Source organism: Xenia sp. Carnegie-2017, unplaced genomic scaffold, assembly GCF_021976095.1.
Source record: "Xenia sp. Carnegie-2017 unplaced genomic scaffold, XeniaSp_v1 HiC_scaffold_24, whole genome shotgun sequence".
Taxonomy (NCBI): Eukaryota; Metazoa; Cnidaria; class Anthozoa; order Malacalcyonacea; family Xeniidae; genus Xenia; species Xenia sp. Carnegie-2017.
Genome location: NW_025813487.1, coordinates 8,074,962 through 8,147,050, shown reverse-complemented (window position 1 = coordinate 8,147,050; position 72,089 = coordinate 8,074,962). Strand labels below are relative to the sequence as shown.

Here is a 72,089-nt window from a genome sequence, read left to right as displayed (position 1 = left end):
CTTAAGCCTTCGTCGCTGTTGATGCTTTCAAATCGAGCTACACTTGAAATCAATTTTACGGCGATGTATTGGCGTATTCTGCAATTTTTTTCTTACAAACTTTAGTCACAATGATTTACTTAATAAATAGTGCAAAAAAGTTGATGCAACCTTCGCGATTTGCTAATAATTGCGAGATATTAACTTGGACCACATATTTTCTAATACAACGTCATATTGATTCTCACTACTTTGGGGCTCCGGAAGTAAATTTGCCCGGCTTCAACTTGTATGGCAGTATCTAGTGTATTATTAGATCTGTGGTGTGTGCCAATAAGTGTGTGCCTATAAGTGTGTGCCTATAAGTGTGTGCCTATAAAAGTGTGCCTATAAAAGTGTGTGCCTATAAGTGTGTGCCTATAAGTGTGTGCCTATAAGTGTGTGCCTATAAATGTGTGCCTATAAGTGTGTGCCTATAAATGTGTGCCTATAAATGTGTGCCTATAAATGTGTGACTATAAGTGTGTGCCAATAAGTGTGTGTCAATAAGTTTGTGCCTATAAAAGTGTGTGCCTATAAAAGTGTGTGCCTATAGGTGTGTGTGCCTATAAGTGTGTGCCTATAAGTGTGTGCCTATAAGTGTGTGCCTATAAGTGTGTGCCTATAACTGTGTGTGCCTATAAAAGTGTGTGCCTATAAGTGTGTGCCTATAAGTGTGTGCCTATAAAAGTGTGTGTGTGTGTATAAGTGTGTGCCTATAAGTGTGTATAAAAGTGTGTGCCTATAAAGTGTGTTATAAGTGTGTGCCTATAAATGTGTGCCTATAAAGTGTGCCTATAAAGTGTGACTATAAGTGTGTGTATAAGTGTGCCTATAAAGTGTGCCATAAGTGTGTGCCTATAAATGTGTGTGCTATAAATGTGTGTGCCTATGAAAGTGTGATAAGTGTGTGCTATAAAAGTGTGTGAATAAGTGTGTGCCTATAAGTGTGTGCCTATAAGTGTGTGCCTATAAAGTGTGTGCCTATATGTGCCTGTGCCTATAAATGTATGGGTGTGTGCCTATAAGTGTGTGCCTATAAATGTGTGCCTATAATGTGTGCCTATAAGTGTGTAAAAGTGTGTGCCTATAAAATGTGTGATATGTGTGTATAATGTGTGTGTGAAGTGTGTGCCTATAAGTGTGTGCCTATAAGTGTGTGTGCCTATAAGTGTGTGCCTGTGTGTGTGTGTGTGTAATGTGTGTGCCTAAAGTGTGTGCCTACAAGTGTGTGCTTATAAGTGTGTGCCAATATTTAGTTTATAGTACGCTTGGACGCTCCCCATTAATTTATCTTATTTCCTTTTTATTGTTGTAATTTATGTACAATATTACTTTTATGTAAACCTTGTATCACTTATTATTTCACTCGTACTGAAGATGGCATCATAAGATGTCGAAACATGTCTAATTTATGATTCAAGTACAGGAACATTTTTCCTGATAGCGATAGCAAAGTATGGTATCAATGCACGTAAAAAAACCCAGAATATATATCCACGAAAAAATAACTTAATGCTCAGCAAATCATTTTTCTAAATTTTTTTAAGAAAACTAAACAAACAGAATTGTTAACAAACAATAATGCAGGTTTAATAGTTATTGGCAATTTAACAGTTTTTATTTTTATTGACATTTTCTATATTTTTAACTTAACCACTCAAACTTTTTCAATGTAGAGAGCAATGGTAATTGTCAATAGTAATCTTGAGGAAGACGAGTTGTCTCTTTTTGAGTCCACTAAACCTCAGTCCCACTCATCATATGTGAACCCAGATGATAATGACTTGCCCAACATCACTGGCGATGAGTTTACTAAGATCTATTCGGAGTCACCAATCACTCCATCTTCCAACGATATTTGCATTTCAAGTCACCACGAAAGTCTTCGCCACGAAATTGAACGTCTTCGCATTGCCCGTACAGGAGACTGGAGTGGCGATGAACAAGGTTTGTTTTCGTCCACATTTTTGACATTGAAAATAGTAGATTAGCGGATGAAAAGACGCCACGTGAAGTGTGATTTTTCCCAACGGATTTGGAAATTCATTTTTTGGCGGCAGGGGGGGCTCAAAGCGTCGAAATTTTTCGACAATTTTTGGGGGGTTTGAGAATTCCTTGATAAACCTCAAAAATTCTTTTATTATCAACAAAATTTATAAATCATTTTTATTATCTGTTTTCAAAGATCGATTCACTGAATATTAGAATCGATGGAGGCAGTTATAGCTCTCTGGCAACTAACAGCACATACAAAGAAAATAGATTAAAAATAATATTTATGCATGATTGCATTATTTCTATGTATTAGTACATTCAGTTGTTTTCAAATCTCCGACAAAATCGGCGATTTGACAAAAATGGGAAGCAGTTGCCCCTCGACACCACTGAGATTTTACCTAAATTTTAGTAGTGTGTACCTCACTTTTGTAAAATATTATTAATACAATCATGAGCTTTTATTGTGTAAAATAATGATGATGACACATGTACATGTATTTAATTACGATATGTTTCAAAATAATATGAATATAATATTAAATAGATAAAAGGCAGTATTATGTGTTCATATATTTGATGCTCTTTTACTTCATATAAAATCACAAATTAAATTATAATGTCAACTTCTCCTGGAAAAAATGACAGTTTAACTATTGCCTGTTCCTTTTGTCAATAAAATATTCACCCAGCAAGACACGAAAAAACTATAGACTTCCATTGTTTTATGGGCTTCGTTGGGGCAGATGCAGGCTTGAGACACAATCTCACGCCGGACACGATCTCCCTGGAAAAATTGAAAAATTGAAAATAAGGGGTCGAAAACGCTATTTCCTGCGTTTTCATGATCAAATTATATGGTTTTGTGATCGCTTGATTCCACGTTTTTGTCAAATCATTTTACGTTTTGCATCACCAGTGATAAAGGACCTTCACTATATATCATAGGTAGTTCTCTGCATGAAAAAAGAATCACAACTTGAGACTCACTATATTGAAACGTTCTTATTCATTGAAAATGACGTATTAATTCATCGAAAATTCTTAGACAATTTATAGAGCGAAATTTCATTTATGATAGATATAAAGATGATCTCGCAATAAGAAATAGGACATGTTCACAAGTTAATCAAGTAAAATTATGCAAATTTCATTAGCTTCCTATAGCAAGACATTCACGTAAAATAATATTCCAAAATCTTAGACTTTTTCTCTTATATTTTGAAGCTTTACACTATAGATATCGCTTCTACATGCGTTTGATACAGATGTTAGTCGTGCGGTTAAGAAAAATTGCAATCAAGCTACCGCGATAAGGATGACCATAAGCACAATACATGAGCACAAACAGAAGTACACGAACACAAACAAAAGTACACGAACACAAACAAAAATACACAAACACAAATTGTTTACATGTTAATTGCTAGGTACTTAATACTCCGAGCTTACATTCACAAGATCGAAGAAGCAATACAATATTACATTAGTAGAAATTATTAAAACAAAACTACAAGCACTTTTATACGTTACAATACTGTTAAGGAAGTGATGACAAAATCCTACATGGTTGTTGCAAAAAAACCCAGACTGAAAGCTAACTAAAGCAGATATTTATAGTTTCTACAAAATACAAATAATAAATCAATCAGTTGGTGAAATAATTGTTTCAACAGTATATTATGGTTTTCACCACAAACAGCAAATACAATATCGGAATGTCATATAATATTTAGGCTGCGTTTACACTATACCGTATTCGCTGATCACGACATCTTCATTTGCTTTTAAGGGGTAACTGCTCGGAGTAAAAGCCTATTAAGCTGATAGATTTAGTCCATTTGATTGTGTTTCTGACATTGAACAATTTCCCTGCCTTTTAATATAAAGAATATTCAACCTGCTACGATAGCAATCCGGTATAGTGCAAACGGGAACTTAGATGTGTAGATATGACTTTAACGTCCTCACTAGACAATATCGAACGTCCATGAACTTTTCTCGCGAAGAATGGATAAAGAATCTTCCGCTACTTCATTTAGCACTGATAGGTGCTTGGAACTTCAAGTTAAGGACCAAAAGTATGCACAACAGGCCGACGGGCTGAACCATTTAAGTCAGTGAATGTGATCTTCCACTTTATTTCTGGCAGAAGGACACTGGCTCCAATAGCGATCTAAAGAAATGCAATGACGTTGCTTCCAAGAGATTTAATGAATTAGGTTAAGTGGTGTAACCGGTGTTTGTTGTCATTTTTGTGGAAATGCATCAAGCATTTTAATGGCTTTCTTCGGTGTAGGCTATTTTTTCGTAAAACAAGAAAAGATTTGAGATATTCTAAAATTATTCACCTTCGATCTTCAACGATTGTAGTATCGGATTCCAGCAGCTGCAAATACTTGGTAGTATAGTAACGGATTCCAGGGTTAGGAAATTACCTGGTCATATAACTAAAAGCATTTTCAAATCTTGAAAAAGTTTGACAGGAATAATATTAAATATATAATTTTGTTTTATCTATGTTGATTAAATCTACTTCATTCAGTAGCTATATACTTGCAGGCTAACATGTACGCATTGCGTACCTATTTTCTTAAAATGTATGTCATGTACTTAGTAAACGCAGTGTTTTGGGAGGTATACCCAAAGGCCATGAAATGAAGAAAAGAAACGTGAATGTTCATGATAGCTACAATAAATAGTGTTCTGATAAAAATATTCGCTTGGCCCCAAATGAGGACACTGTTTTTTTCCAAAACAAAACGAAATGTGAGGGAAAACCGGTGGATCTGGTAAAAAACCCTCTACATAAAAGAATCAGTATCCTTTTCGACTATCTCATGCAGTTACTACTTATAGAAGTTAATTTTAACACTCATCCACTCAAGCTACAAACCTCAAGACATGGATTGTGTTTTTCCTCTCGCTTGTTTTCCATTTTCGTAGAATACAGTACGTTTTTAGTCCAATCACTCCAATGTTAATGGTCATACGTACATATTCCGTTATACAATGTCCATTCAAAACGTTTGTACCATTCCATACACGAAGTTACCAGCATCATTAACAAATAAAGTAGCTACTGAGATCATGAATCGCTATTTCCATAATTTACAATTGATAACTTCAAGCAAAGGAAAAGGGACCATTTCAATACCCCAGTTATATCATCACTCAAAGAATGCTTAGTGCAGAGTTAATCTTCTGTGAATATCATTTGACCACCTTTAGGTGGGCTCATATAACAATGGGGCCCATCATCATTACATGAACAAACACCTGACATCAACAAAGAATCCAAACTACAAATGAACATTCTTGGCCATGAATCACCATGACACATGAGTAATGACAAACTAGTAAGAGTAACTGTAGTGAATGACACAGGTGGTAAAGGGACTTTCACAACTCCATACATGTGGGATCCACAATATAAGAAAATATGAATCAGATATATAGAGGATGAGCAAGTTACAATATGTTTTCTGTTTGATAATCCAAATGGTAAAACATTTACCTACATTTCATGAATAGCATTAGTCAGTTGAGTTTGAAAATTGAACGATGCAACAAGAACTTTCAAACGATCAAATGCTTAACATCGTGGTGGAAGCATTTTAAAGTGAAAGCTTTCATATTACAAAGCCAAGAAATAAGACTAGTTGTTATTCCATGTAACTCATACTTCACTACTTAGTCAGTAAAAAGGAGAGAATTTACCTTATTTTCTAACATTAAAGTGAATAAATCGTTGTTAACATTTCTTTAATTGAATTCATGACTGAAATTTTTTGTGATTGTCTCCTTAGGAGCATGTCACCCATTCAATAAGACAATAAGTAATCCTTCAACGAAGGCTTCGGTGCTTTTAAATAAAAATAATTCGTCAGAATTTTCAGATTTTTTTGCGTTTATATGTCGTGATGCAAAGTAACGGGATATGATGTTGTAGGTTGTGATTCAAGTGACGATAATTAATGTAGAAACTAGACTTTAATTTTGTCCAAATATTTATTGCATCTTGTAGTCATATCTTGCTAGGTTAAGGTTAGGAGAGGGCTTAAATGCGTTCTGTTTGCCCTGAGTTTTCTCGACTACTAAAAATATTGTAAGAAATTCAAGAAAAAGACAATTATGGATCTCGTTCATTGCAATTCTTCACAACAATCTGAAAAAACTGCACCTCTAGCGCTTAACCACATAGTGCGTTGGAGACAGACGACAAATTTAGTGTATTTATCATTGCATCTATTCAATAATGACTAATGTGACATTGAAGAAATAAACCAAAAGTCAATAGCATCAATAAAAAAACATTGAAATTTTCAAAAGAGCAAAATAGAGATAAATCAAGAAGCAAATAATCATTTATCGTCAGCGTAGTCACTTACATTTAGTTTCCAGCCGTGGGATTTATTTTTATACATGATACCGAAGCAAGTACGTGGGTAAACATTTCAAAAGGGTTTGAAGGCAACACCTTTATTTTGCTTTGCACAATCACAAATCTTTATACTTGTCGTCTATGTGTATAGTCTTGTTCCATCTCATGTGAGCAACATCTGCTTTCCACGATGCCAGGTGATTTACTTGTGGCAACACTTGAAGTGAATAGTATTTTTATGCATGGTGTTAAGCATGTAATTATATGTATTTGTTCCACATGATTGTTTAACAATCAAAGTTCGTACTTGAACAAATTACCAGGTATCTATCAAATCTAATTTTTAAAAACAAACATATTGTTGCCAAACAAAAGAAATATGTTCTCCCTTCATTAATATACGTAAAATGTAAACGATACTTGACCATTTTTCTGTGATATTACGCAAATCCTTAATTAATTAAAGTTATTCAGCCTATTAAAAAACACAAATATAATCGTTTTGGGCATTAAGATGTTGGTGAAGTCAACCAAAACATCCTTAAACCCTCTCCTAAACTTAATAAACCCTCTCCTAACCTAACCTCAATAAATATTTGGACAAAATTAAAGTACAGTTCCAAATTTAATATAATACCGTCTCATTAATCTAAACCTACATCATGCATCGTTACTTTGCATAACGACATTAAAACGTAAAAAAATCTGAAAATTCTAATGACTTTTTTTATTTAAACGCATTGAAGTTGATTTGAACGCAAGTCTTTGTGGAAGATGACATGCTCCTAAGGAGCCATTCACAATAAAAAATTTTAGTCATGACGTCACTTAAAGAAATGCTAACAACGGCAAATTAGTCATTTAAGGGGCTGTTTATATGAGCATGGCTAACCGGGATTCAGTGAGGCGTTAAATGATTTCGACGCTATTATAGGGGAAGGGGGGTATCTCGAGAAGATTTTTCTTATGGTAAGTATAGAATCGTTTTAGAATAGTATTGAATAGAATTTTTGTCATTACTTTGCGTTGATGCTTGGTTTAGTGAAATAGTTGTTTTATGTTTTAAAAACGTGTCCCAACAATGGTAGGATCAATTTGAAAAAAATTTTAAGAAGATGATTATGTAAGAAAAAAAACATGACTGAAAACATGTTTTTTGGGAGGACATTTTGTTGCGTAGCAGTTATTGATTGATGATTGGGGGAGCAGGCACTAATATTTATATACCATATACATGTTTTACTATGTTAGTTATTTAATTTCTTTTGAAATCCATGGTGATTAAGGATTATACAATGTGAATAATGACAATAAACTAATAAAAAAAAAGGTTGACTTTTTTGTGCATTTTGATTCCTACAGTAGGTAGCAAAGAGTTGAAAACCCACAACAGACATGTTCATATATTTAAAATAACACTTTCCTCTCTATTAACTACAACTCGCTCTGTTTCATTCATATTTTTTCCTTTGACAGACATTAGTCATGGTCTGTTCTTTGAAAATGCTATTATGGATATCATGTTCCATTTTATAACTTAATTAAGGCAAAAAATCAGCAATATATAAATTACGTGTTCCATAATTGTGGAAAAGTGCGAATTGGAAGAATATTGTTGTAAAATTAAGGCAGGTTATAATTTCACATTTCAAAACAGAAGATGGCCAAACTGTCAAAGTTGTGATGCAGTTGATGTGAAATAAAAAACACCCCTTCATCAATGACACCAAAAATGCACTGTTTATAGGCAAACCTTTCTTCTATAGTTTCTCAAGGATGCGACAACTTTGGGTAATAATATTTGTCAAATGGAGATTCTCATGTTGATTCACCCCACCACTAGCTTCATCTTTAATACAAGTTTCAACTATAGCCACAGATGAATTTTCAAACAAAGGTAAGGTCTAGCTTCTTGGAGAAGATGGTTGAAGCTATTTGAAGAAATGTAGAGAGATTAGGAAGATATAAAACAAAGTAAAAATTCCTGTAATACTCCAAGCATGGTAAAACAAAACTCTGTAATTTAAATGTATCATTTACGTATATTAGGATGCAAGTTAGGCATGATGAAAGGGTTCAAATTGGTATTTGAGGGAAGGAGCCCCTTTGCTTAAATTTCTCTCACCAAAATCAAGGCAATCTATAATTGATAACATTGATAGAAAGCCATCTAGATTGAAAAATGCAATAATTTAGCTTCAAAAACAAACTTAAACTTTTATGACATTTTGATAACCCTACTATGCTATTAAAAAGATAAAAAAGTGTACTATGATTCCATGTATTGACTTGAAATATATGATTTGCTTAATGCACATGATAAGGTAAAATTGTAACAGTGTTTTGTGAAGACGCAAATAATGCCATGTTCCAATCGGTAATTCAGAATGCAAGATTAGTTATAATTATAAGTCAATATCTTGGAAATAGTAAAAAAGTATCTTAGTTTATGTTAAGTCTTAAAGTATGACTTTGAAAAACATCATAGTATTAAACCTAACAGAGGTTGATGCTATTGCTACTGTTACATTCTTAGGTCATTGGTGTGTAGTCTAATTTAACACATAAAACCCGATTTCCATATAATCGTCTCGATCGTCTGAAAGCGTGTAGGGACGATATTGCAAGCAGTCGTTTTAATCGTCTAGATAGAACAGAGTTCCATCTTGACAATTTTAATCGCTTTGATGGCCTTGTTCGTTTCGATAGTCTTGAATATGTTTCCATAAAATCGCTTTAATCGCCCTTGCACGCTTTCAAACGATTGAAGATCGAGACAATTATATGGAAACCGGGCTTGAACCAATGCGGCAATGACATTTTAAAATATAAAATAAAATGAACAAAAAAAATGTGCTGCCTTTTGGACATTTCACTATACATCATAATTCATAAAAAATTGAAAATTACGGTTTAGTTCAAAATCCACGATAATAAATCATCAATAAATTTAACTCACCTCTATATATTTCATACTGTGTTGTAAACATTTATCGCAATGTATTTACGGTTCTCGGTTTGTTTGAAATTGCATCTTTAGTGGTCACTTACATACAGTTTTTATTCTATTTTTTCCTGCACGCATATCTATTTCCAAACACTCATAAACAAGGAAGGCACACTCGGACATCTAGCAAAAGTAGGCGCATTCGGAAACTTCTTACGAAGATGATTTCCGACACCCGAGGCTTATTTTTCGTATTGCGTGGATTCTGCGTGTATGTGAGCGATAAATATCGCTGCATATAATTTAAATATAAACAACAGATAGACAAATGGTCGTGGTATTTTGAACAGACTTTGATCTAACCAAACTTAAAGGTAATTGCAGTATATTGTAGTATAATATATATTTATAATATTGACATGTTATTCGACATAGTTGCATTCAAGTAAACAAAGACAAATGGTCTCCTGTGATTCTTAATCATTATTGTGATCAACAAAATGGAAATGTATAGCAGTTTAGAATTTGAAAATTTTATACCATTACACATTTATTTAACTTTAAATGTGTTGAAACCTGAAAGCATAAAGAAAATTAAAGCACAATTTATTTTGAAATTATTTTGCCCACTGGTATTACATATGTAAGCTCTCCATCACTTGTTCTACAGTATAAACAAATCTAAATCAACTTATCAAGAAAGGTAAGATAACATTGAAAATTCTAGACATTTTATTCTCCATTTCCCTGGTTTTTTGTTAGATGATGGTTTGATATCACTTTATGTACTAAATTTTTGACATATTTTTTATAGAATCTTGCCAATTGTGTTTTATGCTTTGCATGTGCCAGTGGCAATTTGTTAACAACATATTCATGTAGTATAAAGGGAAAATCAGTAATAGTCATTTTACATTATATATGTAACATTTTTAATGTTCAAGGTAACTAAGTAACTGAGGAAACTAATTACCATCTTAGATATATATTACATATTTGTAAAATAAAATCTACAAGTTATTGCTGTCGCTATTTGTACATATTTGTATATATATGAAAAATGGAAAGTTGCTATTAGTCACCTTGAACATTGAAATATTGATAAAATGGTTACTTTCTGTGTGTGCATGCACACATGAATGTACATGCACATATATATATAAACGTGAAGCACCAAGTCGAAAGCTCAATAAATCATTAATAAAAATCCAGAGAAACTCTTACAATTGAATACAAAATATAACAATTCTTTCTATAGTTACAACTTTGAGTTTCCTCTAGAGCATTTTATTCTTTTGATTCATTATATGCATTTTGGACACTTCCAAGTGACATTTGTCTTGTGGAAAACTGAATCTGGCATTGTTGGTGAACACTTTTTGTGGAACCACTCCAAGCATTTGTCACACTGAGTACACCATAGGTCTGGGTTTTCAAGATCTTTCTGGTTCCATAGCATTCGACAGTGGCACATCAGTGAAAATTTCAATTTTCTTTGGATTTGACTTTTGTCATCAATTTTCCTTTTCTTTGTCGAAGGGAAAGGAGTGAACTCATATTTTTTCAGACAACTCAACAAGTGTGATCGCATGGAACCTTCATTATACATCAAAGTTTTTGGATCTTGGTTAAAAAGTAATGACACAAGAAATGCAATTGCAAACACCCCACAGTCAACGTAATTGGATTGATACTGGACATGTGTTATGTTGATTGTGATTGATGGTGATTGCTCATGGAGTAGGTTGGCAATTTGTTTTTTTGTTAAAGAACTGACTCTTCCATTGTACAAACTGTCATGTAAATTGACTGAAGCAGGCTGACAGTCAATATTTGAAACCAATACCCAGTGATGAGAACCTGTGTGGAGAATCTGGAAAAAAGTACCCCCATGTACAGAAAAATTGGTGGCAGGGCCAAGTGTTGTGTTTTTTAAACCAAGTACGACAGGAAATTGTTTCTGCAAAACATTATGTGCAGCACCAATGATGTGATCTGTTAACTCTTTTCTGGTGATGATTATGTTTATGTCAATGTCACTAAGTTTAAAAGTCCACGCTTTGGGGTCTGAACGATCTTTTCCAGTTTATCGCCCGATTCTTTGTTCAAGGGCTCAATAGGTCTGTAATGGGAAGAGTTTATTTCATCTGTCACAATATTTGAATCATTTCGTCCAATCTTTGCTTGCTTTCCTTCAATTTCTGTTAATGTTGAAGCATAACTTCTTTTTAAAGTTGCTGCTTTTGCACCACTTCGACCTGACCAGGGATTTTTCTTTGCCGGTTTTGGGATGGGTTTAAACGGATTTACTAAACACTTGCTATTTTTGACGCTACATTTTTGGGCAGATTTCTTTGTATCTGGCACTTTCAACACTAAACCATTTTCCTTTGGAGAAACATCAGTCAGTGTTTTATAACATTCATCCAATTTTACCTTTACTTCATGCAAAACATTGCCATTTCCCCATCCCTCAGCAACATAAGTTAAATTCTTTATTTGTCCCAACCGTTCTCTGCACCTTGCGGCTTCTGTTCTAGGTGAAGATGGCTTTCGTTTTAGCTCAGCTACAATGATGGGGAAAATGTTCTTGTCCTTAGTTACGCGGATTTCGTTTTCCTCTGGTGCTTCGACGGTTTGTGAAGAATCATCGGAATGACATTGGCTTACCTCAAATGTCTTTGTTTCCATTACAGACGTGCAACCTATTCGATCAACTGTTAAAAATGGAGATTCCGTGTACGACTTCTGTAGTTTATCAAATGACCAAAGTGGAAAGTTCTTGAAAATCGCAAAGAAGTACTTACATGGCACCTGTGTCTTTCCCAGTCATAACAATCACAGCTTGGAAGATCACCTGGATGACTTCCAAACGACAATGTATAAACTTGCATATGTCGTCTTGACTACGAACTTTGAAAATTCCATGCACTTCGTCAACAACCATGATGTGTGATGCAAGGGTATCTTCTGACGATGCAAGTCTTTCCATACAATGCCTAATCATAGAGTGTGGTATGACGGGACATCATAATTGTACTGCCTGTAATTGCTCTGCAATTTCGTATTTAATTCGACGTATCTGTAAAATTAGACAAGAATTTCCAACGTTGTTGCTGCTAAAATACTAGCGCTAACAGCAGCAGCGAATTCCCCAGCCCGTTTTTTGTACCTTTACAAATCATATATTTTTGTGTTTAATCAATGGAAAGACAATGAATGACATCGAATTTCTAAAGAAATGAACAATAATTTTGCTGAGAAATCTGATTTGTTGGAGGAAAAGATCGGGCTGGCTTCGCCATCGCCTAAAGGCTGAAACACACTAGGCAGTCGCTTTAGTCGCGCGTCTAAAACTACCGCTTTGCGTGGTTACTAAGCTAGTAGCGTAGTCGCGTCAGCTAGTCGCTTTGAAAGTTCAACATGTTGAACTTTTGACTTTGGTCGCTTCAGTCGCTTTACACTGATTGGCCAATAGATACATTTTAACTTCCTAAATGCATATCATATTTCCTGTCATAAGCATCATACGAAATTTATAGATTATACCTAGGAAAACAAAGGCAATATATAGTGAATTCACACTGAAATCTTTCAGTTTTTATATGACTTATCAAATAGAGACAATAGGAGCTACAAACTGGAACCCTAATGCACAACCTAAATGCACAGAATAGGATTATCCACGATATACACGTAATGTGCTATGATCATATTGGCGTGTTTTAACTGGCTTGTTCTCTTTTCTCCACATAGTAGTTTGTACTGAGTAAATATTCATATATTAGTAGCTATAATAAAGGCCAAAATAAAAAGTTTAAGTGATATCTGTGTCTGTAACAAACTAAAATCACCGCCATGTTCAATAGACGCCACGGTAAATGTCGCGATGGTCGCTGTATGTGTGTTTCTAGCGTTCAAGCGACTGACGCGTGCGCATCAATTCGCTTTGGACGCGCGACTGAAGCGACTGCCCAGTGTGTTTCAGCCTTAAGAGACTTGTTCAAGTAAATAAAAAGAAAAAAATAACTACTTGAAGTAAAGGTCGGGCAAAAAGTCTTCAATTAGCACTGTCAGCATGACGCTCAACGTTGAATTCTTGTAACCATCCAAATATTCATGCTTGAAAGCTTTGTTTTGCCTTTCCACGCCATTATTTGTGTTTATGACTGTTAGCAGTCGATCTTTTTGAAAGGTCCACACCCATTTCTATAAATTTTGTCCGCGGGAGAAAATTAACGAAATCAACATGTATTGTAATTATTGATGAGCACTGTAAGAATGATATTATTAGCAAATTATAAAATTCTCTTGCCTTGTATTGGGATAACCATGTATTGCCAATCCAGTTGCGCAGTTTTGGGTTTGTCTTCCATTCTTTTGATGACTTAAAATTTTTAACATTTTCCTCGTTATCAGCCTCCGTCCTCGCTCTGGCAATTAATCGAAGTTTTGCAAGAATCATATTTTTTAACGGGAACAGTCCGTTGCTGCTTTTTGAAAGCCATCGCTCCCACGCTTGCTCTCGATGGAAATCGCAGATGTACGTCTGACATTCTGTAATATATACGTACAATTAACACGAAGTGTATTGACTAGATTGTACCTTTTAGTCCACCCCACAAAAAAAGAAATTTGCATATTTCTGCCTCAATGAAAAACAAAAGAGGTGTGTAGCATTGTGTGTGCCTTTGAAAGTAGTTTAGTTCTAGGTTTCTTGACTAACCTGGGAATACTCGGTTTATCGCCGACATTTCCTCTTCAGAGTAATCTACCATAAAATACGCTGGATTCCACTCGTTGTTCCAACCTCTTATAACTTGAAGAGCCTCCGCAATAGCGTACGATGTTTCACTTTGCAGGACAAAAGAACCAACGACTTGATAGCTTACATTGGTTTTTACCACAAGAAAAAACAAAGCGAGGCTGTATTTTGTCGTTTTGTAAGTGGCATCTAGAAGGGTAAGTTCGTTACCATATCTCTTTAGAAGACGTTTCTGATTAACAGTCTGGTGAATGAATAACAATCCATTTTTTGACTCTGGCAAAACTGTGTTGTCATCATCATCGTCGTCATCGTCGTCTTCTTCGTTATCAACACTATTTTCTTGAGTAATCAAAGACTCTGCTGAATATTTAGCAAGCGGGCGAAAGAAGAAAGACTCGTCGGGACACCTCAGTTTCCAGTCTTCGATTTTCTTTTGATGATTTTCTTGCTCAAATTTTGAAAATCTTTCTTTGATGACTGCCTTGTAAATGTGGCTGCGTATGGTTTGTTTGGAAGGATAAAATTTTCGATTGGTTTTAGCGGGTGCCGGTCTTGCTCCACGTAGATTTTAAGATGCCTCCTAACTTCTTTAACTGAGCAAGCCCCAGCAACAACCAATTCTTGGATCTTGGAAACAAGCATCTTATCAATTCCTTGATGAAGACCTCCAGCCTACAAATAAAGGAGCCAAATGTAAAACGTAAGGTTTAAAAACAATATAGCAAGACATTGACTTGCACCGTACAAAAACTAGGACTAAATATATCCTTACGCTTCCTATAGGGTGAGTTTTGTGCTCAGATAGGCAAGGCAACTGGATATGGATCCACCTTTCTCCATTGGCATTTCCACCTTTTTGTAAGCATTCCCTAAGTTTTTTCGACATCGATTTTTGTCGCCAAACCGTTTGCTCTTTAATCTAAAGGCGCGTAAATTTATCAAAAAACCTGTGTGAGTAAAGTTTCAAGGCAAATTGATTTGGACACCTCCAGACATTTTTGTTGTTTACACCTGACAGATCGAGTAATGCATACGAATAAACACTGTTATTTAAAATTACCCTAAAGTCTGGAAATCTGATGTATTCTCTCATGTGAACTTGTGCTGAACAGTTCAATTTTCTTGTTCCTTGAACCATGTTTCTGTGCTTCTTAAACGAGTGGTCGCTAGAATTTGACTAAAATATATAAACATGTAGGTAAATAATTACACCTAAAAGGAAAGGTAGCTGAAGAAATTCATGAAGAAGAAAGAAACCAAGATTACATGACAATGTTAAAATACAATAAAACTCAAAGTTTCCTTCAAAGCTCTTCACACTGGAAGTTTAATTGCAACGTACTATAAGGTTAGCAACGTCGTTTCACTTTCATTTTACTTTTATTAAATCTGTAGTATTGCATTAGCAGATGAATAATATCTATTACCGTTCTGTTTTCTTCTTTTGGCTTGAATGCCTACCTACCCCATGACGACAATCGTAGACCCTATGGTTCACTTGAACGAACGGTATATGGTCAAATGGAAGCTGGCCATATTCCCACCAAACCTTGTGATTGGCACTTGTGAGATCTAACATTTTTTCGATTAAAAATAGAATAAGTGATTTCATTTAGTTCAAATTTAACCATTATATTCAACATTATCGTGTGATTTACGTGGTTGTATTCTGTATATATTTAACGAAACCCTTTTTAACAAAAAACTGTGCTTTGCCTCTTGCTCTTTTTTAGACTAAAGTACTACCTATGAGTTGGTTTTCACCTTTTTTGCGATGAGTGTAGTTTCCCTATTCCTTGCTCATTCGACACACAACGACAGACTGAGGATAGTAAGACTCAAATGTGCATGGACATTATTGTAGTACTTCTTATATTAAAGAATATGACAACATTCAGGTTTCATATAACAATTTGATCTGGACAACAGAAATGGAAGCATATAGATCGATATAGATTAGTTATATTTTGAGAAAAAAATACAAACCTGTGTTCCCAAATCCTTTTTTTGCATTATTTCCACAAAAATTAGTTGTGCTTGCCAACTCGTACTCTCTAAGGAGACTTTCTGCTTCCTCTACATTTTGCGCAAGTCCAGAGCGTTCAGACAGTTTGATTATAATTATAAATAAAGAAGTCGCGGCTGAAATGTCAATACTTTCCATATGTATAAAAATATGTGCTTGTTCTCATAAGAACAGTTTACCAGCGGAAACATAAACAGAAATTTAACTTCGTTTGTATTGTGTGGTGATGTACAATATGCAGAGACTGTTTACTATTTTAAATTATTTTCATTGTCCCGCGATAAGTTTTAAATTGCCGCGAATTAAGGCTTTACACGCAAAATTATCACGCAGAATCCACGCAATACGAAAAATAAGCCTCGGGTGTCGGAAATCATCTTCGTAAGAAGTTTCCGAATGCGCCTACTTTTGCTAGATGTCCGAGTGCGCCTTCCCATAAACAAACGGGCAAATTCCGATTATACAATGATTGTACGCGCGGAATATGTCTGTCGGGGGGACTCGGGAGAAGGTTAAACGTAAATAGCGCAATCAATATTTTTTTTATTTCAACCAATCATTCGCGCCATTGGTTCCCGCACTTGCGTGAAAAATTTGAGGTTTAAATTTAAATTCATTCCGCTGCACGAATATCAGGCCCCGTCCACACGTATACGGATATTTTTGAAAACGGAGGTTTTTTCCTCCGTTTTGGCCTTGCGTCCACACGTAAACGGCGTTTTCGGTGACCATAAACGGAGGTTTTCGAATACGCTCTCCAGAGTGAAGACTTTTGAAAACGCCGGTTTTGTGTTTACGTGTGGACGGGCGAAAACGGAGGTTTTTGAAAACGATGACGTCAATAATGGAGCCCAGTCTCATGAATTTAGTCAAACGAGTACTTTTTAAAATGGCGGATCACAAGTGCATTGCTATTTTATTTGGAATAATTTCAAATTTGATAGCATGCATTAACTTGCACGTTGCAATGATAAACTTTCATGGGCAATATTTAAGAAAGCGGATGAATATCATGAAGTTGCTTTCGGTGTCACAAGATGCCACAAAAGTTTTAAAACGAGTAAAGAAAAAAAAAAAAGTTAGACCACGAAGATTTTGGACAAGGCCGGGACGAACAAGTGCTTGGTGGGACAACTTTGCCAGTGAAATAGTCGTAACAGAGGAATGGAGGGAGAACTTTAGGATGAGCAGAGAATCGATCAACTCTTTGGCGGAAGAATTAAGACCATACATCGAAGGAAAAAACACTATAATGAGGAAATCAGTCGACGTTGTGAAGCAAGTAGCCGTCACATTATATTATTTGAGCGACGAGGGTTGTATGCGGAAAACAGCTAACGCTTTTGGGCTTTCACGGCAATCTGTGTCAAAAATCGTCCGGAAAGTGTGTAAAGCCATAACAATTTATCTTGGTCCAAAATATATTAAACTTCCAAGGACTGAGGAAGAAGTAAATTGTCTGGTAAAAAAGTTCCATAGAGCGCACGGTTTCCCTCAATGTTTGGGAGCAATTGATGGAACCCACATAGAAATTAGGCAGCCTAATGCAAACTCAACAGATTACATCAATCGTAAGGGTCGTTATAGCCTTAATGTTCAAGCTGCTTGTGATTATAATTATTGTTTCATGGATGTTGTTGTCAAATGGCCCGGGTGTGTGATGCTAGAGTATTTTCAAACTCTAGTCTAAATTCTTCCTTAAAGAGTGGAAAAATTCCACCGTGCAAACGTACAATCCTTCCTGATGAGGATCCTGTGCCAGTATTCATTTTGGGAGATCCTGCATATCCACTTATGCCGTATGTTATGAAGGAGTATTCAAATGGTGGGTCAACTGTGCAAGAACAATACTTCGGTTTGACCTTGTGCAAGGCTCGCATGGTAATTGAATGCTCATTTGGCCGCCTTAAAGCTAGATTTGGAGCTTTAAAGAGAGCAATGGATATAAATATGGATGAGCTACCATGTGTCATTTATGCACGTTTTGTGCTTCATAATTACTGTGAGATAAACAATGAAAAGTTTGGAGAAGAAAAGGTTTCCTCTGCCATTGATTACGATAGAGAGTTTCAACCAGCTGTTGTTACTAACAATTTCACCACTGATTGGAATGAAAGTGAGGGTAAGAAAACAAGAAGGATTTTGACCAAGTACTTTGATCCTTGAGAATCTGATGTGTTTGAAAAATATAGAACAATTTGCACCAATACTTCTTGTAAATATACTTATAATAGATTGAACATGATAGCTTTTCCAAGATTGACCGTGACACAACATTGATATATTGATTTTTTATTTAATTATGTTGGAAAAGTATTATTTGAACATAATATTAATCTACTAAATTATGGAGTTGATTTAATGATATAAATTGTTTCAAATTGTGCTATTAATGCTGTCTTAATAAAAATAAACTGTGCAAATATATTTTTGTTCTTTTATGAATAATTGGGGAACACACCTGATTGTTCAGGGTATCTTGGCTGTAAAGTGGTCAAGTTGTATTTATCATGACCACTAACTGCGACTTGTGTGCATTGTGCATAACTATTTGAATGTGTACGTGTAAAAGGTAAAGGATTATGTTGAGGGACATGTTGTAATGGAAATGAAGTAGGCTGCATCATTGACTTCAGCATTGCAAATCCATCAGCAATAGACCCTGTCAACTGCTCCATGCTGGTAGTTAGTCGTGCCAAGTGTTGTGAATGCTCCTGATCCATTTCATCAATTTTTTCTAGCATTCTTTCCTTCATTTGCATCTCTTCTCGTGCCAATATTATCAGTTCATTTTCTGATGAGATTTTTCTTTTTAATTTTTCTTGTTTGTAGCCCTAGTTGTATCAAGCAAATTTCTTCTTTTCTTAACTTCAGACTCCTGCACTTCTTTGGAGGTCTCGATATTGTCTGTTTCTTGTGATATATCGCTGTCAAAGATTGTTGATGATGCAGGACTCGAAGGAGTTGAAGATGAATTTATTGAGTCTACTGTTATGTCTGCAGACTCAAATCCAGCATTTATTGTGGATGTAGCAGGGATCCTCCCATATCGCTTCACAAACTTCGAAGTACAAAAGAACTACCCTCCCATGTCCACTTTTCTTTCCACTATCGACGGCTGCTCTGAATTTGGACCGTATTGCCTTGAGTTTGGTGGTTATTATTACTTTCGTAATATCTTCTTTGTTGTGGGAAAATCTTTTCCGATATCCTTGGCGTTTTCTGCAGATGGATATTGCGATTTAAATAAATAAAGTATATCAGAGTACTTGCTCTGACAAGATTCCCAGTCGATGTTCTCAGCGGTTTGTTTAACCTTGTACTCCTCCGTAACTTTAAGGAGAAGCTCGACCTCATCATCAGTCCAAATATAACATTCGACTTTGCCTTTTCCTTTGGTGGAGCCTTTATTTGACTTGGCCATTCTAATTTTTATTCAAACTCACGAAATCAAACAAACAGAGTGCCCCACGATGCCAAATGTAAAGGTGGTAAAGAGATGTTGCTAAATAGCGCCAAAATTTGGATGCTGCAAAAGCTTGATGAATCTCTTGTTACAAGTAAATGCGCATGCTCTGTGCTTAGAAGTATTAAATTTCCTCCGTTTTTGCGTATACGTGTGGACAGGCGAAAACGATTCAAATACGCTACGTGTGGACGCAAATCTTTTCAGAAACGGAGAAAAAAACCTCCGTTTTCAAAAATATCCGTATACGTGTGGACGGGGCCTCAGTTCGATTTCATGCGCCACTAAAGAGAAGGTTTATATAAGGAAAAAGGTAAGTTATAACTTATATGTAGATCGGGTTTATTTAGTCAGAATAACATCAAGATGGATAGTACTAATTGAAAATACTTTGTATTTTACAGAGATAAATTTGAAGTTACTGCCACATGATAATAAACGAAATGTAACTATTTAAGCTGATTCGTTATTTTCAAACCATTGTTACATAAATAAATCGTCATGCCCAACGCATTTTGAAGGTTTAACATACTAACGATGATACAATTGTACGTATGTCGCTAAGTAGTACAACTGCACGTCGGCGAAGGCCGACCGAACTCTAGAGGAGGAAATATACACTATAGCAGGCACGTTTATATCATTATATGAACGGGCTAGCTACAGGGTGTATCAAAGACGACATTTAGAAACTAACCTATAGTGAAATTTCAAGACCTGATGACGATGGTAATCTCTGTGGTACACTTCAGCGCATGTTTTGTTGTTAGAACTTGTGTCAAATTCCCAGGATCAGAAAAGCTTTTGCGCAAGTATATGCACGTAGCTAACAATACTTTATGCAGTAATGTGCCGAGCCTAGTCGTAGCAATTGAAATTATCACAATACGTCAGTTTCTAAAGATTTTTGATACACCCTGTACTTTATACACTCTGTACACTTAACATTTTGTACACAATACACCATATACTTGCACACCACTTACACTAAACACTCTTCAAGATTCATCATTAAACACTGCACTGAGGGCATTAAAAAATTTAAACATTGAAACCATTTGAAATCAACTCAAGTTTAGACTATAAATGCATGGTTCAGCAGTAATTGTACACAAAGAAGGCAGCTAGTGCACATAGTAAATCCAAGAATATAATTCCTTTAATGACTTTAATGACAAACAATAGGTACTCCCTATAGGGCTTTTCAGTAACAATTTACAAAATTAAATACATATACATATTTGTCTTATAAATGTATAAAAAAAAGATTATTATTAAAAGGATTTTTAATAATAGTAACATTTCAAGATGGAACTACCAAAGATCTTTTAAAGCTTTCTTAAAAGTTTCAAGAGACTTGGAATCTTACACATCTTTGCCTAAATTGTTCCACAATTTGACTGCCCTATATGAAAATGTGCGTTAGCCCTTTTGATTGTGTTTACGCCTCCTTGTGGATCAACGGAAAATTCATAAGGTCAGATGATATCTAAGAATTAAAGTTTTTTAACACACCCTGTATGCTTTATATACACAATTTGTATCACAATGTACCCTGCTGTGCAATGGTGGCTCAGGACTGGGGAGTAGAACAGATGGTTACACATTGTTGCTGTTTTACACTAGAGTCACCAGAGTGCTCAAACTTGTAGAAATTTTCCTTCGACTTTTATGTTCATGTTGACAATATTCATAAGACATCCCTACAACCAGTGTGCGAATTAACGGTGTTCAATGTGCAATTTGCTCATCGTTTTAGCTAAAATGAACACAATTGCACATCACTTTTTAAAACGATATGCCAAAAACTCATTACCACCACATGAATTGAAAAAGTTTTCAAGCTTAATCTTTACTGATCTTTATTTTATACACGAGTGCGCTGCACGATATTAAAATCCATGTTGGCACCATGTCATCAAATTCAAAGACGTTGTCACTTTGAGACTGGGAAGTCTGTCAAGAATCAACATACATGGTGCTTATATGCTTATGACAATACACTATTTATGTCAACTTTTGCATTTGCGTTGTTTTGTAAACCGTTACGTACTGTTTTTGGCATCATAGCTATTTTGAGTATTTTCAGTAAAATCAGGAAACATTTTGATTGTGATCCTTAAATGAAGACAAAAAAACTTAAATAAGCCAAATTTGAAATATAAACCAAAAGGACTTTTGATTTTAAATAAGCCTAATGTGAGAAAAAGAAGCCAAATTTGGTTCAAAACTTTAAGCTAAACTGGCAAACTTGATCAGTCATACTTTTTGCTTTTACCTCAAACTGGTGCGAAAGTCCTGAAATCAGGACTAACAATACAATTTTAATTAGCTATAAACACAATAAAAAGAAGCACATGGTGTTCAGGAGGCTTATCAAAAAATATAAATGTTACTTTTCCTTCAAGATTGAAGTGTTTTTGTGATATCTTTTAATTTCAATATAAGGCTTGTTTCAAACGTCGAACTTTACATGCACCGAACGCGTTAAGGACAAAAGAAAATGAGATGAGTTTCCTCATTATCTTTTGTTTTAAATGCGTTCGATTCATCTAAAGTTTGACGTTTGAACTAGGCCTAAAAACATCAAACACTTTTAACTTCTACGTACGTACTTTTGTCGTTTTCTCACAACTTTCATCTCTAAAGATACCTCCTGTGAACATGTCCGATTCTTATTAATCATAATTACATATTAAATTATTAAGTCATTAGTATTAAAGTATCTGTTTGCTACAACTTTAATGTAAGAAATTGATAAGATTCTACGTGTAAAAGATACAATTGTAGCTGATGATCTCACCTTGTGAAACATTCTTTACGTACAAACATACATTATACGGAGTGTTCCCAAAAATGAACAAATACAGGATGTATCAAAATACAGTATTCTCTGAACTAAATTCTAGGAGACTAATGATGTGCATGAAAGTCGTTTGATTTAGATATGGAATCCTGCAAACCATTCAAATCGGCAAATCAACTTTCGAATTATGTCTATTTATAACTATAGTTGTATTGTTATATAGGTGCTGTGTATAGTAATTGCGATTGGTTCATTATTAGTCACGACTTGAAATAAATGCACGATTTTCTGCCAGTAAAACAAGTGAAAGGTGTTGCCCGCTCATTTTAATATCATAACGAATAAAACAGCCACCAAACCGAAAACTAAAAAACGTTTCTCGAGCTTATTAAGCGAAGAAAATCAACTATTAATAAAAAAGAATCAAGAAAACGCTCGGAAGTCAACCTAAAATGCTGTTGTGGTCAATCACCATTTTGCAACGAAATTTTGCCGGCCAATTTCCCTCACCCCCGAAAGACATTGATTTTATTGAAGAGTTGTCGAAATTTATGATTTTTTCCCTATATAACAAAACACTTAACGAACTCTCCCCCAGGAAATAGTGAGCCTAGTTTCCCGAGAGTCCCAATATAGGTTTGGTGTGGTAGAAAAATGTGAAAATTATTTAAGACACTATATATAGATCAACACACATATATTGTAACAATTTTGTAGAAAACATATTTATACAACGATTATTTCCTACATTAACATACTAATATAATAAAACTATGTTGACATGTGTTGAAAAACAAAGTTTAACAAAACTCTGCGCAAAAAGAAAGTATCTCTCTAAATAATTTTTCATAAGTGCTAAATGAATGAATCCCAACCAAACTTTAAAATGGCAACTGCAATTGTTCTGTTTTGATAAAATGTGGATATTTTTTAATTTCCTTTACAAGATAACGGTTACCAACAAATAATGTTGCTGAGTGTGAGTGAAAGTTATTATACAACTATTGAATGCTAATTTAAAAAATTGGTATTTTCGAATTCAAGATACGACACCTCCTTTTCTAAAGCACGAGTGACATTCACATGGCAGTTGGCAAATTACTATTAGTCTAAAAAATGGACTTGAGTTATTTTTGGGGTTCATTTATATAGCATTTAAAAGTGCAGTAATGAAAAGTCTGCATACCGTCAAGCTACTCGTAAACGGACATCATTGAGACCACGACGTAATGTACGGTAGATGTCCGTTTATGGGATGTTATGAAAGATATCTATTCACTATACGTAGATATGTACACAACAATATGAAATAAATGTAATGATCTAAAATTGTTCACTACATAAAAAAAACGCAGTGGATTTAGAAATATGACATCTTAAAAAAAAAACGTTGAAATTTTTCCAAATTTTTCATTCTCATAACTTGACGTAGTTCTTACATGTCAAAGTTACTTTTGTTATGATTTGCTGACTATTTATATGAACTAAACTGATCACTTTTATTCTACAACCATCCATAGTTGACGTTTGATTTGAATTTTCATGACATGTTGCTGTTAAGATCTTAATTCATATGACAAATGTTACAGTATCATTCAAGTACTTATACATTTCAGAGCATGCGCAAAGGCAATCAAGTGTCATTCACAATGACAGTGTGTTTGTATTAAGAAGCAGCTTCAATTTTAGATGCAGCAAAAAATCCCTTTAGCCATCTCCAATAGCCACAATGTAATAAAAACACAAACTTTTTATTCACTCTCATGATTACTTCTGCGTTATGTTCACATCAAAACGTCCACATGAGATAATTTTCACGCTTCAGTTTTACAAAAAGTGAACAAAGTGAACAGCCAGCTTCACCATTTTAAAAATGTAAAAGTTCATATCTTCCACTTTTGACAACAGATGACATTTCAATGAAAACGTGACCTGGTGACAATACAATGTACAATAATAAATCCACAGAGAACCATGGTACATAAGTTTGTCATTTCTTTCATTACGTCACTTCCTGAAATAAAGCTTCTCCTTCTTGTTTTATCGTTTGAATTAAGAGTAGACGATGGAATTTTAGACAAGCCATAAACATATCAAACTTTGGCAAAGTAAATTGCAGTATGTCCACTGATAAATAAGTTGATGTTGTTAAAAAAGAATTCCCATTAAGTATCGATTTATAAAGTAAAAGTGTTCAAACTTTAACAAAGCTTGATATCGATTTTTCCGTAAAAGTTAAAAACTTGTCATTAAACATCTTTCCATATGCAACATTGTCGTTTGTTTTCTGTCCCTCTATATTGCAAAACTTTCTTTGACTTTTGTTAACTTTTCTTGTTCATACGGTTTGGAATGCTCAGTCACATTGGTTAAATTGTTTATCACGATGATGAATGTCAATCATAAGTCATTTTCTTGTGGAGTTTACGATTTACTTTTAACAGTCAGTGAGAAAGACAGCCAAATTTTTGTTTTTCTTGAAAAATTAGCAAAGGTACCATTGTTTTATTATAAATTTACGTTTTCAAATTGATAAAGATGAAAATATTCATATAACCGAAGTAACAATTGGGCTGTCTTTGTCTCTCTCTTAACAACTTAACACATAGATATTTTGTATATTAAAATGCAATAATTAAAAGTATTAAGAAATTATTTCAGTGCAAGATAGTATTGATTTAATTAGTAACAACTTTTTTGGTGTAAAGAGTATCGAAAAACGTGCAATATTAAAACCATCCTACACTGAATACATTTGCATGAAAATTATGTTTACATGGTGTAGATATAAACAAAATATAACCTATGGTACAATAACTAACAAAAGTTTGCATTTTATATGTTTGTGTGATAAGATAAAAATCAATGAAATTATTTTCTTGTGCAAGGAAAATTATTATCTTAGACACGAAATCATTTGTGTTTATGGTTTGTCTTTATTGTCATTGAATTTTCATCTTTAATTGATTAACTTCAGCTTTTATACATGATCTCTCTCAATGTTGACATTATCGCACACTGCCGTCTCTGTACAGAACAATCATAATTAGACAAATGTCGTTTTATGAAATCATACGCAAACAGACATTTATTGAAATGTCAACAATGATAGGGATCATGAAAAAACCGAACAAGATTTTCTTAAAGACAATATAGTCATTATCCAAAATGGTGAGAAATTTTATCATCAAAGATCAAATTTATTCTCGTGGCAAGATGATTTTTACGCACTGTACCGGGACCTTTAAGGAAGAAAAAATTAAAGCAAGTTTGCGTTTACGACAGTAATGTAAAGTTTTTGAAAATATACTCTTAAATGCGAAAAATGAACCTACAATTTTAAAATATTTCAAATCAATCAAATCTGAGTAATCAACATAACTAATTATATACCTATCATCAACAAAGAAAAACTTTGACTCAAAAAACACTCAGTATAACTATAAATAATTTGTATGTTTTTAACGTCAAATACTTTCACATACTCACGCATGCCACTTATTAATAAATTACCTGCTGAAGGTGAAAAATCAGCGTAAGTTATACAACGCGTACTTTCTAACATCTTTGTCGGTGATTAAATTGGCATTTCCTCCTTAATTACGTCATCCCAACCATTAACAAGTTTGTCTTCATGCCACATACAGAAAATTATCCGACCCTTAAATTCAACTTTAGCAAACACGTGATACTTAGAGCTACATGCAAATACGTGCACATTTCGATAATTTTCAAAATTCACTGATATTTCTTTTCGCTTGTTTTCAACATTGAAAAACACAAAGAATCAGTTTTTGACAAGCAAATGATACATCACTCACCTCAAAAATTTGTTTGTACCTTTTAGTTCATCGAAACTATAAACAAGTTTTGTCAAATCATTATTCCAAAGCTCAGGAATATTTTTGCCGTAAGCAAAATAACTCCATTTTCTACAGCAACCATGTCACTAAAAAAACATTCCTTGACAACAAAGTCAAATGTGTTGAGATTGTATATAATTACCCTTGAATTTTCTTTATTGCTCCGATACAGAAATTTTCCATTTGAGCAAAATTTCTCGTTAAAAACTGTAACTGTTAGTTAAACATGCACGCGGTATTGAATAAAGATAAAAGTCATCTCCGTATTCAAACAAAAGAACATTGTCGTTATTCAAAATAAAATAATACTTTTTCTCCATAAAGAAAAGCTAGATCTGTTGTCATCGAAAGGATCAAGAGGAAAAACGAAGTTGGGGATTTAAGTCAGGAAGTTTCTCACCAGTGGGATTTACAATGAAATGTTCATTCGTTAAAAAGGATGGCAACAACACCAAGAATGAAGACCAACAGTGAACAAAATATAAGAATCAATATACCTTGCACAAGGTAAATGATCGTCGTAAACGATTGTTTCATAATTATTCGCTACATCAAATATTTGAACCACTTTTCTTTCCTCAATAACACACAAATATCTTCCAGAATTAGAAAAACACAGTGAGGTTACTTTATTACATCTAATACTGCGTTTCTTTTCACCATTCTCAACATTCCATACTGTCAAAGTATCTTTGTAATTAGTGACCATTGTGTACTTATCCTTAGAAAAACATTTGTTGGTAAAGAACTTAGAAGTAGAATCATCACAATGGAACGGACTGGAGGAAATTTTACCATTAATATCTAGTATCTTATCAAGCTGGGAAGCAAAATCAAATCTTGAATGGATGAAAGACAACGCAAAATTTTTCTTCATATTGCTTAAACTGACCAGCAATATTTTTATCCATAAACATCTGTTTGTTCTCAATGAAAAAGTTGCACGATGAATCCTTCATAACCACAGACGACGTAATCATGATTTCGTGAAACATCAACAGAGATCAAATTTTGTTCTAAACGTAATAATCGAGCCTTACAAAACCCGTGTCTCTGTACTCTAGATATGGTGAATCTTTGAAACGTGTTTGAAGCATTGTGGTGGCTTGAGACGACAGATCTTTGACTTCGTTGGCAACGTATTGCAAAAAATACTTTACTTTCATTGAAAAGAGTACTTAGAGTACGTCATTACAGAATAAACTTCATTAAATAACAATCGAATGTCCTCAGAAATATAAAAGTACACATCATGTGCGTTGAATAATTTAAAATTTTCAAAAGTCCGACGAGAGTCAACCAACATAGAAGCAACTAAAACTTCTAAGTCAACAAGATATTTACCAACATTTTCAACGATATAATCATTATCAGAAATATCAAGTAAATGAAGCAACCAATACTTGACTGAATATCTCACTGACGCATGTTTAATGACGTCATAGTTTACACCTTCAGCTTTGAGGTTATCCAAAGATTTTAAACAAAATTCTAAAATAAGTCGATGACCACAAGAAGTTTTACTGAGTAATCATGTTTCGATCATCCAACAACCAATCATTTAAGGATTTGTGAAAAACGAAACACATCCTTCTTCATTGCTAACAAACAGACAAGAGATAATCTTTCTAACCCCAAGTGATTCGCGATTCAAATTCAAACAAAGAACGTCGTCGATCATTTTCCAAGGAAGAGGTTCTTTAGCAACAGCCAGAGCATTTAAAATTGACTGAAACTTTTCGTTACTGATATGAAACGAATCTAATTCTTTACTTAACCTTGTTAAGCAAATTTCGTAATATTCACTGAGATCTTTTGGTATGGACGCATTCAACAAATCCTGATTTTTGACTTCGCTGCTAAAAAGTGATGCAAGCAACATAAGTCCGTCAGCTTTTTCTACCAAAATATTTTTAAAATCAGAAACGCTGTCAGTAGAGCCAATTCTTTCTTCAATCAAAAATTTAATATCCCCTAAATTGCGATCATCGCTACAATTGATGAACAGTGGATCTAATTTTTCGAACTTATTTAAAGCAACTTCGTTAGGTCTTGTTGTAACCACAAAGCGAAAACAAGGCGGAAGTTTGTGTAAGTGATTAGCAAGCAAATAAGCAAGGTCATCTCTTTCTCGATAACCACATTCATCAAGACCATCAAGCACAACTAACATTCGCTTGGGAAACTCTGAAATTATAAAAACAACTCAGTAAAAGAAGGAAAATAATCCTTCAACATTCATGTTATTCAAAGGCTCAGAGAGTTGACCTGAAAGTTTTTCACAAGAAGTTGTTTGTAAGCAGGAAAATTACGACTAACTTGCATCGCTAAAGATTGAAGAAGTACATTGGCTTTATTGTAACGACTGTTGTTGTGTTGAAAGAAATGAACTGCAGTCAAATATTGTGGATAACGTTTACATAAAGTAGCTGCAATTACAGATTTACCCATACCAGCAACAGCAGAAATAATAAATGCACGATTTTGAGAACTGTCGTCTTCGAACCAAGCTAAAACTCATCAAAACCCATTCCCGTGTTCCTCTAAAATTTTTCATAATGATGTTTAATTTCACTTTCAAAGTTACAACTTACAAGGTTTTTGTCAAAATATCTTCTTCTGGACGTGAGTGAATTTGACGTTTTATTTCTTCCTGTTTGCTTTCAATCACACACAAACGATTCTGTACACTATCTTTTACCAGTTGTAAATCTTTCTGTACACTCTCCACTGTTTTCTTAATAACTATCTGTTCAGTTTTAATATCAGTTAAATCGCTCTTCAATCTATCCCATTCTCTCAAAATTCTTTCATATTCTTCATTACCAAGCAACTCATTTTTCAATCTATCGATTTCATCCTGACTTATTCCTAACCTAACTAATGGTTCGCTTATTTCTACCCAAAAATTTTCAAAGTCATCAAAGCTTAGTGAAGTGTTAGGTAAGTGAGCAAAACGATCATTACGAAATAACCTGACACGGGTAATATCTGCTTCGATTGAATGATCAGTGGGGTCATTTACTGACGTCCATATTGGATCACGTGGTGGTTTTAAACCACAAATATTACGCAGGAGAATACAAAGTAAAGTAATGTCAAACTTATTTTCATTTGGTAAAATTGGAGGAGGAGGATACAGTAGATCCCATTGATGTTGCTTTATTTGCTTATCTTTTAGCGACAAAAGCTTATGATAATTTTTATTGTCATTTAAATTATAAAATAAATCAGTACCTGACAATTGTTTCCTCAATGTTATTCTTAAAGCTTCTCCACCACTATCAACAATTAATCTCATCAACTTATAACCATTAGTTTTCTTGTTTCTGCTTAAGACCCCATGTTGCAGAAAAAAAGTAGGTAAGACTTCCATGGTACAAATTCATTGTGATTATAAAGGAAAACCTGCGGCCGGTTACAACAAGGCAGATTAGTTTTGTCCATTAGATGGCAAATTGTTTTGAGCTTTTGCAAAATATCTTAGCTAGGAATAATATGTAATTTGAACTGAGCAATCATTGAAATAAAATATTGCTTCAAAGATTACAAAATTTCTTTCCCTACGAAAAATATAAACACCTTTCTCTACATGTTTGAAAACTTTACAATCCGACGAATAATGCTATCCAGGCTTCGTGCAACCGTCTCCAGATGTACAAGGTACATAAAAATAGGTACGGTGGGTACATGCGGGTAGCCTTAACCAGAGTTACAGTACATGGAACAAACAGTAGTCAGTAGTCCAACTGCTTAGTGTTGTATTTTTTATGAAATTAAGTGAAATCCCAAGGTCATTTCTAAGGTCAAGTCCCAAGGTCATTCCGTAATAATAACATGAAAATAACAAAAATATTTTCATGTCAAAATGCCATAAAATAAATTCATTCTTTCCTTTGGCACTTCTCTTTGGTACAAAACGTTCTCTGTGCTCAATGTTTAATAAAAATGCCCAGTAATTATCATTATCTTTCCTTTTTATTGCTCTCCAACGCTAAGTGCATGTTATGTCTGCTGGTGTTCACGTGCTAATATCGTGCATAGGAAGCTTGCAAAAAACAATAACTGCCATGTCCTTATAAATCTCATAAATTTCAATGATAGAACAATAAGTTCGTCGGCATTGTGAATTAAAACGATTTTTTTAAATGAATATTATATCTTATTTGTCTAACAATGGTGTGGTGAAAAGATATATCTAAACGGTTTATTGTGTTGTACGAATATTTGCTTATTGATAGGACTATGTTGCCGATGATTCTGTTCCAATTTAAATTGTTATGTTTATTGTTAAAATGAGGAGGCATTGCACATGGTACATATATCATTGGTAATGTAGTTATTTTCCATAGGGCCATAATATATTTAAATTCTTCGTCATTTTTGACGATCTGTTAAATCCAAATCGTCGTCATTACTAACTCAAATAAACATAAAGAAAACTATATCCTGTCTGCTTTATATTTTCCTCACCAAAAAACAGAACACAGGGTGAGAGAAAAACAACGTGATGTACGAATAAAATACAGAACAAAAGACAAGCACGGACTGCACAGTGTAGCTATCAAGTTCTAAGCATTGACTATACTTGACAAAACAGTACTATTCGTCATCGTTAGCATTTGCGACTATGAACGTGGACACAGCCGAAGATATCACGACGGACAAACAGACACTGCCTCACTCAGACACTTTTTCAGTACTGCCACCAAAAATTTATTTAGCAAACTAAAATCTGTCTATGATTTTACGCCTTTCTGAGATAAAATTTCAGAAATTTGATCAAATCAACAAGCTTTTATGGAATCTTAAAGTTGTGCATTTTTGGCTCAACGCTGTCGTTTTTTATAATACAAAAGAAACTGGCACTAGAAGGTATTTTGACGTCATCCAATATAGTCAGCATTCGGGCATATTTAGCTTATATTAAACATATACGTTCTTTCACGCTGTTTAGTTATTAGATTCGAGAAAATTATGTCTTGTAAAGAAAGCGATAAATCAAAATCAGAATTGAGTGTTCAGTCAGATAATTCTGACAAAAACTTTATTCCGGGATATGTGACAGAAAACTCGGAAGCAATGAAACTTGAGCGATAATGATTCAGATTTTGACTCCAAAGCATGGATGGTCAGAAAGACATAAATTCTAATCTCATCTTTTTTAAGCCCTGGAAAATTAGCGTTCTTTTGATTCGGCAAACTACTAAACTGACGCTCCAAATCCTCTGGTTTTAATCGAGCCAAACAAAGTGTTGAAGCAGTGAAAGGCTTAAATACGCGCTTTGCTTTAAAACCCAGATATTCCGTCTTCGCTTGGCCTCGGGCCTTTTATCATTATAAGGCATTGTGTGAAGACTCATACGAGAGCAAAGGCTTGACTTATTCGTACAATTGGCTGCAACGCAACTATTTACCTTTCTTCTGCTTTTACTAGTGCAAAGGCAATGCTTTTAGGCGCTTATAGACTTAAGTTATGCCTCAGCCAGCATTGACTTGATAGCAATTGAATACACGACTCGTGTAACACAAGTACCTTGGATGACGTCAGAAAATTAGCTAGTTTCAGACTCCTCATTATCACGGACATGGTTCACAAGAATATACGATTTTAGTGAATTTAACGCTTTACAAAAATCAAACGATTTGACCAAATTCAAAATTTTTTCCACAACGAGGCTTAAAATCATCGACAGATTTGATATTGCTAAAAAACTTTTTTGGTGGAAGGGACACTTTAAGACTCACAAGGTAAAATGCCTATTATTTTCACAGTAAAAGAATATAAAAACGTACTTAGAAGGACTAAACATTTTATCAGTCTGGCTACACCACTGAAAATTTTATTGTTTAAAAATTCATAACCATTATCATTGTTTAGAATGTATTATAATAAAAAAATGAGCAGGTGTAATTTATTTGGACTAATACTTCATTCAAGACTTAGGACCTAAGGAAGACATAATGTAATTGGGACACAGTTATAGGAACATATAGTACAATTTTGTAGAGAACATACAGTAGATTGCATTGAATCTTTTGGTGCCATGCATATCTTATTCCGCAAATGATTACCATATTGGCAGTCAGACACTACCTTGACCAACAGGTGCACTAAGCTGGCAAACTACACCCAGTAATATATTATTATATATACAGCAGTAAGTTGCACAGAAAGTGGTCCTACTGTATATTCTCTATACTGTGTTTGGGGTGACATAAACATTTGGATGTAATGATCTCTAGACAGCAATGGTTTTCAAAGGAATCTAACACATGTAGCCTATATTATGCATACATAATATGATCTCCTCCAGTCCTGCCACAGTTTTTCTTGCTAAAAAAGGGATTGTGTCAAGAAGTCAACAAAAGTGATGAAAGCAATAAAAATGGTCAACAAAACATTGTAATAAGAAAACCAATGAAAAATTGGTGGGCATAATGTTTATGGGTGTTGACCAAAAATTATGTAAAAGATGTAAGAATCAGTACGCCTATGATCAAAACTATTTTTAATTGGTTAGATTATTATTCTAAAAAAAATAGACAAAGTACATGAAATAGCTAGCAATAAAAACATATCTTATACATAAATTAATATGAGTCCCCACCCAACAACTATTGATCTTCCTGTACATAAATGAATCCAAGTAAATAGATAAATCTTGTAACAAAAATATATCTAGCGACCACACATTGTCCATAATCATTGATCAGTTATAAAAGATGAAGAACACATATAAAATATTGACTTTAGCATGTTATTTCAGTAGCAAATAAACACATATCAACAAACAAGTTTTATCATATCAAGGGTTCAAAATATGTTGATGTACGTAACTAAGTGATGAAAACCCTCTACAACGATCATTTTAATATTAACTACCGTGAAATTGGCACCACATTGGGCACGACATTCAACACAACATTCATCACAACATTCAGCACCACATTCAACTAAAATTTATCATTCAAAATGATAAATCGAAAAATCGTCTTTAAAACACGTTTTCCATCAAATACAACAGTAAAAAACAATTCTTAACTGTTTATTACTATTTTACCGTCCTTAACCATCACAAAAAATGTATATAAGTCAAGAAATTGAAGAAAACACTAAGATTTATATTACAGTGTACTTTCCATTTCTCTTAATTAGCCTATAATTTAAAAACTGCACGGTAGAATTTTTTTAAACTTGGCCAGAATATAGATATTTATATTGTCTAAAATATATCCAAAATCTGGAGGTGGCACAAAAAAATAAGTTGTAGAAAATCATCGACAAAGTCGGATGACACGAATGCGCGTAATATAATCTTCCATATTTAAGTTAAGAATTCCGTTCTTTAACAAAAAAGCTTTATAAATAAAAACTACACGGTAGAATTTTTTTAAACTTGGCCATATTGTAGATATTCTTACTGTCTAAAATATATCCAAAATCTGGAGGTGGCACAAAAAAATAAGTTGTAGAAAATCATCGACAAAGTCGGATGACACGAATGCGCGTAATATAATCTTCCATATTTAAGTTAAGAATTCCTGTTCTTTAACAAACAAAGGCCTATAAATAAAAAACTACACGGTAGAATTTTTTTAAATTTGGCCATATTGTAGATATTCTTACTGTCTAAAATATATCCAAAATCTGGAGGTGGCACAAAAATAAGTTGTAGAAAATCATCGACAAAGTCGGATGACACGAATGCGCGTAATATAATCTTATATAATTATGTTGAGAATTTCAAGTCATTGAAAACAAAGGCCTGTAAATAAAAAACTACGCGGTAGAATTTTTTTAAACTTGGCCAGAATATAGATAATTATATTGTCTATAACATATCCAAAATCTGGAGGTGGCACAAAAAATAAAAGAAATAATATTCCTTGAGAATGTACTCTGGTATTAACTGTGAAGTTGGCACCACATTCGACAAACAGCTCTATAGCTAAAAAACTACACGGTAGAATTTTTTTAAACTTGGCCATGTTGTAGATATTCTTATTGTCTATAACATATCCAAAATCTGGAGGTGGCACAAAAAAATAAGTTGTAGAAAATCATCGACAAAGTCGGATGACACGAATGCGCGTAATATAATCTTGCATATTTAAGTTAAGAATTCCGGTTCTTTAACAAACAAAGCCTTATAAATAAAAAACTACACGGTAGAATTTTTTTAATCTTGGCCAGAATATAGATATTTATATTGTCTATAACATATCCAAAATCTGGAGGTGGCACAAAAAAATAAGTTGTAGAAAATCATCGACAAAGTCGGATGACACGAATGCGCGTAATATAATCTTGCATATTTAAGTTAAGAATTCCGGTTCTTTAACAAACAAAGCCTTATAAATAAAAAACTACACGGTAGAATTTTTTTAAATTTGGCCATATTGTAGATATTCTTACTGTCTAAAATATATCCAAAATCTGGAGGTGGCACAAAAAATAAGTTGTAGAAAATCATCGACAAAGTCGGATGACACGAATGCGCGTAATATAATCTTATATAATTATGTTGAGAATTTCAAGTCATTGAAAACAAAGGCCTGTAAATAAAAAACTACGCGGTAGAATTTTTTTAAACTTGGCCAGAATATAGATAATTATATTGTCTATTACATATCCAAAATCTGGAGGTGGCACAAAAAAATAAGTTGTAGAAAATCATCGACAAAGTCGGATGACACGAATGCGCGTAATATAATCTTGCATATTTAAGTTAAGAATTCCGGTTCTTTAACAAACAAAGCCTTATAAATAAAAAACTACACGGTAGAATTTTTTTAAATTTGGCCATATTGTAGATATTCTTACTGTCTAAAATATATCCAAAATCTGGAGGTGGCACAAAAAATAAGTTGTAGAAAATCATCGACAAAGTCGGATGACACGAATGCGCGTAATATAATCTTATATAATTAGGTTGAGAATTTCAAGTCATTGAAAACAAAGGCCTGTAAATAAAAAACTACGTGGTAGAATTTTTTTAAACTTAGCCAGAATATAGATAATTATATTGTCTATAACATATCCAAAATCTGGAGGTGGCACAAAAAATAAAAGAAATAATATTCCTTGAGAATGTACTCTGGTATTAACTGTGAAGTTGGCACCACATTCGACAAACAGCTCTATAGCTAAAAAACTACACGGTAGAATTTTTTTAAACTTGGCCATGTTGTAGATATTCTTATTGTCTATAACATATCCAAAATCTGAGGTGGCACAAAAATAAGTTGTAGAAAATCATCGACAAAGTCGGATGACACGAATGCGCGTAATATAATCTTGCATATTTAAGTTAAGAATTCCGGTTCTTTAACAAACAAAGCCTTATAAATAAAAAACTACACGGTAGAATTTTTTTAAACTTGGCCAGAATATAGATAATTATATTGTCTATAACATATCTAAAATCTGGAGGTGGCACAAAAAATAAGTTGTAGAAAATCATCGACAAAGTCGGATAACACGAATGCGCGTAATATAATCTTATATAATTACACACCTTTCTTTATCTTGATCTTTTCGCTCAGCTTCTCTGTTCTTATTTGCGCTGTGCCTTCTCTGTATGTTTCCTTTATGCTGTTTATGATCTTTCCTGGTACTCTGTGTTTCTCAAGTGATTGGAATACTGGGGCATGCTTGATGGAATCGAATGCCTTTTCGTAATCTACAAATGCCATGAACAGTGGTTGTTGGTACTCGTTGGTTTTCTCGAGTATTTGTCCTGTAGCATGCAGGTGGTCTGCAGTGGAGAGTCCTTTCCTGTATGCTGCTTGCTCTGGGGGTTGATGTTCATCCAGAGTGCCACTGATTCTGTTCTTGATGATTTTCATGAACAACTTGTAGATGTGGGATAGCAAACTGATGGGGCGGTAATTTGCAAGATCTTTCTTGTCTCCCTTCTTGAAGAGTAGAATAATGATGGCGTTCTTCCACTTTTTTGGCACTTTTTCCGTCTCAATGGCTTTGTTGTAAAGATGCCGAAGTTTTTCCATTAGGATGTCACCTCCGGCCTTTATCATCTCTATCACCACAAGATCTTCACCGGGTGATTTTCCATTTTTCATCTGATGGATTGCCTTCTCCACTTCGCATTTCATGATTACTGGAGTCTCTTCTGCTGGTCTCAACTGAATGTTTTGGGAGGGATCTTCGTACAGTGCCTGATAGAATTCTGCACATCTCTCGAGGATTCTTTTTCTGTCTGTTGTTACCTTTCCATCCTTCTCCTTCAGTGCTTGAATCAGAGCCTTCTTTCCATCTCCTGTTGTGCTCTTTTTCAAACCTTTGCAACTTTCAACTGTTTCTCTGATTCTCTTGGTGTTTGCTTCTCTCATGGAGAGGAGCATACTAAATATCAGGCTAAAAGACAAGATCAGGAATGAAGTAATCAGAGAGAGAGAACCAGGGTGAAAGATGTCATCCAAACAGCAAAAGAAATGAAAGGCAGATGGGCAGGCCATGTGGCAAGAATGGAAAACAACAGATGGGCCAAATTGACAACAGAATGGTACCCAAGAAACTGCACCAGAGGAAGAGGAAAGCCAAAGAGAAGATGGAGAGACGAGATCGAAGAGGAAACTGGAAAGACCTGGATGAGGAGAGCTAAAGACCGAATATAGTGGAAGAAGTTGTGGAGGCCATCTGCCAGCAGTGGCGTGAACGGCTGATGATGATGATGATGATGATGACGTGTTAAGAAAGCGGAAACGGGCAAGAGCGTAGTAACTAAAATCTGCCAAAAGTCACGTTCAATTCTCTATTCATCGTCGAAGAAAAGTAACTTCATATAGGTTCAGAATGCAAGAGGAACATTTTCAGAAAATTGAAATCGTTAATCGATATTCTGATCGTGTCAACAACGTAAAAAATGCGATAGAAAGAAAAATACTGTGGTAAATAATAGCCGTTTTCTAATTATAAGATAATTTTCTATCATTTGTTTTTGTGCCACCTCCAGATTTTGGATATGTTATAGACAATAAGAATATCTACAATATGGCAAAGTTTAAAAATTCTACCGTGTAGTTTTTATTTATAAGGCTTTGTTTGTTAAAGAACAGGAATTCTTAACTTAAATATGCAATGTCATGCACGTTGCATGAAAAAATCGTTATTTTTTTACAACGAAGTCGTCAAAAGAAAAACACTACGTTATTAAACAACAACAACATCTCGAATTCTTTTATTTTCAACAACACTCCCCCCTTCTGTCATAATCCCAAAATGTCAATCACGTGAAATGCACGCGCTACGTCACAACAAAACAAAATAAAAACAACTGTTCATCACATGCAAGATTATATTACGCGAATTCGTGTCATCTAACTATGTCGATGATTTTCTATCATTTATTTTTTTGTGCCACCTCCAGATTTTGGATATGCTATGGACAATAAGAATATCTACATTACAGCCAAGTGTAAAAAAATTCTACCGTGTAGTTTTTTATTTACAGGCCTTTGTTTTCAATGACTTGAAATTCTCAACCTAATTATATAAGATTATATTACGCGCATTCGTGTCATCCGACTTTGTCGATGATTTTCTACAACTTATTTTTTGTGCCACCTCCAGATTTTGGATATATTTTAGACAATATAATTATCTATATTCTGGCCAAGTTTAAAAAAATTCTACCGTGTAGTTTTTTATTTATAAGGCTTTGTTTGTTAAAGAACCGGAATTCTTAACTTAAATATGCCAGATTATATTACGCGCATTCGAGTCATCCGACTTTGTCGATGATTTTCTACAACTTATTTTTTTGTGCCACCTCCAGATTTTGGATATATTTTAGACAATATAATTATCTATATTCTGGCCAAGTTTAAAAAAATTCTACCGTGTAGTTTTTTATTTATAAGGCTTTGTTTGTTAAAGAACCGGAATTCTTAACTTAAATATGCAAGATTATATTACGCGCATTCGTGTCATCCGACTTTGTCGATGATTTTCTACAACTTATTTTTGTGCCACCTCCAGATTTTGGATATATTTTAGACAATATAATTATCTATATTCTGGCCAAGTTTAAAAATTCTACCGTGTAGTTTTTATTTATAAGGCTTTGTTTGTTAAAGAACCGGAATTTTAACTTAAATATGCAAGATTATATTACGCGCATTCGTGTCATCCGACTTTGTCGATCATTTTCTACAACTTATTTTTTGTGCCACCTCCAGATTTTGGATATGTTTTAGACAATAAGAATATCTACAATATGGCCAAGTTTAAAAAAATTCTACCGTGTAGTTTTTTAGCTATAGAGCTGTTTGTCGAATGTGGTGCCAACTTCACGGTTAATACCAGAGTACATTCTCAAGGAATATTATTTCTTTTATTTTTTGTGCCACCTCCAGATTTTGGATATGTTATAGACAATATAATTATCTATATTCTGGCCAAGTTTAAAAAAATTCTACCGCGTAGTTTTTTATTTACAGGCCTTTGTTTTCAATGACTTGAAATTCTCAACCTAATTATATAAGATTATATTACGCGCATTCGTGTCATCCGACTTTGTCGATGATTTTCTACAACTTATTTTTTGTGCCACCTCCAGATTTTGGATATATTTTAGACAGTAAGAATATCTACAATATGGCCAAATTTAAAAAAATTCTACCGTGTAGTTTTTTATTTATAGGCCTTTGTTTGTTAAAGAACAGGAATTCTTAACTTAAATATGGAAGATTATATTACGCGCATTCGTGTCATCCGACTTTGTCGATGATTTTCTACAACTTATTTTTTTGTGCCACCTCCAGATTTTGGATATATTTTAGACAGTAAGAATATCTACAATATGGCCAAATTTAAAAAAATTCTACCGTGTAGTTTTTGATTTATAAAGCTTTGTTTGTTAAAGAACGGGAATTCTTAACTTAAATATGGAAGATTATATTACGCGCATACGTGTCATCCGACTTTGTCGATGATTTTCTACAACTTATTTTTTTGTGCCACCTCCAGATTTTGGATATATTTTAGACAATATAAATATCTATATTCTGGCCAAGTTTAAAAAAATTCTACCGTGCAGTTTTTAAATTATAGGCTAATTAAGAGAAATGGAAAGTACACTGTAATATAAATCTTAGTGTTTTCTTCAATTTCTTGACTTATATACATTTTTTGTGATGGTTAAGGACGGTAAAATAGTAATAAACAGTTAAGAATTGTTTTTTACTGTTGTATTTGATGGAAAACGTGTTTTAAAGACGATTTTTCGATTTATCATTTTGAATGATAAATTTTAGTTGAATGTGGTGTTGATTGTTGTGATGAATGTTGTGTTGAATGTCGTGCCCAATGTGGTGCCAATTTCACGGTAGTTTAATATTAAACGATGACAAAAATAACTTTTCAACATGAAAAAATCATGTTAAACACAGTGATTTAATGTTCTGCTTCACTTACATTCATTTCCTTCCTTAAACAGTTTTTGAAATCTAAATTGAATATCTTGTTTATGTTTGTTGTATTTTATGGTTTGACAATAACCATGTTTAAATACTTATCACGAATAATAAAGCAATTTTCGTACAAGATTTAGAGTTGAACTGTAACTACAATGATCATTGTTCTTAGAAATATTTAAATGACAAGCCATCTTTGTTCTACTTATAGATAGGTAAATAAAATAAAATTAATTCGAGTCGCCATCTAAGGATGTAAAATATTATTCTTACCGTTATATTAGATGGAAGGAATATTCCTTGATATCATGATCATATATCGCCAGAAAAATATTTGTGGATGATAACATAAGAATTGCACGAACACTTCCTAATTCATATTCAATATAAGGGATTGGCGACCACAGATTACTGAGTAATCGATACCTCACGATACCGAACTTCTAGCGAAATACTCCATACCATATATGTCGATACCATAGTAGCATCGTATTATTTTCTATTACTCTACAAACATTGTAATGTATTAGCTAAAATTCATAGGTAAATTTGTCTTTGTACGTTTTATATAACGAAATTTATAGACAATAAACTCAATGGGGACACAGCTCTGTTTCCCGTTTATCGTGTCCGCCGGGAAAGAGTTGACATTGATTTCTATTGTCTCGGAACTTGGAATCATCCCATAATGAATTTATTATGGCATTATAGCATGCTCAAAGCGTATCCGCGGACCTGGTATTTCACAATTTAGCCAAACTAAAGAACTTTGATACAATAGTAGAGTGGCTAACAATATCGTTTCAAAATTAATGTGTTATACAATTTTACTCACCACATATGACCTAAACGTCTAATTCTTCATTTCAACACGTTGCATAACGTAGTCACCAATATGATTCAGAAAATTATTTTCAACAGAAGATGCCAAAAAGTATTCGTATCGATCATGAATGCATGACAAATTTCTTTTCTGAAATTCCGAGACTGAAGATTAGCAGATAGAGTGGGTACATGAGTGGGTACAAAGCACCGGTCGTCTTACCAGTTCTTCAATTCAAAATGTCTTTATGCAACTATGGAAACATTTTGCTTTTGCAAAAGAATGCACGAAAATTTGAGAAAGCTTGTAGATTGATTGCATGAAATTTCTTGAAAATTATGGTTAGACTTTACATGGTCTTCATATATGGCTGAAATCTCTTTTCTGTGTTGATTTTTGTAGAAGAAGAAAAGATGGCTTTGTAGTATTACCGTAATTGAAATATTATGGTTAATTATAGTCTTGTTTTTATAAAAGATCACAACTTTTTCTGAGCATGTTTTTTCCTTTTATGTACAAAAGAAATTATCTATATTGTTGCCAGTGAGGTGCCAGGCGGGAAACAGATTCTCAATATAAATATTACAGCCCAACATATAATTTTGAACATAGCCATAAGCAATTTGGTTTTGTGAAATTTATTAAAATACTGACGTTTCGTCTTGACTCAAGACATCTTCAGACTAATAAGGAAGTTAACAACGAAATGTAGGTATATATATAGTAATTTACATAGTTAGAGGTATTAGATTACTGTTGATGTGTAAGTGTGATGTGATGTATAGTTAGGTTGAAGTGTTGAGACTAGAAAAGCTTAAGAGAAATGAAGCTGCCTTGGGTGTTAAGTGAAGATTTTAGGTTGGCGATGAAGAGGTTTTCGTGGATCATGTCCCAGAAAATATTTGAGATTGGCGCAGAAAAAAATTGGTTATAAGTACTGAAAAAGTTATAGAATTCTTATAAGTAGGGTTATAAGTAAGGAAAAGAAACTAAATACACAAGCTTCAGTTTTGTAAATGCACAATGTCAGACAGACATCCCGAGCTACTCAGCAGTCTCGACAGCAGCCTGGAAAGTCAGAACTTAGTAAGATGAAGTCATCTTTGCAGTTCTTCTTAGTCATTCCTTCATCTATAGTATTTAACAGCAATGATATATCATTGCAGTAGCCAGGATTTTCTGTCAAGGAGGAGGAGATAAAAGGGAAGGGGAGCCACAACCATTGTTGTAATTAATTTTAATAAAATAATATATTTTAGTGGACCCAAGAATTTTGCCAAGGGGCCTGGCTCTCTGTCTCATATCATAAAGTGCTTCAAGATATTCAGATGGATGATCTTTACTATTATTTATACCACAGTTCATGTTTGGTTATCTTTCGCTTAACCTGAAAAAGAATTCCACGTGATTACGATGAAGTCACGTGATCTTACTCAAAGTCAATTTCACACCAAATCATAGTAAAGTCTGTGTAACCTGTGAACTATGTAGATCTGTACTCAACATGATGATATTGTAAGCAAGAACATTGGAAGCGTCGGCTCTAGCAAACACATGGTTACTAAAATATAAATGATAAATATGAAATAAAAGTTTATCATGGACTGTCTAACCTAGCTATATCTAGACACTAGCAAACACATCATCACTAAAATACAAATGATAAATATAAAATAAAAGTTTATCATAGACAGTCTAACCTAGCTATATCTAGACACTAGCAAACACATCGTCACTAAAATATAAATGATAAATATAAAATAAAAGTTTATCATAGACAGTCCAACCTAGCTATATCTAGACACTAGCAAACACATCGTTACTTAAATATAAATGATAAATATAAAATAAAAGTTTATCATAGACAGTCTAACCTAGCTATATCTAGACACTAGCAAACACATCGTCACTAAAATATAAATGATAAATATAAAATAAAAGTTTATCATAGACAGTCCAACCTAGCTATATCTAGACACTAGCAAACACATCGTTACTTAAATATAAATGATAAATACAAAATAAAAGTTTATCATAGACAGTCAAACCTAGCTATATCTAGACACTAGCAAACACATCGTTACTAAAATATATATAAATATAAAATAAAAGTTTATAATATATGGAACGAATCTTATTCCTTACTTCATCTTGTTAAGCAAATTTCGTAATATTCGTTGAGAACTTTTGGTATGGAACCTCTCGATAAATCCTGATTTTTGACTTCACTGGTAAGAAGCGATGCAAGCAACATAAGTTCGTCAGCTTTTGTGTCCAAGTATTTATAAAATCAGGAAAGCTGTCAATAGAACCAATCAATACATTAATATCCTTCAAAGTGCGATCATCGCTACAATTAATGTACAGTGGATTTAATTTTTTGAACTTATTCAAAGCAACTTCGTTAGGTCTTGTTGTAATTACAAAACGAAAACAAGACGGAACCACATTCATGAAGAGCATCAAGCACAACTAACATTTGCTTGGGAAGTTCTGAGAAATTATAAAACAACTCAGTAAAAAGATGGGAAAATAATCCTTCAACATTCATGTTATTCAAAGGCTCAGAGTGTTGACCTGAAAGTTTCTTCACAAGAAGTTGTTTGTAAGCAGGAAAATGACGACTAACTTGCATCGCTAAAATTGAAGAAGTACATTTGCTTTATTGTAACGACTGTTGTTGTGTTGAAAGAAATGAACTGCAGCGAAATAACTTGGATAACGTTTACATAAAGTAGCTGCAATGATAGACTTACCCATACCAGCAACAGCAAAAATAATAAATGCACGATTTTGAGAACTGTCTTCTTCGAACCAATTTAAAACTCATCAAAAACCCATTCCCGTGTTCCATGGAAGTATTTTTGTAGTGTTGACTAATTTCACTTTCAAAGTTACAACTTACAAGGTTTTTAGTCAAGATACCGTGTTCGGGAATTGAATTAAGTCCATGTTCACGAGCTTTGATTTCTTTGATATCGTCTCCTACTAATTCTAAATTATCACTATCACACCGACATCCTTTACGGCATTCGTAATTTGTGATTTTAAAACTTTTAAATCACTCTTTGATCTACCCCATTCTCTCAAAATTCTTTCTCATTCTTCATTACCAAACAACTCATTTTTTAATCTATCTATTTCTTCCTGACCTATTCCTAAACGAAGTAATGGTTCTCTTATTTCCAGCCAATGATTTTCAAAGTCATCAGAGCTTACTGAAGTGTTAGGTAAGTGAGCAAAATGATCATTACAAAATAACCTGATACGGGTAATATCTGCTTCAGTTGAATAATCAGTGACATTGGGTATGTTTTCCCATATTGGATCATGAGGTGGTTTTAAACCACAAATATTACGGAGGAGAAAACAAAGTAAAGTAATGTCAAACTTATTTTCATTTGATAATATTGGAGGAGGAGGATACAGTAGATCCCATTGATGTTGCTTTATTTGCTTATCATTTAGCAACAAAAGTTTATCATAATTTTTATTGTTATTTAAATTATAAAATAAATCAGTACCTGACAGTTGTTTCCTCAATGTTATTCTTAAAGCTTCTCCACCAACATCAACAATTAATCTCATCAACTTAAAACCATTAGTTTTCTTTTTAGAGCTCAAGACAGACTCCACGTCAATGTTTGCTGAAAAAAGGTAGGTCAAACTTTTATGGTACATAATTTGTCACGTTTATAATGAAAAACCTGATGTACAACATATATAAAAAATATAGTTAAGACTCAAACATAAAATGTAGGGATGAACAACAGTATTCTTTAAATATCTATTATTTTCAGAGTAAAAGAAGATAAAATATACAAAGCAGGACTAAATATCACACAGGTCTGGTTATGCCACTGTTAATTTTATTCCTTAGAAAGTCAAATTCCTAACCAAGAGCCAGATTTTAATAAAAAATGGTCGGCTATAACTTATTTGGTCTAACGCTCGATTTGCTACTTAGTACCTAAGAAGGAAAAATATAATTGGGGTGAGGTGCTCATATTCATTTGCATGTGATAATCCACACACAACAATGGTTTTCAAAGGAGCTCAACACATGCAACATATATCATATTGTGTACACCTAAAACTGAAACTATTTGTTATTGGTTTGATTACTGTTTCATGGGAAACTACACAAAAACTACATGAAATAACTAGCATTTGAAGAATAAAAATCCAAGCATAGTTGTAGGAAGATGGATAATTGGTGGGGTGTACAATGTATTTGAAAAAAACTTAATACAACTGAACACACGATATACATAAATTAATATGAGGCCCAATTAATATGAACTAATTTGAGGTGGTTTGGGCATGTGGAAAGGAGGGAAGAAAGTGCTAAAATTCGTAGAACGTTGCATATGAAAGTTGATGGAGTCCGCAAACGAGGTAGACCGAGAAAGAGATGGATGGATGCTGTGAACAGTGATATGAAGGCGATGGGTATAACGAGAGATATGGCGAGATAGAGACGCTTTACGGAAAATTCATGGACGGTCAACCTCTGGCGGGATTAATACTGGCGGTATACAAATGTTGTTTGTTTGTTTGTTTGTAATATGAGCCCCAACCCAACAATTATTGATCTTCCTGTACATGAATGAATCCAAGTAAATAGATAAATCTTGTAACAAAAATTATATTTAGCGACCACACATTGTCCACAATCATTGATCAGTTACAAAAGATGGAGAAAACATAAAAAATATTGACTTTAGTATGTTATTTCAGTAGCAAATCAACACATATTAACAAACAAGTTTCATATCATCAAACATTGAAAATTATATGTCGATGTACAAAACTAAGTGATGCAAAATTCTTGATAACGATAATTTTAAGGTCAAACGATGACAAAAACAACTTTCGAAGAAGAACAAATCTTTTTAAACACGGTGATTTAATGTTCTGCTTCACTTATATTCATTTCGTATGCAATGTTTGAAATCTAACTTGAATATCTTGTTTATGTTTGTTGTATTTTATTGTTGTACAATAACTATGTTTAAATGCTTATCACGAATAATAAAGCAATTTTCAAACTAGTTATAGGGTCGAATCATACCGACAATCGACAATAGTCAATGTTCTTAGTAAATTTCGGATGAAAAACTGTCTTTGTTCTACTTAGATAGGATGCGTAAATTAAATTTGATTCGAGTCGTCATTTAAGGATAATAAATCCAAGTAAATAGATAAATATTATAAAAAAATTATATTTAGCTACCACACATTGTCTATGATCATTGATATGTTATAAAAGATGAAGAACACATATAAAATATTGACTTTAGTATGTTGTTTCAGTTGCAAATCAACAGATATAAATCAATTCGAGTCGCCTGTAAGGATAAAAAATCTTTATCTTACCGTTTCATTAGATGGAAGGAATAATTCTTGATATCATGATCATAAATCGCCAGAAAAACATTTTCAACCTTTAACGTTTACGTGGATGATAACATAATGAATTTTAAATATTGCTCACTGCAGGCTGCGGCACAAATTCAACTCCACACAAGACTGACACAAGACGAACGACTCGTGTGACTCATGTATGCAGAGGTCCGTTTACATGATCCGACTTGTCGGATCCGATTTCGTCGGATTAAGAAAAACGGATCGTGTGAACATACATAAAGTGAGCGAGCTTCCGATAGTCGGATCCGTCAGTCTGAAAAAACGGATGGAAATAGAACTTGCTCTGTTATCTTATGCAAATTTTTTCCCTCCCTTCACAACCGCTAAAGGGGACCTTCTAAACACGTTAAGCATTTCATAGGGGTTATTCCTTTTTTTGTAAGTAAAGCTATGTCGACACTGCCATTTTAGGGGGTCTCGATTTCAGAAGTTTCGTCCAGCTCGTACATATGTCATATTGTTCGTCATTTTACCTAAACAAAATTGAGATTACTTCCGGTAAATGAAGTGACTTTAATACAGGTACTTCACTATTAAAGAAAACGCCAAGTTTACATTGAAAAACTACATTATGATATCGCTTGAAGCTTCTAAATTATAGCATAAATATAAGTAAAATGTAAAGATGTAAAGATAATTGATCTGTATAGACGCATAGTTAAAAACAGCTTGTGCAAGAGCTTTATCAATTTTTTGTAATTGATAAAGCGAGAAGTGCAATTGAGCAGTTTAAAGCGGAGTTAAAAGGAAGTTATTACTTTACTAAAAAGATATCCACTTCTCTTCCGTCCATACTCCTGCAATCGTAGTAAGCCGCTGACTGCGGTAAACGTTGACAGAATATTTACGCCAGATTTTTCATAAAATGGTTGTCGAAGACGTGATAGAGAGGAACTTGTTATAATGCATAGGCGCGACTATCTTTAAGAGTGCGAAGGTACAGTACAAAATGTTTCGTCCAAATTTTTTCGATCTAAAAAAGACCTTTATCAAACGAACTACTTGTATCTCTAATAAGCGCCTCGTCTATAATAGACGCTTTGCACAAATATAATAGTGGATTGATGGTGCTCAGAAGTCAGAAACGTGCATTTAGTTTAACGTTTTTGCTTTGCTAAGTGATAGAAATTATATAAACGCCTCTACGTACGACCGTTAGGGTATATTTAATGCCCCAGACGTTTATTACACAATGAACAATATTTTTTTGCTATCAAACGTAACTCTTGAAATATAGCATTGTATATAATTTTTGTGACAAACGGACTATTTGCTTGTTGGAAGATGTTCGGCCCAAAAGCAACACATGCGCCAACGTATCGTATTTTCCACTCCACAATGACAAAGACAACCTTAGCTATAAATAGTTTCAAGAAATGATGAACGATGGGATTTTGAACTTCCCCACATTGGTGTTCCATAGATTTTAGTTGGAGAATAACGCTTTAAACCTTTATTTAGTTTACATACATATTTCAATCACATTTGCATTATCATCATCTTCCTCAGATCCACGACAAAATATTTCACACGCTTCACAAGCTTCTTAGGCTGCTTGTTACATGTCGGATCCAATGTCAACTGTTCTAATCTCATATTTCTGTACACTTGACTTGACAATCCAAAAAGCAAAGTTCTTGCCCAATAGAAACAACATTGTATTTCACAACGCCATAGAGAATGATCCTCAAGCAACTTTAAACTTTAACTTCCACATTTACGATGAATGATTTAACTTGCTTTACGTTTGAATCCATATCTTGTGCTATTAGCTCATCATCTCAGAGTTAATCGTGTCCACAAATGTTTCAAATTAGCAACTCCACAAAAATTCAAACATGGCTGACCACTCTTTCTCAGGTATCATATCAAACCACAACACAGTTAGAATAAAACCCAAGTGCATGAAAGCAAAGCTATCATGAAAACAGCATTCAAAAAAATGAATTTTAAATAAAGTAAAAAACCGAAACCTTTGGGATTCCTCACTCTTTTGACGCAAACACTATTGGAAACTTCTTTATTGTTTATGCTTCACGTTTTGTGTTTTGTATTATAACTAGTTTTGATACAAACAATTGGCTGCACAATATTCTCAAATTATTCCTTCGGGAAAACGTCTTCCATCGTATAATCGCTAACAGCCTCAGTTCCTAACTGAAGATCAAAAAATGAAATGAATATGGCGGGATATTTCCCGGGGGAAGGGATAAATGCAATTGTAGCAGATGATCTCAGCATGTGAATCATTCTTTAAGTACATATATACATTATACGGGGTGTTCCCAAAAAGTTACAAACACAGGATGTTTCAAAAAAGATCTTTATAAAAGTCAACCTATTGTGAAATTTCAATGTCTCATCACCGTGTCTAACTGATGCATTTTTCTAAACAAATTTTTATGAGACTAATGATGTGCATGAATTGAGTCGTTTGATTTATACTTGGGATTCTGCAAACCATTCAAATTGGAAAATAAATTTTCAAATTATGCCTATTTATAAACCATTGAAGGTAAAAATCGTTTCGTTAATCAATCGGCATTTTTGAACGCACAACATGCTGTATTTAACTTAAATATTGTTTATTATTAAACTTACTCTTTGCAATTTCTGTGTGAAGTGATAAAATTCACTTTACGTCAGATATATCTTTATACATTTGACTTTATCTGTAAATGATAAAGTACAAAATGTGATCGTGTTTTGTAATTAGTACATATTATTTTAACTCTCTTTCTTCATGCAATAAAATATAGAAGTAAATTATTTTAGTGAAACCAAAAGTTAATCGTCATCTCTTAAGTAAAGATGATTATACAACACAATGAAAGAGGCAGCCAAAGCAGGTTGTGAGATATTGAAGGTGTATGTATGAGATGTAGTGTGAAAGATCAAAACAAACTCTTTTAAAATTCTCCCCCGTTCTTAGCAGCAATAAATTCCATTGTTATATTGGGGCTTTGTACGTTAAATATGATTGGTTCATTCGTAGTCACAAGACTTGAAACAATACAAGATTTCCTGCAAGGGAAACAAGTGAAAAATTGTTGCCCGCTCATTTTAATATCATAAAGAATAAAACAGCCACCAAGCCGAAAACTAAAAGACGTTTCTCGAACTTCTTAAGCAGCGAAAATCAACTATTAATAGCAAAAAAGGATTCAGAAAACACTCAGAAGTCGATTTAATATTCCGTGGTTACCCTTAGGACTTTGCTAAGAAATTTTGCCTGCCGAATTTCCCCATAAAGACATTGATTTATTGAAGAGCTGTCGAAGTCTATGATCTTTTTTCCTACAGCTACAACAAAACATTTAATGTTCTCTTCCTCGAGAAATCGTGAGCCTAATTTCCCGAGAATCCTAATATAGATCAACGCACATATATTGTAACATGTCTGCAAAAAATATATTTATACAGCGATTATTTCCTCCAACAACATACAAACTAATAATATATAAAATTATGTTAATATGCTTAAAAAACAGAGTTGAACTAAACACTGAGCAAAAAGAAAGTTTCCCCTAAATAATTTATCATAAGTGCTAAATAAATGAATCCAAACCAGACTCTAGAATGCCAACGGCAATTGTTCTGTTTTGTTACAATGTGAGTATTTTTTAACTTGCTTTACAAGATGACAGTTACCAAAAAATGTTACTAAATATTGAGTGAAAGTTATTAAACAACTATTCGATGCTATTTTTCAAAATTGGCAGTTTTGAATTCAAGATACGACACCTCCTTTTTTAAAGCACGAGTGATGTCTTTCTTCTCATGGCACTTCGCAAATTACTTTTAGTCCAAAAATTGGTGTTGAGTTATTTAGGATTCATTTATTTAGCATTTAACATTCAAAGAGCACAACAAAAATCAAGAAACATAAATATAGAGAATAAAAACGAAAAGTTTCATACTGTCTAACCTCTCGCAAACGGACATCATTGAGACCACGACCTAATGTCTGCTTACGGTACATGTCCGTTTATGAGTTGTTATAAAAGATATCTATTCACTATACGTAGATATGTACACAACAATACGAAATAAAATTTAATTATTTAAAATTGTTCACTACATAAAAAATAAAACATAGTAGATCTACAAAGGTGACATCTTGAAAAAGAAAGACAATAAAATTTTCCAAATTTCTCCTTCTCGTAACTTGATGTAGCTCTTTAATGTTGAAGTCATTTATGTTGTGAATGATTTGTTGACCCTTCATAAGAAATAAACTGATCACTTTTATTCTACAAACATCCATAGTTGACGTTTGCAACATTTCCATGACATGTTGCTGATAAGATCTTAATTCATATCACAAATGTTATAGTATCATTCAAGTACATATATATAATTCATAGCATGCGCAAAGGCAATCAAAAGTCATAATATTCACAATGACAATGTGTTTGTATCAAGAAGCAGCTTCAATTATAGATGCAGCAAAAAATCGTTTAGCCATCTCCAATAGCGACAGTGTAATAAAATCAAATTCTTTTTATTCACTCTCATGATTCCTTATCTGTTATGTTCACATCATAACGTCCACATGAGATGATAACTTTCACGCTTCAGTTTTATAAAAAGTGAACAAAGTGAACAGCCAGCTTCACCATTCTAAAAATGTAAAAGTTCATATCTTCCAATTTTCATGGAACAGATGACATTTCAATGAACATGTGACCAGGGTGACGTTACAAAGTACAACAATAAATCCACAGAGAACCATGGTACATAAATTTGTCATTTCTTTTATTACGTCATTTCTTGAAACAAAGCTTCTCCTTCTTGTATTGATGTTGTTAAGAAATACTTCCCATAAGTATCGATTCACAAAGTAAAAGTGTTTAAACTTTAACAACGCTTGATATCGATTTTTCATTAAAAGTTAAAAACTTCTCGTTAAACACCCTTCCATATGTAACATTGTGGCTTGTTCTGTCTCTCTATATTGAAAAACTTTCTTTGGCTTTAGTTAACTTTTCCTGTTCTTACAGCAAAAACATGAATTGGAGTGTTCCATCTCAATGGTTAAATTGTTTATCGCGATGATGAATGTCAATCATGAAATCATTTTCTTGTGGAATTTACGACTTACTTTTTAACAGTCAGTGAGAAAGACAGCAAAATTTTTAGTTTTTCTTGAAAAAATTAGCAAAGGTACCATTGTTTTATTATAAATTTACGTTTTTCAATTAATAAAAATGAAAATATTCATATAACCGAAGTAACAATTGGGCTGTCTTTGTCTCTCTTAACAACTTAAAACATGGATATTTTGTATATCAAAATGCAATAATTAAAAAGTATTAAGAAATTATTTCAGTGCAACATAGTATTGATTTAATTAGTAACAACTTGTTTTTGGTGTAAAAGAGTATTAAAAAACGTGCAATATTAAAACCATCCTACACTGAATACATTTGCATGAAAATTATATGTTTACATGGTGTAGATATAAATAAAATATAACCAATGGTACAATAACTAAGAATAGTTTGCATTTTATATGTTTGTGTGATAAGACAAAAGTTAATAAAATTATTTTCTTGTGCAACGAAATCACTTAAGTTTATGGTTTGTGTTTATTGTCATTGAAATTTCATCTTTTATTGATTAACTTTAGCTTTTATACATGATCACTCTCAAAGTTGACATTATTGTACACTGCGGTCTCTGCACAAAACAATGAAAAGTAGACAAAGGTCGTTACATGAAATCATACGCAAACAGACATTAATTGAAATGTCAACAATGATAGGGATCATGCATAAAAACTGAACAAGATTTTCTTAAAGATAATTTAGTCATTATCCAAAATTGGGAGAAATGTTATCCTCAAATATCAAATTTATCCTCGTGGCAAGATGATTTTTACGCATTGTACAGGGACCTTGAAGGAAGAAAAATTTAAAGCAAGTTTGCGTTTACGACAGTAATAAAAATTTGTTAGAAATGTTCTCACAGCGTTGAAAAATAAATCTAAATTCTTAAAATATTTCAAATCAATCAAATTTAATTTATCATTAATTATATATCTATCATCAACAAAGAAAAGCTTTGACTCTACAAAATAGTTAATATAACTATAAATAATTTGCATGTTTTTAACGTCAAATACTTTCACAAACATTTCTGATTCATGTATTACTAATTTATTTGCTGAAGGTGAAAAATCTGCGTAAGTTATGTAGTGAGTAGTAAAACTCATGTACTCTCTAATGAATTCATCTGTCATTATTTTGGCGATTTTCTTCTGAATTATGCCATCCCAACCATTTACAAGTTTGTCTTCATGCCACATACAGTAAATTATCTGATCCTCAAATTCAACTTTAGCAAACACGTGATACTTAGAGCTACATGCAAATACGTGCACGTTTCGATAGTTTTCAAAATTCACTGATATTTCTTTTCGCTTGCTTTCAACATTGAGAAACACAAAAGAATCAGTTTTTTGACAAGCAAATAATACATCACTCACCTCAAAAATTTTGTTTGTACCTTTTAGTTCATCAAAACTATAAACAAGTTTTGTCAAATCATTATTCCAGAGCTCAGGAATATTTTTTGCCGTAAGCAAAATAACTCCATTTTCTACAGCAACCATGTCACTAACAAAACATTCCTTGACAACAAAGTCAAATGTGTTGAGATTGTATATAATTACACTTGAATTTTCTACATTGCTCCGATACAGAAATTTTCCATTTGAGCAAAATTTCTCGTCATCAAACAGGTAACTGTTAGTTAAACATGCACGTGGTATTGAATAAAGATTAAAGTCTGAGATAAAAATTCCGCCATCAAACAAAAGAACATTGTCGTTATTCAAAATAAAATAATTCGTTCCCAATCTACTAAAGGAAAAGCTAGATCTGTTGTCATCGAAAGGATCGAGAGGACGCTTAGAAAGTTGCAGATTTAAGTCAGGAAGTTTCTCACCATTGGGATTTACAATGAAACGTTTCCTCCTTGATAAAGGCCATAAACAACACCAAGAATGAAGACCAACAGGGAGCAGAACACCATACTCAATTAAAAAATCAGACGGTAAATGATCGTCGTAAACGAATGTTTTATAATTATTCGCTACATCAAATATTTGAATCTCTCTTTTTTCCTCAACAACACACAAATATCTTCCAGAATTAGAAAAACGCAGAAAGATCACATTATTACATCTAATACTGCGTTTTTTCTCACCTTTCTCAACGTCCCATACTGTCAAAGTATCTTTGTAACAAGTGACCATTGTGTACTTATCCTTAGAAAAACATTTGTTGGTAAAGAACTTAGAAGTAGAATCATCACAATAGAACGGACTGGAGGAAATTTTACCATTAATATCTAATATCTTATGAAGCTGGGAAGCAAAAATCAAATCTTCGAATGGATGAAAGACAACACAAAATTCTTTCTTTTCATATTGCTTAAGCTCACCAGCAATATTTTCTATCCATAAACATTTGTTTGTTCTCAATGAAAAAAGTTGCACGACGAATCCTCTATAACCACAGACAACGTAATCATGATTTCGTGAAACATCAACAGAAATCAAATTTTGATATAAACTTAATAATCGAGCCTTTACAAAACCCATGTCTCTGTACTCTAGATATGGTAAATCTTTGAAACGTGTTTGAAGCATTGTGGTCGCTTGAGACGACAGATCTTTGACTTCGTTTGCAACGTATTGCAAAAAAATTACTTCATTGTCAGAGGGTACAGAGTACGTCATTACAGAGTAAACTTCATTAAATAACAATCGAATATCCTCAGAAATAAGAAAGTACACATCATGTGCGTTGAATGATTTAAAATTTTCAAAAGTACGACGAAAGTCAACCAACACAGAAGCAACTAAAACTTCCAATTCAACAAGATATTTACCAACATTTTCAACGATATAATCATTATCAGAAATATCAAGTAAATGAAGCAACCAATACTTGACTGAATACCTCACTGACACATGTTTGATGACGTCATAGTTTACACCTTCAGCTTTGAGGTTATCCAAAGATTTTAAACAAAATGCTAAAACAAGTCGATGACCACGAGAAGTTTTTACTGAGTAATCATGTTTTCGATCACCCAACAACCAATCACTTAAAGATTTGTGAAAAAATGAAACACATCCTTCTGCATTGATAACAAACAGGCATGAGATAATTTTTTCTATCCTATATGAGGTGTGTTTTAAACAAAGTACATCCAAAATCATTTCCCAAGGAAGAGGTTCTTTCGCAACAACTAATGCATCCAAAACTGACAGAAATTTTTCGTCAGTGATACCTAAAGGCTTTAATTCATTACCCAATCTTTTTAAGCAAGTTTCATAATACTCATCAATATCCTTTGGTAAGGATCCAATCAATAGTTCCTGTTTTTTGACGTCACTGGTAAGAAGCGACGCAAGAAGCATAAGTCCTTCAGCTCTTTTTGCCAAAATAGTTTTAAAATCAAAAAAGCTGTCGGTTGAGCCAACTCTTTCTTCAATCAAGAATTTAATATCCTCTAAATTGCGATGATCTTTGCAATTAATGAATAGTGGAGTTAATTTTTCAAACTTGTTTAAAGAAACTTCGTTAGGCCTGGTTGTAATTACAAAGCGAAAACAATTCGGAAGTTTGTGCAAGTGATTAGCAATCAAATTAGCAAGGTCATCTCTTTCTGAATAACCACATTCATCAAGGGCATCAAGCACAACTAACATTCGCTTGGGAACTTCTGAGATATTACAAAACAACTCAATAAAAAGAAGGGAAAATAATCCTTCCACATTCATGTTATTCAAAGGCTCAGAGAGTTGACCTGAAAGTTTTTCCACAAGAAGTTGTTTGTAAGCAGGAAACTTACGACTAATTTGCATCGCTAAAGATTGAAGAAGTACATTGGCTTTATTGTAACGACTGTTGTTGTGTTGAAAGAAATGAACTGCAGTCAAGTAATGAGGAAAACGTTTACATAAAGTGGCTGCAATTACAGACTTACCCATACCAGCAACAGCCGAAATAACAAATGCACGATTTTGAGAAGTGTCGTCTTTGAACCAATCTGAAAACTCTTTAAAAATCCATTCACGTGTTCCATTTAAGTATTTTTTATTATGATGCCTAATTTCACTTTCAAAGTTACAGCTAACAAGGTATTTTGTCAAAACATCTTCTTCTGAAACTGAAGTAAGTCCATGTCCAAAAGCTTTGATTCTATTAATATCATCTCCTACCAATGCTAAGGTATTCATAATTTCTTTGTGATCGGATTTTAAAATTTCTAAATCACTCTTTAATTCACCCCATTCTCTTAAAATTCTTTCACATTCTTCATTACCAAACAACTCATTTTTAAACCTATCTATTTCTTCCAAACTTATTCCTAAACGAACTAATGGTTCGCTTATTTCCAGCCAAAAATTTGCAAAGTCATTAGAGCTTACTGAAGTGCTAGGTAAGTGAGCAAAACGATCATTACGAAATAACCTGATACGGGTAATATCTGCTTCAGTTGAATGATCAGTGGGGTCATTTACTGACGTCCATATTGGATCACGAAATGGTTTTAAACCACAAATATTACGCAGGAGAATACAAAGTAAAGTAATGTCAAACTTATTTTCATTTGGTAATATTGGAGGAGGAGGATACAGTAGATCCCATTGATGTTGCTTTATTTGCTTATCTTTTAGCGACAAAAGCTTATTATAATGTTTTCTGTGATTTAAAAAATAAAATAAATCAGTACCTGACAGTTGTTTCCTCAATGTTATTCTTAAAGCTTCTCCACCAACATCAACAATTAATCTCATCAACTTAAAACCATTAACTTTCTTGTCTTTCCAGATAGACCCCATGTCAATGTTAGCTAAAAAAAGTAGGTAAAACTTTTATGGTACAAATTCATTGTGATTATAAAGGAAAACCTGCGACCGGTTACGTCAAGGCAGAATAGTTTTATCCATTAGATTAAAAATTGTTTTGAACTTTTACAGAATCTCTTAAATAGGAATAATATGTGATTTGAGCTGAGCAAGCTCTGAAATAAAATATCACTTCTAAGATTACAAAATTTCTTTGCCGTAAGGAAAATATAAACACATTTTTTTACAAGTTTGAAAAGTTTACTATCCAACGAACAATGCTATCCAGGCTTCGTGCAACCGTTCCCAGATGTACAAGGTACATAAAAAAGGGTACGAGCTTGTACATGTGAGTAGCCTTGACCAGAGTTACAGTACACAGAAGATACAGTAGTCAGTAGTCCAACTGCTTAGTGTTGTATTTTTCATTAAATTGAGTGAAGTTCGAAGACCATGCCCGAGGTCAAGTCCCAAGGTCATTAAGTAATAATAACATATGCAAAATAAAAAAAACATTTTCATATCAAAATTCCACAAAATGAAATCATTCCTTCCTTTGGCACTTCTCTTTGGTACGTTCTCTGTGTTCAATGTTTAATAACAATGCTCTGTAATTATCATTATCTTTCCTTTTTATTGCTCTCCTACGCTCAGTGCATGTTATGTGTGCTAGTGTTCACGTGCTAATATCGTGCAAAGGAAGCTTGGAGAAACAATATAATTGCCATTAATGATAGAGCGATAAGTTTTTCGCTATTTGAATTATAACGATTGTTTTTAAATGAATATTATATCTTATTTGTATAACAATGGTGTGGTGAAAAGATATATTAAATCGTTTTTTTGTTTTGTACGATTATTTGCTTATTGATAGCAGGGGCGGATCTAGAGTATGTCAAATCCGTCGCGCGACTGATGTTTGAAATTCAAAATTTACCTATTCATATTAATTAAAAATCATTAATTATTCTTACTTTATTATCGCATTTACTTCGTGATAAAAATCCAGCTTTATTTATTATTGAAAACTAACGACTATTGCAATATCTCCTTGGTAACCAGATCAGTTGAATTTTAATTGACCTGGAATAACCGACTGATAAGCGGGGTGGCTTGACTGGTTCGACTTATAAAGGAGTCTATGAAAGCCAGAAACGCTATTTTATTGGTCAATGGCCAGATCAGTGGACAGTCTGGAATAATCTCGACCGATAATAGGGGTGGCCGGACCTATAAGGGAGTCCAATTGCTATCTTACAATTGGTTCATTTGAATTTTTGTCTTACTGTGATTGGTTTGACCGATTTCGACTGATAGCCAACTGAACTAACATAGTCAAGCTCACTGTCTGAATTGAATGTTTAATCGTTCATAGTAATTTTTTGAAGCATGATAGAAACTAAACTACAATCAGATGGAATTTATGGAAATTTTTTACAAATTCATATGTTGACATGAATGCTGCTTTCCAAACTGGAAATTTTTTCAAGAGGGTGAAAAATTTATGGATGAATTGTAAATGCTTGGCAAAGACGATCTCGCGAGCGACATTTCAGTCATTGATGTTCAAAAGAAAGCCAACATTGTTTTGAGTTTTATCAGCAGAAATTTACATCGAAAATCGTAAGTAAAGGAGAAGTGAAGTGTATGCATGAATGCAATATATCAAAGTCCATTTATGCGAGTGTGTGATGCGATTTATGTTAATATGGCGTATGGTAAGCAGATTGATGCTTCTAAAATTGTTGTTGCCGAAGGACTTTTAGCTATGATTTCTTTAGTGCTTGGGGAATCGTGGCCGTTATATGGCAGCGAAATCCTACATTTCTGTAAATATATTTCAATGGACAAAAAATCTGTAGCCATAAGGCGCCATACTATTATTTACTTTATCATAAACAAATGTTTGGGGCTTTTCAGTTAATGATCATTGATCATTCAATCATTGGACAGTTATACTACATATTGTTTAAGATTTGAGAAAACTAACATTGATTACATGAGAAGCTGTTTACTATAACCTGTGATTTTGAGTCTTCTGATCCATGAAGCTTTTATTTTGACAATTTGACTGGAATGGTATTAAACCTGAGTATTTCACATACATGAAATGTTGTCCCATGTCACATATTGTCCCTTTTCTAACTGAACACCTAATGTAGAGATGTAAAGGTGTGTTAATCTACGGCTCATACCAGATTGTTTGCCATAAATTCCAAAGGGCTATTGATGTATGAAAAGCATTTTCTATAAAGTAAAATGTCTTCCTATGTATGCAGATAAACCTTGAAATTTGGCAAAACAGCAAAGTATTTTTCATGATCACTAGGTAATTTTTCTGATGATCATTATAATTTCTAAACTAAATTATTTTAGATTTACATTTAAACAAGCTTTGATCATATGAAAGATATTTATCATAACCAGTAAGCATGACACATAAACCATTTTTAACATTCATGTAATTATATAATTAAAGACATGTTGGTTACATTCTGTTTGTATTTGATAATACAATGCTACTAGTGATTGCTATATAGCACACCTTGCAGAAGATAATAGTCTAGTGAAATGCCTAATAAACATTTATGGCATTAAGCCTTAACTGCAAATTTTCACTCTGATAATTTTGCTTAATTTTGGCAGAAAAAATTTTGAGTTTTTCTCAAAGGGTGAATTTGCTGGCACTGATGTGGAGATGGGTAAAGAGTTACAATAAACTTGCATGGTTTGAAGTCTGAGCTTTTCTATATCTATGAACTGTCACTTGTAGTACCAAATTTCTAACTTAACTTATTACATAGAAGTTTGAATGGGGGTCTCTAGGGGGGTCTATGCCTGACAACTTGGTAGAAATTTTAAAGAATATATCTGTTTTTGAATAGCATTATTGTAAAATAAATTTACGTTCCTAGTCATGCTAATGAGCCATATATTTGGCATGATAATGAGCCTAAATATTTGGCAAAACATTCAAGAATTGTTCACTTTATTTTTTTTTTGAAAAAAAACGTAAAGAAAAATGTGTTGTTTTTACGCAAAAACGATGCCCACAAAAGACATTTTGTAATTTCTCTAAAACGCTGAAAATGGCATTTTCAAGACTCTGTAATTCAAAATTTCTCAGGGGAGAATGCCTCAGACCCCCCCAGGTGCGGAGCGCCTCCGACGTTTTATGACTGATGTTTGAAAAATCCTAGATCCGCCCCTGATTGATAGGACTATGTTGCCGATGATTCTGTTCCAATTTATATGTTTATGTTTATTGTTATAATGAAGATAATGAGGAGGCATTGCACATGGCACATATATCATTGTTCATGTAGTTATTTTCCATAGGGCCATAATATATTTAAATTCTTTGTCATTTTTGAATATCGCCGTCATTACTAATCTGCGTCATTACTATTCGTTATCGTTCGGATTTGCGACTATGAACGAGGACACAGCCGAAGATATCACGATGGACAGACAGACACTGCCTCACTCAGACACATTTTTAGTATTGCCACCAAAATTTTTTTAACCTGTCTATGATTTTAAGCCTTTTTGAGGAAAAATTTCAGAATTTTGGTCAAATGAACAAGACTTATGGCATCTTGAAGTTGTGAATTTTTGGCCCAACGCCGTCGTTTTCTATAATACAAAGAAACTGGCACTAGAAGGTATTTTGACGTCATCCAATATAGTCAGCATTCGGGCATATTTAGCTTATATTAAACATATACGTTCTTTCACGCTGTTTAATTATAATATTCCAGAAAATATGTCTTAATTGTAAGTGTAATTATATAAATTGCTGTTTAATTATATGTCTTGCGAAGAAAGCGATGAATCAAAACCAGAATTGAGTGTTTAGTCAGATAATTCTGACCAATACTTTATTCCGGGATATGTGACAGAAAAGTCGGAAAGCATGAAATCTGTCTATGATTTTAATCATTTCTGAGAAAAAATTCAGAAATTTGGTCAAATCAGCAGGCTTTTATGGCATCTTAAAATTGTACATTTTTATCCCAACGCCGTTGTTTTCTATAATATATAAGAAACTGGCACTAGAAGATATTTTGACGTCATGCAATATAGTCAGCATTCGGGCCTATTTAGAACGTATATTAAACATATACGTTCTTTCACGCTGTTTAATTAAAATATTCGACAAAATTATGTCTTGCGAAGAAAGTGATGGATCATAATCAGAATTGAGTGTTCAGTCAGTTAATTCTGACAAAAACTTTATTCCAGGATACGTGACAGAAAACTCGGAAAGCAACGAAACTCTAGCGATAATGATTCGGATTTTGACTCCAAAGCATGGATGGTCGGAAAGACACGAATTTTAATCTCATCTTTTTTAAGCCCAGGAAAATTAGCGTTCTTTTGATTCGGCAAAATACTAAACTGACGCTTCAAATCGTCTGGTTTTAATTGAGCCAATCGAAGTGTTGAAGCACTGGAAGGCTCAAATACCACTTTGCTCTAAAACCCAGATATTCCGTCTTCACTTGGCCTCGGGTCTTTTATCATTATAAGGCATAGTGTGAAGACTCATACGAGAGTCTTGACTCGTTCGTACAATTGGCTGCAACGCAACTATTTACCTTTTTTCTGATTTACTAGTGCAAAGGCAATGCTTTTCGACGCTTATAGACTTAAGTTGTGCCTCAACCAGCATTGACTTGATAGCAATTGAATACACGACTCGTGTTACACGAGTACCTTGGATGACGTCAGAAAATTAGCTAGTTTCAGGCTCTTCATTATCACGGGCATGGTTCACAAGAATATACGATTTTAGTGAACTAAACGCTTTTACAAATATCAAACGATTTCACCAAATTCAAAATTTTTGCCTCGACGAGGCTTAAACTCATCGACAGATTTGATATTGCTAAGAAATATATTTGGTGGAAGAGACACTTTAAGACTCACAAGGTAAAATGCCTATTATTTTCACAGTAAAAGAATATAAAAACGTACATAGAAGGACTAAGCATTTTATCACTCTGGCAACACATTGAAAATTTTATTCTTTAAAAATTCATAACCATTATCATTGTCTAGAAGGTATTATGATAAAAAAAAAATGAGCAGGTGTAATTTATTTGAACTAATACTTCATTCACGACTTAGGACCTAAGAAAGACATAATGTAATTGAGGCACAATTATAGGAACATATAGTATATTTTATAGAGAACATACAATAGATTGCATTGAATAATTTTGTGCCATGCATATCTTATTCCGCAAGTGATTACCATAGTGACAGTAAAACACTACCATTTTTTGACCAATAGGTGCACTGAGCTGGCATACACCCAGTAATATAATTATATATACTGCAGTAAGTTGCACAGAAAGTTGTCCAACTGTATATTCTCTATACTGTGGTTGGGGTGACATAAACATTTGGATGTAATGATCCCTAGATAACAATGGTTTTCAAAGGAACTTAACACATGTAGCCTATATTATGCATACATGATATGATTTCCAAATTAACAATCATCCTACAGTCCTGCCACAGTTTTTCTTGCTAAAAAAGGGAGTGTGTCAAGAAGTCAACAAAAGTGATGAAAGCAATAAAAATGGTAAACAAAACATTGTAATAAGAAAAACAATGAAAAATTGGTGGACATAATTTTTATGAAAGTTGACCCAAAATTGTGTAAAAGATGTAAGAATCTGTATGCCTATGACCAAAACCAATTTTCATTGGTTAGATTATTATTCGAAAAAAATAGGCAAACTACATGAAATAGCTAGCAATAAAAACATATCATATACATAAATTAATATGAGCCCCCACCAAAAAATTATTGATCTTCCTGTACATGAATGAATCCAAGTAAATAGATAAATTTTGTAACAAAAATATATTTAGCGACCACACATTGTCCACAATCATTGATCATTTATAAAAGATGAAGAACACATATAAAATATTGACTTTAGTATGTTGTTTATAGTAACAAATCAACACATATCAACGAACAAGTTTTATCATATCAAAAGTTCAAAATATGTTGATGTACGTAACTAAGTGATGAAAACCCTCTACAATGATCATTTTATGATTAAGCGATGACAAAAATAACTTTCGAACATAAACAAATCAAGTTAAGCACAGCGATTTGATGTTCTGCTTCAATTATATTCATTTTCTATACAATATTTGAAATCTGACTTGAATGACTCGTCTATGTTTTTTGTATTTTATGGTTTGACAATAACCATGTTTAAATGCTTACGAAAAATAACAAAGTAAATGGTTTGAGCCCGGGAGTATCGTTATATGTTTGTAAATGATGATTGTCCAGGTTAATAAAGTCCTGAGAAGGACTGTTTTTGTTGTTGTTGACTGACGTTTCGACAACCATAGTGGTAGTCATCTTCAGAGTTAAATGAGGAGTAAACGTCAGGTTAGCCGTATTTGTTGTCTATTTCTTACGTCATTGTATTGTGTGTACGGGAAATGTGCAGGAAATGTGCATTGTCATTGTGAATTAGTGTGAAGTGAAATATTTTATTTTTAGTTGTGATGTGTGATTTAGGTGTGACGTTTTTAGTTGTAGTGTGTGGGTGTCAATTGTGTATTATCATTGTGAATTAGTTTGAAGTGTAATGTTTTTAGTTGATCGTTTGTTTGTATTGTGAATATATCGTTTGTAAGGTGCCGGTAATTGCTGTGATCTGTTCAGGGGGGTTTGTTCCAAGTTGGTATACCAACTTTCTAATGTAAGCCGTTGTCTATAGTCAGTAGTGTAAGTGATGCATTTTGCCGAGTCCCAGTCAATGTTGTGCTTTGTGATTCGGTAATGTTCGGCAATGTGATTAGTTTTGTCTTGTTTCTTAGTAGCTCGTTTGTGCTCAGTAAGTCTTATGTTTAAGTACTTGCCAGTTTCCCCGATATAGGAGGCGTGGCAGTCGGAGCAGTTTATTTTGTAAACTGCACCTTGTCGTTCGTTGGGTTGTTCTTTGTCCTTTATATTCGTTAGTACTTGTCGTAATGTTGTGATTGGTTTATGTGCGCCATGTATGTTGTATTGTCGTAAGATACGCGAGATAGTCTCAGACGTACCTTTGATGTAAGGTATCGTTGCTGTTGTCACTGAGTTGTTCGTTTCGTTGGGTTCGTTGGGTTTGTTGGGTTTGTAAGTGTTGCGTTTGATAAAGTCAGAGTTATAGTTGTTTTTGTCAAAAACACGTTTGAGATAGTTGTTTTCGTTTTGTAGATCGTCCGGTGAATCACATATGATTTGTGCACGTCTTGTTAATGTTCTGATTGTGGTGGCTTTGTGTGATGTAGGGTTGTAAGATGATTGGTCTAGTAGTCGGTCAGTATGTGTTGGCTAGCGATAAACTGTTGTTCCTAGTTTTTGATTGTCATGTTTACCAAAAAGTCCAGAAAAGGAAGAGTTCCGTTTTCTTCGACATCTTTGGTAAATTGTATGTGGCTTTTCTGTTTGTTGATGTGAGTATGGAAGTCATCAATCTCGTCTGCATGTAGTGCTGTGATTGTGTCGTCTACGTAGCGAAACCAAAAAGGTAGTGCATGTTTGTAAGTCGTGAGCGCCCGTTCCTCTATAGATTGCATTACAATTCTACTTCATTTTACCCGCTACATTTAACCTGCAACTTGAGACATAGGGTCACTTTTTCAGGCAGAAAAACAATGTATAGATAATGTCTTTGGCAGACGGCTTATATGCTAAATATATTCAAGTGTAAACTAATTTTTGTGAAGCATTTTTTTGATTGATGTTTTAAAACGTTTTGGTTTTACTTTCCTACAATTTGGCATGGAACAATTTAAACAAAAGCACACGATGCAAAACATTTTCATGATAGTTTTGCTAAACACCACCTCATCAAACGAAGTAAAATTTTAAGAAGATCCGTTTTTAATCCCAACCCAAATTGGACTAAATACCAGACAGACAGTACATCCTACTAAGTACAAGTTGCTAATACCGGGCGTTGGAAGAGGTAAAATTGATATTTGTGATCGCTTGCGTCGATATGTGTGAGCTAAGAAATATTTAATACGTGACGTCCGAATTACAATTTGCTTAACCTTTTGAAGTTAGTAAAGATTGTTTTTTTGATTAAGTATCTAGTCGAATACGAGAAGGCATTGTCCAAGTGAGCTTTAAAGGTTCGGAAAGATGTAAATAAACGTGTCATTAAACTAAGGTCAAATTTATCAATATAATACTACCAAAATGTACAAAAATGTAGTTCAGTAAAACCTTTCACTGCTTTCTATGGTATTAAAACACGAAGTATATGAAATAATGAAGTAAAGTATGTGATTTTTGTGATCGAAGAACCGTGAAGGCTTTATTGTTATTCATTCGTTCCTTTGTTGCAATTCTAAATGTCATCATGGCATGTACAAAGTAAGAACAAAGGTTGTATGCATGAAAAAATAATATGAATGAGTCAAATATCTAAACATGAAGCTAGTATATTTATTGGTAAAATCAAAGTCACATAACAATGCCTCTACTTCTTATCAGACGTGTGTAAACAGCTAAAAAAATTATGTTATAGTTATTGCCTCAATCTATGTCAATAAACTTATTGGCAGTGTTGGTATATAATTCATCGTGAATATCCCACATGATTCAAATATCATTCCTTTTGTAAATTGCTTACCCATTTAATATAATGTTCCTGCAGCTTGGTTAGCAGTTAGATCATTTTAATGTAAAATTCTTAATGTAAAATGTTTGATTTTGAATTAAACACATTTAAATAGCGAACGAAAATGAATAGTGAATCAGGATCTCTTTTAACAAACAGTGTAATAAAAAAATAATGACATCTATGCAGAACATTCTAGTTATATACCTAAGTATACATCACTGACTAAAAACAATTGTTATAGAAATAAAAATTCATAAATAAGAACTTCATGCAGAGTACATATTGACAATGAGATTAGTCATATTCTAAAGGACTAATGCCAAATCTTATAAAGTTTCATAAGTTTTAACTCAGGAATAGAAAATCACCTATCTAAGACAGGATTTGAATGCCAATGATTAAGACACGATTTTCGAAACTGTGAATGGATTCTTTCCATTCATTAATCAAAAATTCCATACATGTATATTCTTGCACAAGTCAGTTCATATTATAAAAAACCTTTGATATTGAATATACTATTGTAAATTATGAATACGTGGCAAACATCAACTGCACACAATTATAATTACTTATGATCAATAAAAACACTGTAGATACAACAGTAAAGGATGCAATGAAAGTAAACCTTAAAACTGTTAAACAAACATGATCAAAAGTATAATTTTAAAAAGCTCACTGTGTTGCATAAATCAATGTTTCACAAAAATGGATTCGATTGTGTTCTTTCTCTGTGTAAATACATTCTTTCTATATTTAACATTTGCTTATTTTACAAGTGTTATTACTTTAAAAATGAATGGTTTGCTCAATACAATTAACAACATTTTGTTAGACACACAGCGATGAGTCAAAAGTGGCGTCGGCAAAAAAGGGAGGTAATGCATGATTGGACATTCTATCCCCCCTACATAAAATTTCACAGATTCCCATTTTTTTATAGACAAGTATGCTATTTCACATCTACCATACTTTTAAACAGGTTTTGCTTTCCTTTGCCATGCAGCTTATTTTCAATAGTTAGAAAATTGGTATATCAATTTAGATATGATTTCTCATGCATGTTTAGTCATACTTTATCGAGATGCTGCTTTAGCTAATTTGTTATGTCGGTAATGTAGTTCTAAAATATCGCTTAATTTTTCTAAATTTTCCTTCGTTTTAGAAGTAAGACGACCGCGTGAACAAAATTATGCTTCCTTTACTTCTTTACATGTCACATACTCAACAAACGGATGAGAGATTTAATATAAACAACGCGACCGCATACATATTAGTTAAAAAATGGTGATCATTATACATACCTTATTGTTACATCAAAATTTCATCAAAGTAAGTTTTGTTATATAAACACATTTAAATAGCGAACGAAAATGAAAAGTGAGTCAGGATCTCTTTCAACAAACAGTATAATAACACATTAATGACATCTATGTAGAACATTCTAGTTATATAACAAAGTATACATCACTGACTAAAAACAATTGTTATAGAAATAAAAATACATAAAGAAGAACTTCATGCAGAGTACATAATGACATTGAGATTAGTCAAATTCTAAAGGGCTAATGCTAAATCGTATAAAGTTTCACAAGTTTTAACTCAGGAATAGAGAATGATCTATCTAAGACAGGATTTGAATGCCAATGATTAAGGCACGATTGTCGAAACTGTGATAGGATTATTTCTCTTCATTAATCAAAAATTCCATACTTGTATATTCTTGCTCAAGTCAGTTCATAGTATAAAAAACCTTTGTTATTGAATAAACCATTGTAAATTATGAATACGTGGCAAACATCAACTGCACACAATTATAATTACTTATGATCAATAAAAACACTGTAGATACCACAGTAAAGGTTGCAATGAAAGTAATCCTTAAAACTGTTAAACAAACAAGATCAAAAGTATAATTTTAAAAAGCTCACTGTGTTGGATAAATCAATATTTCACGAAAATGAATTCGGTTATGTTCTTTCTCTGTGTAAATACATTCTTCCTATGTTTAACATTTGCTTATTTTACAAATGTTCTTACTTTAAAAATGAATGGTTTGCTCAATACAATTAACAACATTTTCTTAGACACACAGCGATTAGTTAAAAGTGGCTTCGGCAAAAAAGGTCGGTGATGCATGATTGGACATGCTATCTCCCAAAGCTATGCGTGGCACGAAAAATTCAAGGCAGTGGCTCTACTGTATGTTCTCTGTACTGTGGTTAAATGTTCTTTTTCATCTTATGTGATTTTTTCTTTAAAAATGTTACAATGCAATCTATGCCAAGAAAATTGGTTAGTTTATGAAAACTTTACATTTGACAAGAGATGTATATAATAATTCTCTGAGTAAATATTGATGTTATGCAAAGTTTTACCTCCCGCTAAAGTGAGCCTTTTAAACATGTCAAGAACTTCAGAAAGTTATTTATTTTTGGTTTTGAAAGTTAGAACTATGTTGTCATTACAATTTTAGTGGGGTGTCGATTTTACGATTTTCGTCCTGGATTGAAGAATTGGCACATGTAACATGTTATTTGTCGTGGTCTTTTTACCCCTTCAAGTTGAGATTACTTCTGGTAAACGAAGTGCATAAAAACTCTTATACAAATAGTTCTTGACCACTAACTCATTCATTACACGTTTGTAATTGATCATGCGTTGTGCATAAATTAAACATTTGTTACTTTTCAAAACTTGACGTTACTAAGTTTACTAATCGCCATCTCATTGCTGATAATATGTAACCCTGAGTTAGCATTGGTTAATAGCAAAGTGTTGCTTTACGAGTCTACGAGAAAGACACTTTATTTTTAACCAATACCAATTTAAAGTCTAATCTCTAACAATAGAGTCTCACGTTTTCAAACGTCCTTCCATATTTGCTAAATTTCAACATGCTACGGTCGTTTACTGCATAAAAACAACAGCTTCCATTACTTAACTTTACCAGTGCCTACAACTGTTGTCACTGGAATTATCATTGCCTACAACTGTTTTCAGTGCAAGTGAAGAACGAAGAGACATTCCCAATTCATATAAAGTTGACAACGTCGATCGTTCCACATTTATGAAATGCTTTGAGAAATAAGTGGACGGCAATGAACAGTTTTTCCTTGTTTTGCAACGCAGTATTTCAATTCTTCGATCTTTATCTTTATGACAGCAAGAATGCAAAAGATCTGACCCCAACAAAGTACATTGAGTTCAATAGATGCGAGAAGATGGCATTGACGGGGTGCCATGTCTGCAGAATTTTTGTTTGAAACAATCTTGCAAATAAGTTCGACAATGTTTCCCAATGGAACACCAATTGGCTTTATGTACAATATTCAAAATAAAAACTTTTTCAGCTTGTAGTCAATTGGCTGCTACTTCCATTGCTCTATTAAGTCCCAAACCATGCATTTTGAAAAAAAGTGCTTACAACTTGATGCTTAATCCAAATATTGATATGAGTAACTTAGTACTAGAAGAGCATTTTACTGAAGCTGATCGCGAGCTCTTGGAAAGTATAAAGAAAGATGTTCATACTCACAGAGATTTCATTATTGAGAGTGGGTACATTGGCATTATAGATGGCTTGCACACTCATGATTTAATATAAACTGTAATGGTGAGCATAATTCGCAAAGAATTCTTTTTCTTAAAGAGTTTGCTAAAGGGCTAAAAGCTTCCAGTGTACTGCAAGCAGTTAAAGTAATTAAGAAGTAGCCAAAAATGTTTTGATGAAGAGGAAAGAAACTCGTGATGTAGATGCAAAATATCTTTTTTCTCAGCTGTGCCCTGATTATTCTGATGATGGTAATTCAAAAAGAAGGCTTGAGGAAACCATTATGGATAACTTTTACGATTTCTTCATGGAACTGGAAGATCATCCCATATTCGGATACAAAGAGGAAATTGCATGGTTTGTTACCAACCCCGCTAGAACTGATCACTATGCTGATGATGATGAAGAAGTGTATGAAAGTACTCATTCCATAATGGCAAATCTGACAACTTCAGGTATCTTAGGTTGGCTTACAGGCCAAAAAAATCGGTCATTAAAATGGTGATGTTCCAAAAATACCTGTCAGATTTGATCATGATTGCCTATTAAGGAATCTACATCGTACTACCTGCTTTCCTATTGTTGGAGCTTGTGGTCGTACTATAACAATCTCTGTTGCACACATGAGCAAAAGTGGTGATTTTAAGCATCCCTTTTTGCTAGCAATATGTAAGGGTGGTGTTTTTGCAACTCTTAATTTTCCAAAACTTAGTTGTAAACAAGAGAAGCATTTGAAACTGTATAATTGACACAGACTATAAGAGTATGGTTTAGTTTACAAAGCACATTAGTTGATGTTAGCTTTAATTCGCAGCAAATTATTTGGCTGTTACTATAAAATATCGTAAATTTTATAAGATGTCATCACAGTTATTCAGACATAGTAAACAGAAAATTAAATACAATGTTTTTATCAGAAAGATTCCACAAACTTTAGGTTTACTGATGTTAAATAACCATGTTAACTCAACAATTAAAAAACAATTTTTGTAAAATGAAATGCTCAATTTCATTTTGTAATAACAGTCATTTTACAATATTCAGTCATCAAATGCAGACCTCGAAAATGCAATCCGCTCAAACAGGTATAAAATCAATGGTCTTTTGCTATGTAAATTAATTAAGTGTAAATACCCAAGGCTTGTCTCCAGTCTTAAAACAGCTCTAAGCCTGCTTGATTCATGACGCAGTATAGAAACAAACAATAGTCTCACTCCATTGTGCAACTTGGTGCTGTATATTTAAATAGATTACTGGCTGCGGGTAGCCATCTCCGTGCTCCTATTGGCCCAAAGATAAGCAATTGACTGGCTGCCACTATGCTAATCACATGCGTAATAAGATATGCATGATATGAAAAATTTCAGTAGAAGAGGACTATTTTCTTTACTGTGTTCATGACATGTACAAAGTACTCTTCGTACTCGCTTTTGTTTTCATCAAGATAATTGCTCTGTAGAACCCGATGACGCTGTTGCTGACTGACAGGTCGAAGAAAATCTTCTGAATCATGCCTCTCAGGAAGGTAAGATAACTCATTCGGCCTTCCTGGTATGGTGTCAAACCTTGATCTTCTTATATAATGAGTATTCTAATGATCTTTTACATGATTCAAGTCTTGTTGAATGAGACTTGAAAAACAAAACCATAGGCATTCCATTTCCAGTTCATTTCCTGATGAAATAACTTCCTGCTCCATCAAGTCTTTTAAAAACTTGATCCACCAGTTTGCTCGACTTCTTCTAAAGTAAGACCACCACCCCTCAATTCTTTGATTGTGTTGAGATGTACCATACACATGAGATTGGTCATTATTTGTAAAGTAACATTGTGCAGCTGCAACAAGGCCATTTTCGGTTCCAGGGCAGTTTGTAAGTTTTTAGGGCATCCATGGCACGACATGACTAAGTTTAAGAAAAGTTTAAGTATCGCTCGTGGATTATTGTTTGACTTAGTCAAATGCAGCCATAACATTTTACGACTAAAACCGTCGATACACCCATGTATTGGTAAACCAAACGGTTTCAGTTTATCATATCCATCCAAGTGCCAATAAAAATTTGGACCAGGATTTACGTAAACTTTCTGTCTTAAACGATGAGCTCGTCTTGTTTCACAACCCTCGGAATCTAATTTCTTTAACAACTCTTGAACTTTTTTCCTCGGTATCATAAATCCTCCCTGCTAAGAGTATGCCACTTTCCCGATATCCGCTCAAACAACCTGGTCCAGTAAGTTTGCGAATAATTCTTTCTCTTAAAAAAGATATCCACTAGACGATTTTTATGACGATGTCAACTTGATATTAACGTTTGTGAAACATAATATTGACGATTTGCGCTGTTATTCGATTCGAAAGGTATGTGTAAATACTGAATCAAGTCAATCAAATTTGCGTTTTTCTCTCGAGCATCAAAGGTGCCTTTGTCAAAAAATTATTGTTTTGTATTGTTTTAGTTTTGTGATAGAATAGAGAATATATAGAAGGCAACTCGCGTCGGTAACCTTTGATGTAAGCGTGGCGCGCAGTTTGTTTCGCGCATACCGGAAATGTGACGGCCGCCATTACTCTGGCCAGTAAAGTGTACAACATTTACTATGAAAATTTATGGAGTGGAAGCCGTAAAGTGGGTTAAAATGTAGATTTTTTGAGCTGTTGGCTGTTTTTGGCATCTTTTTCAATAAAATTGAAATAAAAAGGCAAGTATTTTGTATATATCATGTAACAAATGCATTTATTTAATATATTTATAGCGAAATTCAGTCGAAAAGCTTGAACAGGTTCTGAGGTTCACAAGTCCTGAGGACTTAAATGAACTTGGATGTGTTACATGTTAAATATATTATTGTGATATAAAAAGCTTTTGTTTTCAATTTAGTTTTATAAAGGACAAAAAATTATATGCACAAAGCCCTCAAAGGTGTGTGACTTTAATGTACTTTCTGTCTTTCATTTTAGTTGTTGCGAATATGCGGTTCGCAAATTTTATGGCGTAATAAACGCGCATTCTTACAAAAAGTTTCTGCAAGAACTCAAATAAAAATACCGTACAGCAATCAAATTCCTTTGGTATGGAATTGACGGTGTCTAATATACTTCGACTAACACCTTCGCTCTTTGTGTAGACAGAAAACGTCCTAATAAATGAGTCTTCAAGTTTGATGAGGTATTCCAGATAAGGAGAAGATGGTGATTGTAGTCCTCCTAAATCAGATTTCTTTTCCTTGAATGCTTTAAAGTGGCAGAATGACTTTCTGTGATCATCCAGTTCTGTAGATGAATGAGCATTGGTGCATTTCAGACAAGAGTGGAGTTTGAAACTCTTCATTAGAAGAAAACCAGAGACATTTGCATTGGCATTTTCCCTCATTATGTTAGTAACAACATTTGGCTCCTTGTAGACAGTAGGACCAATTGCTAAAATTTGTGGAGGTGGAAAGACTTGAACCGTTTTCTTCTGGCTGACTTTATTCTTTGCAACATTTTTGGAATACTCAACCAGCATAGAATGAAGGTCGTTGTCACAATTTCCAGATGAACAGGTTAAAAGGGAACTGAAGAATAGCTTTGTAAATGCTTGCATAAATTGGGTTGGATTGGGGTTATCACCATTGTCTCCCTGGCGACGAACAGTACCAAACATGGAAAATGTACAACTCTATAATCTCGAATCAAAAAGCTGCAGTAGAGACGCACACCTGAGAAAGATCCACAGCAAACCCAATATACAATGCTTTGGGCGATTTGACAATTGAATAACATTGGAAACTTATTTTGATAAAGACATTTCTGAGTTAAAAATATGTACAAAATAACAGCAATATAATAAATATTATATTTTCTTAATGGTTACAAGGCTAAAAACATGTCTTTGGCATTAAAGATTTACAAGGTGCACAAAAATCTTTAACACAAAACAATTTAAATTTAGAATGTGTGCATTTCATGCAATAGAATATACAGAATAAAATACAGCAATTCAGTACACATATTTACATTTAAAAAATTTAATGACAACTTTATTCAGAGATGGATATAAGAGAG

General features: G+C 33.5%; 3 protein-coding genes and 5 long non-coding RNA genes across 9 annotated transcripts; 1 reads left to right on the top strand and 7 right to left on the bottom strand.

Moving 5' to 3' along the window:
• Positions 1-3,478: 3,478 nt before the first annotated feature.
• On the bottom strand, positions 3,479-5,291 carry LOC124450624. Of its 2 annotated transcripts, XR_006950142.1 has the most exons (3): positions 4,913-5,291; positions 4,368-4,466; positions 3,479-4,192 (listed from the first exon to the last, which is right to left on the bottom strand). It is a non-coding gene; the product is annotated as an uncharacterized LOC124450624 (long non-coding RNA). The 2 variants fall into 2 exon arrangements; XR_006950143.1 differs by lacking the exon at positions 4,913-5,291 and having other exon boundaries at positions 4,368-4,606.
• Positions 5,292-7,637: 2,346 nt separating this feature from the next.
• On the bottom strand, positions 7,638-9,682 carry LOC124450625. Its single transcript, XR_006950144.1, has 2 exons — positions 9,360-9,682; positions 7,638-8,331 (listed from the first exon to the last, which is right to left on the bottom strand). It is a non-coding gene; the product is annotated as an uncharacterized LOC124450625 (long non-coding RNA).
• Positions 9,683-13,396: 3,714 nt separating this feature from the next.
• Positions 13,397-15,529, bottom strand: LOC124452068. The gene is made up of 5 exons (XM_047002663.1): positions 15,176-15,529; positions 14,888-15,034; positions 14,663-14,787; positions 14,074-14,609; positions 13,397-13,904 (listed from the first exon to the last, which is right to left on the bottom strand). Exons 1-5 carry the CDS (start codon positions 15,251-15,253, stop codon positions 13,501-13,503), a joined length of 1,290 nt encoding a protein of 429 aa, XP_046858619.1. The 5' UTR covers positions 15,254-15,529; the 3' UTR covers positions 13,397-13,500.
• A 1,624-nt stretch (positions 15,530-17,153) lies between these two features.
• Positions 17,154-17,831, top strand: LOC124452067 (putative nuclease HARBI1). The gene has a single exon (XM_047002662.1). The coding sequence runs from the start codon at positions 17,154-17,156 to the stop codon at positions 17,829-17,831; it is 678 nt and encodes a 225-aa protein (XP_046858618.1).
• Positions 17,832-41,761: 23,930 nt separating this feature from the next.
• LOC124450614 lies at positions 41,762-42,803 on the bottom strand. The gene is made up of 3 exons (XR_006950131.1): positions 42,685-42,803; positions 42,016-42,100; positions 41,762-41,926 (listed from the first exon to the last, which is right to left on the bottom strand). It is a non-coding gene; the product is annotated as an uncharacterized LOC124450614 (long non-coding RNA).
• Positions 42,804-42,809: 6 nt separating this feature from the next.
• Positions 42,810-46,111, bottom strand: LOC124450619. The gene is made up of 3 exons (XR_006950137.1): positions 45,919-46,111; positions 44,064-44,186; positions 42,810-42,838 (listed from the first exon to the last, which is right to left on the bottom strand). It is a non-coding gene; the product is annotated as an uncharacterized LOC124450619 (long non-coding RNA).
• Positions 46,112-46,349: 238 nt separating this feature from the next.
• Positions 46,350-46,831, bottom strand: LOC124450626. The gene is made up of 2 exons (XR_006950145.1): positions 46,728-46,831; positions 46,350-46,442 (listed from the first exon to the last, which is right to left on the bottom strand). It is a non-coding gene; the product is annotated as an uncharacterized LOC124450626 (long non-coding RNA).
• Positions 46,832-52,589: 5,758 nt separating this feature from the next.
• Positions 52,590-57,885, bottom strand: LOC124452066. Its single transcript, XM_047002661.1, has 4 exons — positions 57,859-57,885; positions 55,723-55,842; positions 52,921-55,212; positions 52,590-52,603 (listed from the first exon to the last, which is right to left on the bottom strand). The coding sequence occupies exons 2-4, from the start codon at positions 55,829-55,831 to the stop codon at positions 52,590-52,592; spliced, it is 2,415 nt and encodes an 804-aa protein (XP_046858617.1). The 5' UTR covers positions 55,832-55,842; positions 57,859-57,885.
• Between the last annotated feature and the right edge of the window lie 14,204 nt (positions 57,886-72,089).

What these genes read in the sequence shown, in the direction of transcription:
- LOC124452066 (XM_047002661.1), bottom strand. Translation starts at nt 55,831, where the DNA reads ATGGGGTCTATCTGGAAAGACAAGAAAGTTAATGGTTTTAAGTTGATG. An exon ending in ATTGAGGAAACAACTGTCAG is followed by an intron (nt 55,213 to 55,722) that starts GTACTGATTTAT and finishes TGAATACCTTAG; the next exon opens with CATTGGTAGGAGATGATATT.
- LOC124452067 (XM_047002662.1), top strand. Translation starts at nt 17,154, where the DNA reads ATGAAGTTGCTTTCGGTGTCACAAGATGCCACAAAAGTTTTAAAACGA.
- LOC124452068 (XM_047002663.1), bottom strand. Translation starts at nt 15,253, where the DNA reads ATGGTTCAAGGAACAAGAAAATTGAACTGTTCAGCACAAGTTCACATG. An exon ending in TCAGATTTCCAGACTTTAGG is followed by an intron (nt 15,035 to 15,175) that starts GTAATTTTAAAT and finishes ACGCGCCTTTAG; the next exon opens with ATTAAAGAGCAAACGGTTTG. An exon ending in AAACTCACCCTATAGGAAGC is followed by an intron (nt 14,788 to 14,887) that starts GTAAGGATATAT and finishes CTTTATTTGTAG; the next exon opens with GCTGGAGGTCTTCATCAAGG.